Source organism: Magnolia sinica, chromosome 3 (assembly GCF_029962835.1).
Source record: "Magnolia sinica isolate HGM2019 chromosome 3, MsV1, whole genome shotgun sequence".
NCBI lineage: Eukaryota > Viridiplantae > Streptophyta > Magnoliopsida > Magnoliales > Magnoliaceae > Magnolia > Magnolia sinica.
In genome coordinates this window covers 104,928,292-105,000,380 of record NC_080575.1, presented here as the reverse complement: position 1 = coordinate 105,000,380, position 72,089 = coordinate 104,928,292, and the positions used below count along the sequence as shown (strand labels likewise).

Sequence of the window (72,089 nt, the reverse complement as noted above, 5' to 3'; positions counted from 1 at the left end):
TCAACAGTTTGACGTCATCTGTGGGAACGACATCAAAGTCGTTCTCATCTTACCAAGAGTTTTATGATGGCGAATGAAAGGAAGAAAACTCTGACTGCCGTCACCACAGCCATGCCTGCTCTACCGGAGTCGTTCGTAGAGCAAGGCGAACAATCCTCTCAACAACGAGTCGATCCTGCTCTAGCGACACCAGCTCCCAGGTCCTATAATAGGGGAGGTTGGCTCGTCTCTCTGGAGAATCGTGTCGAGACTTTGAATAATAATATGAATCGACTAATGCAAATTCTAGAGAGATAGAACCCTTTCCCAGGTCACGAGGCAGAAGATGGTGCTGCCACATAATAGTCCCGACCTCTGCATGGCCCCCTAATCCCGCATGAGGTCGGATCACAGCCACGAAAGCCTAGTTAAATGCCTACGTGAACCGCAAGAACGACTACTCTCGCCGCTTCCAACCTACGTCACACGTTAGAGGATCGAAGGCATGGGAAAACTCCTGAAGCAGTAGGGAAAAATGAAGTTCCCTGGGAAGCAGAACTCAAGGAGTTACGAGGTCAGATCGGCGACATACGCCGAGACTACCGAGCGCAAGTTCCAACCTCGGTAGAAGCAATGTTGGAGGAAACTGAAACACCATTCATCAACGATATCATGTAAGCTCAACTCCCGTCCAGATTTAGGATGCCACAGATCATCTCCTACTTCGGATCAGCCAACCCAGCAGAGCACCTAAAGTCTTTCAGGGTGGGGATGGAACTTCATGATGCCTCGACTGCGGGGGTGATGTATAGGGCATTCTCCTTGACTTTGTCTGGAGCAGCTCAGAAATGGTTTCTGCAGTTGAAACCAAAATCCATTAGTTTGTTTACGCAGCTCAATAAAGTTTTCATCACCCAATTCATTGGAGGAAAAGATAGGCGGAAGCCAGCGACTCACCTCCTCACTATCACTTAGAAGGAGGATGAGCTATTAAAAGATTACATTCAGCGCTTAAACTAAGAAACAATGCAGGTGGTGGGTTAATCAGATCAGATAGCCCTAGCCGCTATGATGACTGGCCTAAAGGAGGGAAGATTCCTCTTCTCTATCGACAAGAATCCTCCGACGACTTTGACCGACCTCCTCAACTGAGCTAAAAAAATACTCCAATGTTGAGGAACTTTTCAGCTCATGCAAGGCCACCAGGAATGCCGGGAGTTTAGCTAAGAACAAAAAGTGTAGTGGGGAGATACAATCACACACTGTCAACAATAAGAGGAGAAGGGAGGAGGACTCGAGCAAGGGCCAACGCCCAAATCGATGACCTGAGAGTAGGTTTCAATCTTACACTCCTCTGAATGCTACGCTTGAGCAGGTTCTTATGGAAGTTTGAGATAAAAGTCTGTTGAAGTAACCAAACCAGATGAAGACTGATGTCGACAAGCGGGACAAGCGAAAGTACTGTCACTTTCACCGTGACCATGGTTACGCCCCTAGTGACTGTTTCGACCTCAAGGAAGAGATCGAAGCCTTAATCCGTGCCGGATATTTGCGAGAGTTTGTGAGTCGAAGGGAGGAACAACCAGATCAATAGAACAAGTAGCACAAAAATGGGAATGACAACGAAGCGATGGGAGAGATCCTCACAATCTTTGGTAGGTTTGCGGGAGGAGGAGATTTGAACCGAGCCCGTAAGGCCCATGCCAGAAACATCAGCCATAATAGCTTGAAACACTGTATTCAACGCTCTTGCCGACCTCCAAAGGAGCAGAAGATGGTTCCCTATGAACTAACATTCACCGAAGAGGACACTTGAGGAGTCCACCACCCCAATGATGATGCCCTAATGGTGGTAACGACTATAGCCAACCGTAAGATGTTTCGAATTTTGTTAGACACCGGCAGCTCGGCCGACATCCTCTTTATCGTCGCCTTTGACAAAATGGGGATTGGAAGATCCAGAGTCTAACTCGTCTGAACTCCCCTGCTCAGATTCGCAGGAGAAAAAGTTACTTCCGAAGGATCTATACTCCTACCAGTCACTACAGAAGATGGAAAAAATTAAATGACGATGATGATCGATTTTCTTGTGGTCAATTGTCCTTTTGTCTACAAGGTCATCCTCGGACAACTGTTCCTCAACACCATGCGAGTAGTGGTTTTTACCCACCACCTCACAATGAAGTTTCTAACCAAGCACGGTGTCAAACAAATCATCGGAGACCAGCACGAAGCTCGTCAATGTTCCTCTACAACTTTGAGGGCAGGCGCACAGCACCATGCCATGGCTATTACTTCCCTCGAACCCCAGAAAGAATCATTGGAAGGTGGCTCTCCTGTAGAAAACCTTGTGACTATCCCCCTTTGCGAGTCCGACCTGATCGGTACCGTGCAAGTCGGTTCATTGCTATCCTCGAATTTGCGGGATGAGATCATGGACCTTCTACAACACCATGCCGATGTCTTCGCATGGTCCCATTAGAACATGCCCAACATCAGCTCGGAAGTAATAGTCCACAAGTTGAATGTTGATCCCGACCATTGACCAGTGAGGCAGAAACAACGGGCGTTCGAGCTTGAACGATATGCTATCATTGGGGAAGAGGTCGACAAACTCCTGAGAGCTGGATTCATTGAAGAAGTTTATTATCTAGACTGGATCGCCAATGTCGTCCTTGTGAAGAAGTCCAATGGGAAATGACGAGTCTGCGTTGACTACACAGACTTAAACAAGGCCTGTAATAAGGATAATTTTTCCGCCCGAGGATCGATTAGCTGGTCGATAGTACGACAGGGCACGAGCTTTTAAGCTTCATAGACGCATATTCAGGCTATAACCAGATCACCATGCACCCGTATGACAAACAGAAGACAACCTTCGTCATTAATAAGGGGCTCTAATGCTACAAGGTGATGCCCTTTGTGCTAAAAAATACTGGGGCCACATACCAACAACTTGTCAACTAAATGTTTGCTTGACAAATAGGACGCTCGATGGAGGTTTATGTCGACGACATGCTTGTCAAAAGTGTCAAAGCGGTAGATCATACCGCCGATCTCGAGGAGATGTTCGCAATCCTACGAAGATATCAAATGAAATTGAACTCAAGCAAGTGCGCCTTTGGTGTCAACTCAGGAAAGTTCCTCGGCTTCCTATTGAGCCAGAGGAGAATCGAGGCAAATCCTGACAAAATACAACCTCTGCTGAACATGAGCTCGCCCATGACGGCGAAAGAGATTTAGTGCCTCACCGGGAGAGTTGTCACCCTTAGTCGCTTTGTCTCATGGGCTACTGACAAGTGTCTTCCGTTCTTCTAGCAGTTGAAAGGAAAAATGAAGACATAATAGACCAAGGACTACGAGCAAGCATTCCAACAATTCAAATGGTACTTGGGCTCACCTCTTTTGCTCTCCAAGCTCGAGCAAGGGGAGTCGCTATTACTTTATCTGGCAGTCTCTGCCTCAGCAGTTAACTTGACCCTCATCTAGGAACAAAGAGGGAAGCAACTCTCAGTTCACTACGTCCTACGTCAGAAAAGCACTGGTAGCAGTCGAGACCAGATACTCCAACATTGAAAAGCTCACCCTGGCTTTGATTATATCGTCTTGTTGCCTCCGCCCCTACTTCTAGGCCCATACAATAATAGTCCCGACCAACCAATCACTCTGCCAAGTGCTCCAAAAGCCCGAGGTGTCAGGAAGGCTCACGAAGTGTGGGCAATCGAGCTCAGTGAGTTCATATCAAATATCAACCTCGGACCACTATCAAGGGCCAAGCGGTGGCCAACTTCATTGTTGAGTTCACCAATGAGTAGGACTAGCAGGATCTAACCGACTCGAGCAGTGAAGCCGACCAACATACCTGGACATTGTATGTCGACGGCTGTTCCAACTCTAAAGGCAGCAGGGCCGAGATAATCCTTTAGGCACCCGACCAGACTTGTACGTAATATGCCTTGAGATTTGGATTTCAAACGTCGAATAATGTGGTAGAATATGAAGCACTGCTTACCAGACTTAGGTTAGCGGCATCGATGGGGGCCCAGACCTTGAAAGTCCATAGCGACTCATAGCTCATCGCCAACCAGCGAATGTCAGGCCAATGAAGAGAAAATGATCACTTATCTCCAGAAAGCCCGAGAACTCATCAGTAAGTTCCGAAAATGTGAAGTAGTCCAGGTGCACAGGGAAAAAAAGTCAAAGATAGATGCGCTGGCAAAGTTGGCCACAACAACCGAAGATGACGTCCCGAAATCAATTCCCGTCGAGTTCCTCTCATATTCCAGCATCAGCGAGTCCAACCAAGGAACAGTCTGTCTCGTCATCTCGACCCCGAGCTGGATAGACCCAATCATTGAATATCTTCAAGAAGGTAAGCTACCCAAAGACAGGCTCGAGGCGCGCATGGCCTGAGCCAGGTCAGCTCGGTATACCATGGTGGGAGACACACTGTACAAAAAAAGTTTTTCTTTGCCTTATCTGAGGTGTCTCCGACCTAAGGAAGCCGAGTACTTCCTGAAAGAAATACGTGAAGGAATTTGTGGCAACCATTCTGGCGGCCGAGCCCTTGCCCATAAGGTTATCCGACAAGGATACTTTTAGTCGACTATCCGAGAAGATGCTAAGTAGTGTGCCTGAAGATATGACAAATGTCAAAGATTCGCGGCGATACCTCGTTAGCCACCTGAGTAGCTAACCCCCATGACCAGGCCATTCGCCCAGTGGGGGATATACATCATCGCCTCATTACCGATGGGTAGAGGTCAGACTAAGTTCACTGTTATCGCAGTCGATTACTTCACCAAATAGGCAGAGGCCGAATCGCTGGCCAAAATTATCGATAAGAAGATCACCGATTTTATCTGAAAAAATATCATCTACCGATATGGAATTCCACATGCAATTGTTTTGGATAATGACAAACAATTCGATAATGACCGATTCTGAAGCATGTGCGAAGAGCTCGGAATTTGTAACGCTTATTCGTCACCTTGACACCCTTAAGCCAACGGCCAAGTAGAGGCTGTCAACAAGGTCATCAAAAACCACCTCAGAACTAGGCTTGAGAAGGCCAAAGGGGTCTGGGTCGAGGAGCTTCCTTATGTTCTTTGGGCATACCGAACTACCGCTCGGACGTATACGAGAGAAACTCCCTTTTCCCTAAACTTCAGGGAAGAGGTCGTCGTTCCAGTCGAGATACAACTCTCTACTGCATGAATTCGGTCGTACGACGAATCTCAGAAAGTCAAGCAAATGGATTTAAGCCTTGACTTACTCAAAGAAGAAAGTGAGCAAACACAGCTAAGGGCCGAAACCCGATAGCAACAGGTCGCCCGGTTTTACAACTCCCGAGTGAAGGTGCGAAGGTTTCAGGTGGGAGATCTGGTCCTTCGCAGGACCTCTTAAAATACCAAGGATCCTGGCTTGAAAACTCTAGGTCAGAACTGGGAAGTGCTCTACACGGTAATGGATACGACCTGACCATGGGCCTACTAACTTGAAGATATGGATGGACGACCTCTATCACATTCATGGCATACTAAGCATTTGAAGATCCACTATCCGTGAAGGCTAATCAGGTCCCATATCGGAAATAATTGGTCTATAAAGTCAAAATGACCTTTTTATTATTATTACTATTAGTTTTTTAATATAGGAAATCTATAAAAAAAATTCCCTGATATCAGGAGATTTAAAGTTTTTATTTATCGTTTTAGCTACTCGGACTACATGACATACCATGGGGATTTTCCTTAGGAATATCCATCGTTAAAATCCTCCTAAGGCCCACTGTACTATTTATTTGACACCTAATCTGTTGATTAGGTCATACAGACCTAGATGAAGGGAAAAAACAAAGATTAGCTTAATCCAAAACTTTATAGCTATCACGCCCCAAACCCGAAAATCGGATTTACAGGGATTCCGATCGCCGAACCCTGTGCTGACAGCCTCCGTAGTACCCCATTCTCGGCCCCCAGCGTACATACGCCAGGTTCCGATCCTGGGATCCTACAAGGAGGATTTTCTAACATACATTTGTTTCATAAGAAGCATAACCACAAGTATACTCAAATCATAAAGGCAACATTATCATCACATATCCACTAATATAATCATTTGAATACAATGCAAAAAGGAAAATACAAATATTGAAATTAAAGCTCCAGAGGATAGCTGCACGCTCCAAACTCAACGCTACTGCAACTCAACGCCACCTGCACGCATCTATCGTGCATAAGCTTACAAAAGCTTAGACGGTGGTGAAAGTGTGTGCATAAGATAAGTGTCAAGTATACTATAAAGCCATAAATCATACATCATTGAAATAAGTGGAAATACTGACAAGATTATGAATCATACGATATCAGAGTAAGCGAAAATATATTGGTAAGTCCATGAGTGCTATCAGCCATACCAAGGCTATGCGATGCAAAACACAATAAGACAATAACAGATGTGAGGATGCAATGTAATATGCGGTGCGAATGAAATGACTATGCTGGAATGCGAAGTCGGGATGATAGTACATATTATCACAGGCTACAGAGTCCACCACAAGAGACTTCTATCCAAACCAGTCCCATACCTAAATTTGGATAGTCCGATTAGTAGTGCGCCCAACCAAAATCTTGGTCATACGAAGGTACACATAACAAATAATTACACACCACCAGCCTAAGTGGATAGTGAATGAATAAATGAATGGATATGCAATTCCTGCTCAATAAGTCCACATATCAGTACGGTTTCTCTCTGAGAAAATCGCCGGGGTCTATTACACTCCACACCGACTGCCTCCTCTCTAGCTGTACAGCCTAATGAGTGGAAGAGACCTCACTATCCGCCTAGCCAACAGTTTACCACTACCTACTCGGCTTGTCGATAGCTGACCCATTTACGAGCTGGTCATACTCAGCTTAGCTTATAGCCCCCTCACTTAGGCGGATAAGGCCACACCCCCTTTCAACCGACTATGACACAGTGGGAGACACGACCTCATGTATAGGCACCGACGCTCATATTCAACTTGGTCTAGACGTTGGAGCATCTCCTGGTACTAAGGAGGTTCTGAAATTTTCACCCAAGGACATCCTACGTGCCCACAGTGCTAGAACCAAGCATTTTCGGTGTCCCATCTGGCCATCCACGATGTGTCTGTGGAGGCCACGACCCCGATGTCACTAGGACGTATAATGATTAAGTCACATTTATGCGAGATGCATGAGTCACACTACCCAGTCATGCAGTAATCCTGCACGTACGGCGCGATAATGTGGGCACTCCGCCTCATAAGGAGTCCCATAAATAGTCTGCCTAATGGCGTATGCTATGATCAAACATTCTTCATATTAGGCATACATATGATGCGTATGGGCATGAATCATGGAGTTATACTAAGCATTTTATATGGTGATGAACTATCCTCACAACGAATATGAGCCTTAATGGCCTATACACAACAAGTATGGGCCTATCAATGGGCACTAGGGAGAGTTATAATGTGGACATTTAACCAACATTATTCTTACAATGTGAACGTCAAACCAACATTGCTCCCAAGGCATGGCCCGCCATAAATATCATTACATAAACTATGGAGGAATCACACATTGCAATGGACCTTAGGTATATCCCATTGTGCCTTAAATACATCAAATAGGTCATATCACATATGCCTTACATTCATCAAGTGGGTCACATCAATGGGCCGCACCAATGGGCCTTATGTACATTGCAATGAGCCATAACCCATGGGCCTTAGAATACATCACAATGGGCCTAATCACATGGGCCACACCAATTGGGCCTCATATGTACATCAAATGGGCCACAACCAAATAAAAGTGGTAATAATGATTTCCACCATTAAAATTCTCAAGGTCCACCAAATCATTTATCCCCCATCCAATCTGATCATAAGGTCTTAAAGATCTGGATTAAGAGGAAAATTAAATATCATATTGTCCCAAATTTGATAGCCTAAGGGTTTAATGGTGGACGTTCCAACCCATGTTTTCTATAATGTGGCCCACCTAACCCTAGATCTATCCTATTTTTAGTCTCTAGTTTGTAAGACAAGCTGGCCAAATGGTTGGACGGTTGGATGCAACACATGCATCATGGTGGGTCCCACCATCCAGGTGTGGACGGTGTGGATAAAACACATAAATCATGGTGGTTTTCACCGTCCAGGTGTGGACGGTGTGGGTAAAACACATAAACCATGATGGTTTCCACCGTCCACTGCTGTGGATGGTGTGACTAAACCACATACATCATAGTGGGTTCCACCGTCCACTGTTGTGGATGGTGTGGATAGAACACATACATCTTGGGGTCCCACGTGGGGCCCATCACAATGTTTATTTGACATCCAACCGTTGATAAGGTCGCACGGACTTGGCTGAATAGGAAAAACAAATTTCATATTGATTTAAAACTTCTGTGAACCCAAAAATGTGTTTCAATGGCAGACGGTTCAACCCCACTATTTCCTATAACGTGGGCCACCTGAGCTTTGGATGTGGCTGATTTTTGGAGGGCAGCCTACTGCCCTAATGGCCTAAAAAATGGACGGTGTGGATATACAAAACACACATCATGGTGGGGCCCACGGCTGGACCGTGGGTCTGCTATCCGTCTGCCCCAAATGCCGCAGGCGCTGCCTGCCGCCTCTGGTAGCACCAGCGTCTGCTGTATATATATATTTTTTAAATCGTGTAATCTGGCGGTTTTTCATAAGTAGGGCCCACATCGGAAGAATCCATCTCACCCAATGAATTCTATAGTCCAAAGCCAATCCAATAAGCCCAATTTGGGCATCTTTAGGCATGTAGAAAAGTTAAGGTGAATTTAAATGGTGAAAATCACTGTTTTCTATACTATGGCTTGTTAGAAGGTCGGATTGGCCCCATTATTTGGCTTAACGCCTAAAATGGTCCGAGGAAAGGGATGGATGGTGTGGATTGAATTTATACATCAAGGTGGGGCCTACACAAGCGGCCCACCCAAATAGCCTTGAACCAAGGCTAATATTTTTGGTTTTCCATCAACGTCCAGCGTCCTTTGACGCTGGACAGTTTGGCATAATACATACATTTGAGGTGGGCCCCACCTATGGAAGTGGGCTACCAAAAGAAAGGGTTGGATGGCATGGGTAATACATACATCAAAGTGGGGTCCATCCAAGTGGGCCACACAACTACATCATCACAAAGAAAAGGGAGAGAGAGAGAGAGAGAGAGAGAGAGAGAGAGATGAGACCCGTGTGATGGAGGGCTCCGCCACTATGAGCCCTCCCTTGCATTCAATCATACATCAAGTGGGTCCTAATACATGTGGGCCCACCAAATTAAAGATCAACGGTGGAGGTTCCTTCTCCACACAAAATGGATGGTCTAGATGACATCATTTTATGCAAGAAAAATAAACATCATGGTGGGGTCCATGGAAAATGGCCCCATCATGGAATGATCATGAGGATTAAGGTGGTCTATCGACCACATCAAGGGTCCAAAGTGAGATCCATACCATCAATCAGTAGGCCTCATTTGGCCCATCATCAAAACATGAAAAATCTAGCCTAATAAGCACCCACCGTTCGATCTTCTTGGTCCTGTTGGAAAGCCGATCCCCTTGTGCTTCACTTTGACGGAAGATGATGAAAGATGAATGGCTAGGATGAAGGATTTTGGGATGGGAAAGTGAGCCACACACACTCATTTTTCTCTCATGGAAGAGCTTGGACGTGAGCCTCTTCTCTTGCTTGGGAAAATGTGATGAGAAATGAGAGAGAGAGAAAGAGGGTTGTAAGGGGAGAGAGAGTGAGAGATGGGTGATGGATGTGAGTGATGGTTGAGGTGATGGTGTACTTGACATGAGAGTTGACTTGGTGGTTGCTTGACTGGTGGAGAAAGAAAGCATGGGTGTGTGTACTTGACATGAGGTGATTGATTGATGAGACATATTATAGAGATTCTTTTGGATTGTAAACGCGCAGTGTTTTCTTCGAAATAAATGCCGGCTCACATCTCTTAGCTAGGGTATCGGATCGGTATGTAAGACGCGGCGTTGGACTGCGGCGACGGTGCGGTCGCAATGATATAAGTCTCGGATTAAGCCGACTCAAATCTACCGGATACGGCTTAGGGTTGTGCGCAAACATCGATTATACGTCGCAGGTTGCCGGAATTCGACGGGAAGGTTCGCGGCAGTCGACAGAATAGTACAGGCTAGGATACGGGTCTTATAATGGCCCCCTAAAAGTTTTTAATGGTTGACGCCTCTTCAACCCGGTTTCCTATAATGTGTTTCACTTGAGATTGAGATATACCATATTTTTGGACTCATACCCTAAAATGATCTAGAAAAATAAATGGACGGTATGGATAAAACACATACATCATGGTGGTGCCCACATAACACCGACCACCAGCCATTGGCTGGTGGCAGGGGGAGTAACCAATCTATTTTCGGAATGCACACGGGTCTGACTTCTGAGGGGCAACCCTGATGTTATAAAATAAAGTGATTTTATAAAATATATTTTAAATAAAAAATATATATAATATATAAAAGTTTTTGTAAAAAAGCTTTTGTCGATTTTTTAGAATAGTCCCACATGGGAAAGAGAAGAGAACTTTTTGTGGTTTATATGAAAACAGTGGAGTACCTTATTATTTGCCCACATAGTCCATTGACCATGAGACTTGTGTGTTCTAGTGCGTAACACTGGAACACCCGCGCGCGCCCGCTTACGCTCGTGCACGGGCACGGGCTCGGTCTCGGTCTCGGTCACGTGCTTGGTGCGAGGGCGTGGGGCTGAAGGGAAGACTAGAGGACTGAATGAGAGTCCTCCAGTATATATATAGAGGCTGAAAAGAGCTGTTGCAGCAGAACTGTAACAGCTGTGCCATTAGTGCAGAGACCAGCCGTAACTGCTGCATGGCTAGCCCAACAGCTAGAAAACGGCTAGCTGCTGTCTCACAACAGTCACATGCAACAGTGGTTATGGCTCATGCACAACAGTTAGAAAACGGTTATAAAATGGCTAGTTTTCCAACAGCTAGAAATGGCTTAATAGGAGTTATTTCACTGGACCATAACCCCCCAGCCACCACAGCCGATATAAATAGGGTCTGGATGGGATTCCAAACCATCTCTCAACCCACTCCAACAGACCAATACGAACTGAGTAGCCACTCAACTCTTATACTCCAGTGATTACAGCAAGTCAGCAACTTTAAACATTTGCTCGAAGGTTAGACTAGCAACGTGGTCTAGAACGGTTCAATTGAACCAGTGGCTGAAGAATTGACCAGTGCAGTGGTCCAAATCATAATACTTCTTTCTCTTTTCTTTTGAGATTTTTCTTTTCTGTTTTGTCAGACTGTGTGTAATAGAGTTCCATTAGTGGGCTTTCGTGTTTGTTGAACGCAAACCCACACCAAGCTCATCGTATCCTAGAAGTGGTTTGCCTGTAACCTATCAGCATACTCAATCTTTTTTAGTAGGGGCAAATAACGCTTGAAGGATAGCTTCTCAGACGTGCCTTAGCCTGTCCTTATTTCAGATCATCTTGATTTTTTTGAATTCCAGATTTTACAGAAATACTATTATTCTATAAAATTTTCAACAATCTTAAAGTGTTATTTGCGATGGAAGCCGACAGTGTATCATCCATCAAGTTAATGAATCGGGATTTGATTCATGTTGACCAGTTCGATGGAACCAACTTCACGAGAAGGCAAGACAAATTGATATTTCTTCTGACAGCGCTGAAACAGCGCTGAAGATCTACGACATCCTAGATCCTAATATTCAGCCATTGTCTGAAGTAACTGACAAAGACACGCCTGAACAAGTAGCTGCCTGCACCAAACGAGCTGAAGACGAACTCTTGTGTTGAGGACACATTCTGAACGTGCTCTTCGACCGCTTGTACGATCTATACCAATAGACGACATCAGTAAAGGAAATCTGGACCGCTCTAGAATTCAAAGACAAGGCTGAAGAAGAAGGCACCAACAAATTCTTCATCGCTAGGTATTTTGACTTTAACATGGTAGATAATAAACCGCTGTTACCCCAAATCCAAGAACTGCAGCTAATAGTAAACAAAATCAAAGCCATCAAAATTGATCTTCCTGAATCATTCTAAGTCGGGGTTATAATCACTAAATTGTCACCGATGTGGAAAGACTATAGAAAGAAGTTGTTGTATAAAACTGAGGACTACACACTGGAATAAATACAGAAACATCTCAGAATTGAGGAAGAATCCCACAATCGCGACAAAAAGAATGACAACAGGAATGCCTCGTCCAAGGTACATGAAGTAGAGAATACCAATAATAAGAATCCCGAGAAGGATGATTTCCTAAAACCCAATAAAGGGGAATTCAAGAAAAACACCCAAAAGAACGGAAAGTTCAAAGGCTCATGCTATGTTTGTGGGAAAAATGGGCACTATGCTCGAGTATACCGATATCACAAATCTAAAAAAGAGGCAACTGTAGTAGAAGAAGGCAATATTGTGGTCATCATCACTGAGGTGAATACTATCTAAGGAAAAGTTCCTGGTTGGTGGTATGATACTGCTGCTACTTTATATGTGTGCTACGACTGATCAACCTTCAAAATATATGAGGAATTGACCGATGGTCAAGAAGTCCAAATGGGTAATGAAGTCCGATTGAAGGTTGTTGGCAAATGAACCATCGAACTAATATTCACCTCTGGAAAGAAAGTGATTCTGACAAATGTCCTGCACGTCCCAAACATGAGGCAAAACTTAGTTTCTGGGGACTTTCTGGGTAAACTAGGGATAAGGGTGATGTACGAATTAGTAAAACTGATTCTGTCCAAGAATGAAAACTTTGTTGGAAAGGGATATGCTTGTAACGGAATGGTCAAGTTTTTTCTAAATGAAAGTAGCACGTCTGTGTATATGGTTGAATCCGTTGGTCTGTGGCATGATAGACTAGCCCATATAGGGTATAGTACCTTGAAGTTCATGGCTAAGAATGGTTTAATCTCATACACAGATAATGAAACCGATAAATGTGAAGTGTGCATACGATCCAAAATGATGAAAAAATCTTTTCCAAGTGTTGAAAGATCGTCTCAGGTATTGGATCTTGTGCACGTGATATCTGTGAGTTAAACAACATTTTTACTCGTGGAGGTAAACGGTACTTCATAACCTTTATTGATGATTGCTATAGATATGTGTATGTTTATCTGTTAAAGAGCAAAGATGAAGCATTGAACATGATTAAAATATATAAAGCAGAAGTAGAGAATCAACTAAATAAGAAGATAAAAATTCTCCGTAGTAATAGAGGAGGAGAATACTTCTCTAATGAATTCGATAACTTCTGTGAAGAACATGAACTAATACATCAATGTACTGCACCATATACATCTCAACAAAACGGAATAGCTGAAAGAAAAATAGAACATTAGTAGAAATTGTCAACTCAATGTTAATAAGAGCAAAGTTGCCACTAAGTCTATAGGGTGAGGCATTGCTTGCAGCATATCATATACTAAACAGAATTCCATCTAAAAAATATAAAATATCTCCATATAAAGCATGGAGAGGAAGAAAACTTAACCTAGGATATTTAAAAGTGTGGGAGTGTCTTACATATTGCAGAACCCCTGATCCAAAAAGAACTAAGTTAGGACTCAGATCTATTAAGTGCGCCTTCGTAGGGTATGCACAAAATAGTAAAGTTTATAGACATCTCGATATAGAGTCTAATATAATAATAGAATCAAGAGACGTTGAGTTCTTTGAGAACTCACTATCCTTGGAGTCAAAGGATAATGAGGTCCAAACTCCTGATAGAGAACTAGATAGAACAGTTCCACAGATAGTGGAAGCTCCTGTTGAACCTCGTAAGATTTAAAGGACAAGAATAGAGAAAAGTCTAGGAGATGACTATATAGACTCTCAGCGCATCTTTATCCATCTTGTAAAAGGAGATAGATAAAATGTTATAAAAAAATACCTATAGTAATGACTATATAAGATGATCCTAAAACATATAAAGAGGTCGTATCCTTTAGAGACTCAGCTTTCTGGAAAGAAGCTATAAATGATAAAATAGAATCCATAATGTCAAATTAAAAATAGGAACTAGTAAACTTACCTCTAAGTTCTAGACCCATAGGTTGTAAGTGGGTATTTAAAAAGAAATATCACACTGATGAGACTATCCAAACCTTTAAAGCTCGATTAGTAGCTAAGGATTTTAGACAAAAAGTATGGATAGATTACCTTAACACATACTCTCTTGTAGTTAGGATAACATCCATTAGGATATTATTGCACTAGCTTCGATACATTATCTCCACATCTACCAAATGGATGTAAAGACCGCATTCCTGAATTGTGACCTCAATGAAGAGGTATACATGGAACAACCTGAAAGATTTGTTTTTCCAGGAAATGAAAACAAAGTATGTAGATTAATCAAATTTCTATATGGATTAAAACAAGTACCGAAAAAATGGCATGAGAAGTTTGATTCCAAAATACTATCTCATGGTTTCATGCATAATGTAGCTGTTTAATGCATATATTTTAAAGTAGATGGTAGCTGCATCAATTATTTGTCTATATGTTGATGACATGTTAATAATAAATAATAAAATAGAAGGTGTGACTGAAACGAAGAGGTTTTTATCTTCCATATTCAAAATGAAGGATCTTGGAGAAGTTGATACCATCCTAGGTATTAAAGTTAAAATATATTGTGGGGGTTATGCTTTGTGTCAATCTCATTATATTGAGAAGATACTAAACAAGTTTAATCATCTAAATATAAAAGAAGCAAAAACCCCCATTTGATCCAAGTATCAAGTTAAAAGAGAATACCAGAAGAACAGTTGCACAATTGGAATATGCGAGTGTTATAGGGAGTCTTATGTATGCTATGCAATGCACTAGACCTAATATAACATATATTATGAGTAGGTTTGCTAGTAATCCCAGTTTTGAGTCCTTAGTTACTTAAAAGCAATCAAAGGCTTAGGACTATTTTATTCAGAGTTTCTTGCCGTATTGGAAGGATATATCGATGCGAGTTGGATATCGAGTGCAGGGGACAATAAGTCTACTAGAGGGTGAGTATTCACCCTAGGAGGTGCAGCTGTATCTTGGGGATCCAAGAAACAGACTTGCATAATGCACTCGACTATAGAGTGTGAATTTATAACCCTGGCTGCAATAGGCAAAGAGGCTAAGAAATTTTTTATTAGAAATCTCTTTCTGTGTAAAGCCTATATTAGCTGTGTCACTACATTGTGATAGTGAAGCCACATTAGCTTTAGCTTATAGCGGTACATTTAATGGTAAGTCAAACATATCAGTCTTTAACGTGATTATGTCAGACAGTTGATTCGAAATGGAATCATTGCTATTTCTTATATGAAATCAAGCAATAACCTGGCAGACTTTTTCACTAAACCTCTACCGAGAGAGGTAGTAAAGGCTACATCTAAAGGGATGGAGTTGAAACTCTTCAACTAAAGTTCCACCAGTGATGGTAACCCAACCTAAAGTCAGAAAATCTCTAATTTCGGGTTTAATGGGTAAGAACAAGTCAATGATATGTGGAAAATTTTTCAACACTAAATTATAAAACTTCATCCCTATAATAGATAAGTGCTGAGCGTTACGAAAGAGGGTTGAGTCTTAGAACTCTTAATGAAATCCAGTCTAAAGGACAAGTGTCGAAGACACTGGAAGGATTTCACATATATGAACGTAGAGATGGTGTCATCTCTCATGAGAGTTAGGAGTTTTCTCTCAGGATCGTTCACGAAATAGGATAAGCACACGACCATTAATAGTGCTGAGCAAGATTGTGGGAATTCTAAATAACATATAGTGAATATATATGTGGTTTCTTCGACTCTGTTATCTAGGAATAACTGGTTCAACGCCATGGCTACCAGTCATTTCAATAGAGTTTCGAGATACTTACATTAAAGGAAGATTAAAATTGAAAGATATCTTTCTTTATGCATATAAGCTGATTATTCTGACAGAAATGTTTAATAAAAAAAATATATTTAAAAAAAATCAGTGGAGGATTATTATAAAATAAAGTGATTTTATAAAATATATTTTAAATAAATAAATATATATATATAATATAAAAAGTTTTTTGTAAAAAAGTTTTTGTGGGTTTTTTAGAATAGTCCCACATGGGAAAGAGAAGAGAACTTTTTGTGGTTTATATGAAAATAGTGAAGTATCTTATTATTTGCCCACATAGTTGTAACGCCCTGAAAATCGGGGGTCGAGCATAACCCAGCTCCCGAGTTCCAAAACATCACTTATGCAACATAATTAATAATGGATGTATGTTGACTGTATTAGTACATAAAACATGGAATAGATTAAGCCAAAACACAGATATAATTCAGGGATAAGTGAAAAAAGCAAGCAGAAGACTTATAGAAATATATGTGAACAAGTGTAAATCCATGAAGTACATATACAAACCAGGTCGTATGAAAGTGTTACTAATCAAAATTACAAGCATCGAGTTACATCATTTAAATTCCAAAATAATCCCAGAGTCCCACGCATCAGACCAAGGCTCGCTAGAACCCGTCTGAAAACTGCATATAAGAGAAGGCAGCCTCATCATCATCCATCTCCCGCTCTGCCTCAGAAGTCGCATCAACATTTGCAACATCGGAACCTAAGACAGAGTCTGGTGGGTGTTTAATACCGCCCCAGAACGTGGGAGTGAGTGATCAACTCAGTGGAACAATAAGGCACTGGTTAACATGTTATCAGTTCAATTAAGCAGTAATGATAAAGCAGAACAATTAAACAAGTCCTAAGCACTCTTGTTAATGCAAGGATGTATGCAAAATGATGCGTGCCCTCACGCGTACACCCTCAGCATCTTCATCTTACGTTACGCATGACACCACCTCAAAGTGCGCCACATCTACAAAGCACATGCAAATGCGGTACATGGATATGATTACCAAGTTGTTATTAGTCCATTTCATACAGCAGGATTGGGAAGCTAAGATACCTTCCTCATATCACCATCCAAATAGTGATCCATTCTAGGGTCGTCAGTCCTAGTTATCTCATACGATCATGTGGTTTGAGGTCGTAGCAAAGGGCTCGTCACCAATCAATGCACGCCTTTCATACCTTTATTACCACAGTTCGGCTCATCACCTCAACGCGGTATCCAGGTATGCTCGAGGTCACTACAAAGGGCTCGTCACCAATCAATGTAGGCCGACAGCACGAATATAGTGTCCCATACCACCATAATCGGCTCACGAGTTTAGTTGCTCACTGGTCACTACGGGGAGGCTCGTCACCCCAGCGTAGGCCGACAGCTCGACCACGGTGTCCCATACCACCATGTCTGGCTCATGAGTCTTAGCGGATCAAGGTACTATGGTTAATAGGATTTAACTGGTAAGTTCGGTACCATAGATTCAAACAGTAGCGTCCAATACATGGTGAACATACATCGAACAATCGGGTTACTTGACGAACTCGACTAGCACGAGCGCATGTTAGGTTGAACGACATAAAGTGCATAAACACTCCGCGTGGCCAAACCACTGCCGCCAACTCTAATACGGCTCGGGTTCGTCTAATACGTCCTACGTGGCGAAAGCAACCTCAACCACGAACATAGGGTCAATTACCGATTTCCTGGACTAGTGCATAGTCCCACACACATTACACTACAACAAATAACTGTATTGAATGTAGAACAGTAATGGAACAACAACTCAAATCATGTGGTACTCAAACATTTGAAGAATATCAACTTAACATAAATGGAAGCATAAGTAAGACTTGAAATTAAATAAGAAGGAAAGTAACTTGCAAGAAGGAAATCATACACACTAGTGGGAGAGTTGAGAATTGCTTCTCAACGCCCATACTAGGTTTAAATATCACACTTTAGATCATTCAGACATTTCTACAAACACTTAGAATACATAAAACAACATACATGATGTATGTTGAAAAACACACATTTGGACAATTCCTTTTGCCAAGGAGTTGTCGCACATACATCTAGCATACATATATGACAAATAATTATGGCAAACACAAGTGCATATTTTATACGTATACGGTACTTTATACATACACATAGAATACATAAATCTCAATATAACGCATGCATATCAGGAACGTAACATGAATACAACATTTGGCATGTGAAATCTCATCCATAACAAGAATAAATCATTAACTGGCATTGAAAGCCTTGAAAACCATAACCTATACACTTAAAATCCGCACCTTAAGCCAGAAAAGAAACACCGAACTGATTTAGACGAGTTGTCTTCGTCAACGGCGATAGAATACCCTAAAGCAAGGATAGAAATGAGATACAACAACACCAAGACTATTCTAAGCTCTAACACAGATTAGGGTTAGGTTAACTTACCCAAAGATGAACTCAGAATCGTCAAAATAACGATTCAAAGTGAAGGTTCAAGGATGTAGAAGAACAGGAACGAATCCAAGATGATTCACCAACTTCTCTCTCACTTTCTCTCTCTTTTCCACTCTCTTTCCAAGCTAGGGTTAGAGAAAATCCGTATGAAAAAGAGAGCTAGGGTTTAAGGACTATAAATAGGTCTCAAATTGATGGAAATAACCCCAGGGCCAAGGTATACTTAGAGTATAACTAAAACCTGACTCTCGCGATCCAACGAAGCACTTCTGGTAGGCCAAAAACCACGAAAGGTCGGACTTAAGCTCACTGACCATAGATCTAGGTCAAGCTGAGTTTTTGTACCAACCGGCTCTTCAGATCAGCCGTGGCGGACCACACTCAATTCAACGGTCACAGAATCTCGATCAGGTCCACAAGCACAAGGATATGCCTGGGCCACCTTCCCTGATCAAAGGGTGAAATTGGGTCAGAATCCAACGGTCAGATAGCTTAAAATCATCGCGCAAGCGACACGACTCAAATTTCATAAAAGCTTATTAAATTTCCAATCATTCTCACACTCTTCACTCCGAACTCAATCAAATCGACCCAGAACATCACATGGACTTGATTTCTGAGGTGATGGTCAAGCCCAACACGATGACTGCAACAGCCTGAGATCATCACTATCGGACTTTCGACGCGCGGTCCAGGTCCGATCCAGATCTTCTAAAAATTTTCCAGAACAACTGGATTTAGCGATGGATCCCAGATTTCAGAGTAACATAGCGCTAACTAATCTACAAGTTTTGAGCCATGCAGATACAATTTAAAGTGATTGATGCAGATTTCACAAGCAATCGAGTATAGCGCTAATTACCCCAAAAGCAACTACTTAAGGAAAGATTAGCACAAAATTTCCAAGGTCATTACAATAGTCCATGGATTATGAGACTTGTGTGTCCGCGTGGGCGCTCGAGCTCGGGCACGGGCTCGGTGCGAGGGCGTAGGCATGTGAGGCATGTGAGGTAGTATGGCTATAGAGGCGCTAGTGGCATGGTGCGACTAACTGACTAAGTCGGATGGCTAGCTGAAGGAAGACTAGAGGACTGAATGAGAGTCCTCCAGTATATATAGAGAGGCTGAAAAGAGCTATTGCAGTAGAACTGTAACAACTATGCCATTAGTGCAGAGACCAGCTGTAACTGCTGCATGGCTAAGCCCAACAGCTAGAAAATGGCTAGTTGTTGTCTCACAACAGTCACATGTAGCAGTGGTTATGGCTCATGCACAACAGTCAGAAAACGGCCATAAAACGGCTAGTTTTCCAACAGCTAGAAATGGCTTAATGGGAGTTATTTCACTGAACCATAACCCCCCAGCCACCACAGCCTATATAAATAGGGTCTGGATGGGATTCCAAACCATCTCTCAACCCACTCCAACAGACCAATACGAACTGAGTAACCACTCATCTCCTATACTCCAGTGATTCCAACAAGTCAGCAACTTTAAACATTTGCTTGAAGGTTAGACTAGCGGTGTGGTGTAGAATGGTTTAACTGAACCAGCGGCTGAAGAACTGACCAGTGCAGTGGTCTAAATCACAATACTTCTTTCTCTTTTCTTCTAGAATTTTTCTTTTCTGTTTTCTGTCAGACTGTGTGTAACAGAGTTCCCTTAGTGGGCTTTCGTGTTTGTTAAACGCAGACCCACACCAAGCTCGTCGTAACCTAGAAGTAGTTTGCCTATAACCTATCAGCATACTCAATCTTTTTGAGTAGGGGCAAATAATGCTTTAAGGACAACGTCTCAAACGTACTTCAGCCTGTCCTTATTTCAGATCATCTTGATTTTTTCGGATTCCATATTTTACAGAAATACTATTATTTTGTATAATTTCCAACACCCGATGGGTGAGTTTTATTTTCCATGGCAATTTAGGTGAACGTCTAAAAATGAGGGTGGACCAAAGCTTAAGTGGACCAAAGGAGATTAAACACTAACCCTACAGTAGTTTTGGATCAAGTTGATATTTGTTTTTTTCCCTCATCCAGGTCTCTGTGACCCTGCGAACAGATTGCAGGGCAATTAACCATCATAGTGGGCCTAAGATTGTTTCAATAGTGGGTGTCGTTGTCACCATTGCTTCATGTGATGTGGTCCACTTGAGCCTTGGATCTGCTTGGTTTTTGTGCTTGTGCCCTAAAATGATATGAAAAAAAGAAATGGATGAGCAGTGTGGATGAAACACATACATGACGGTGGCCCCTCAGATCCTAGCTAGGGATCCGCGGGCCAGTACCAATCACGTGCTATGTGTGCTTGTGTCCTAAGCTGGAAACTGGGCCGGCCCACTCATGTTGAAATTTAGACCTCTGATTATCATTTCTTTGACCGTTCACGGTGGACCACCATTTGTACATTCCGTAATACCGCCTGGGAGGCGGATTGCCTACTGAGTAACTCAGTAGCATCAGCGTAATGACTAAACTCTGCAGGGTCCACCATTATTTATTTATTTTATCCACTCTTTTCATACATGTTAATAGATAATTTTAGAGCTTGAGCCCAAAAAGGAAGCATATCCAAAGCTCAAGTGGACCACACCATAGGAAACAGTGTGATTGAAACTCTACCATTGAAAAATTCTTTTTGGCTACAGAAGTTTTGGATCAGGCTGATGTTTGCGGTTTCTCTTCATCCATGTCTTTGTGATCTTATGAACAAGTTGGATGACAAATAAAAATTATTGTTGGCCCTAGGAAGGTTTCAACGGTGGAAATCATTATTCCACACTGTTTACTGTGGCATGGTCCACTTGAGCTATGGAAATCATTATTCCACACTGTTTACAGTGGCATGGTCCACTTGAGCTTTGGAAATCGTTACTCTACACTGTTTACTGTGCCATATCTAGTTTGTTGAAGTGGTTCCCATGCTTCTTTGTAACAGACTATTAAGCTGATGGATCCAAAATGGAGGGAATGCCAGAAAAAATCTGCCAGATTCGAAGATCCAAACAAAATCCAGCCATGGGCCTTTTTCTGATTGATGTTCTTATCTTAGCCATCCATATATAAGCTACATTTCAAAGAGTTTGGGTCGTCCAATAGTGGAATATCAATTATATGTACTAGCAAATCATGACTCCACTTTTATGGAGTGGGGTGCTAAAATCCTGGCCGGTCGGGACTCATCTTGATGTCTAGCCAGGTCTGGTAGACTTGGAGACTCTACTGAGTCTTTCATGACTCGACACGATATTTAATAAATCAAATAAGTGGAATTTAAGGTAACAACAAGCATTTAACACATAGATAAGTGTCTAAAATGGCCAAACAAAAGAAAAATGCAATGATTAGCCTTATGGGGGTTTGAAACTCAACCCTCACACATTTGTTCAATTGAAAATGATAGCCTGGCCGACCACTAATTACTTGAGTCATGCGAAACTTGGCTCGAAATCGGGCTGATTTTTGAATTGACCCACTGAGTTATAGAACTATGGTCTTAGGTGTAGGATAAATAATTGCTTCTTGGAAAATAAATTCTTGTTTCCATAATAAATCAAATGAACTTTTGTGCCTAAAATATTTTAAAATCTGATTATTTGTTTCTATTAGAATGATACTGTGTTAGTTTTGCACGATATTTTGATTGTGAATGGTATTGATTATATTATATGTTGGCATGAATTGGTGGATGATGTATATTGAGTGCAACAATAATTAAGGCATATTATAATTAACAGAAGGTAAATTACTAGGAGATGCTTTCTTGATATACTGCAAGTTCAGGGCCAGGGTGTGCTAGCTCCTTACTGTTGAATTTCTATCTCTATCAGTATTAGGTTATATTTGGCATCCTAGAGTTGCCTGTTCTTAGTTTTGTTTTAGGGCCTGTTTGGATTTGTTGAATTTTTGTTTCCACGGTGAAAGAAAATTGTTTTCCTAAGATCCGGCTTTCTCCACCATTTGTGAAACGAAGTTATTTAAATTGATTTGCTTTTTCACAGTATTCCTAAAAAAGGGTTAGCTTTTATTTATATTTTCATGTTTTTTGAGAGACAACTCTCGTTGTCTGACCATAGCCCTTTACACAATACCATATAAATCACATTTTCTGATATAAACAGGTTTAATTGAATTCTTTTCTACAGTTTTCTAAATCCACATATTTTCTATCTACATAATGCACAGAATTTTGATTATACATTGCGTCTAATTTCTATTATTTTCTTAACAATTGTGAGTGTTTGAGAGGATTTTAGTTCACTTCATACATTTTGCATGAGTTGTGTAGCTCGGGCTTTAGCATGATGCACAGATTTTGAGATTCAGTTTCTTGAAATCACAAAGGACGAGCAGAACGATAAAGTAAGGGCGCGCATTTGAGATGCCTGGTAATTGGATTGAAACCATTTTGAGGCGGAACTAATCATTTGCGCATCTGGAGTCACTTAGGAAAATAGGAGCCGCAGGGGCAGGTGATCCATCCCAAAATACAGGTGTTTTGGTGGAGCATGTCCCATCCCTGTAAAGAGCAGAAACTTTCATGAAGTAACATTTAAAAATGGAAGTGATGCCGTGCACTTTTGTTTGCATCCCCCAGGGATTTTTATTTTTACATGAGAAATGATCTGATGCGAAGGTCATGATACATCCATTTTTTCCCAACACCGTACAAAACGTGGGCCGCATCATGATAATCACATGGTATGAAAATCAGGCTGATCCACATAGAACAGTGTACATCCTATCCGTACAAAAGGTGGGCCATACCCAAGTGATATCTGGTAAGAAAATCAGGCTAGTCCAGAGAGTGGGGCTAGACGTCAAATATCAATGAACACCAGAAGGTATGCCTTAGCAGACCGGTGTGGCCCACCCAATGAGTGGATTAGCCTCATTTTCCCACCAAGTCATCCAGGTGTGGCTTACCTTCTGAAAGGATAGGATATACTGCATATCTGATAAGCTGGCGGTAGAACAATGGTTCCATCCGAACTTATGATCGAGCCGCTGTATCTAATCATTTCTCTTTTTACATTTCTGGTTAGTACACGCCCTCTAGAATGAAGAACTGGAAACAATACCTGCGGAGGCGTATTTCATTACTAGGTCTGGGCAAAGAAATGAAATATGGTTATCTGCATTTCATTAGATTAATAGTTGCAATGAATTCTGATATATGATCCAACACGGTGACAATCATTGTTCTCCACAATTTCTTGTTTTGAAAATATCTCAGGAGAGTTTCAGAATTTGAGGGTTTTCTCAGGATATTCTTGCTTTAAAATTCTACATATATATTATGTAATGTTTATTTTAAAATTTTAAATAGATTTCCTGTTAATATTGCGATAAAGTTTGCATTAAAATAGCAGGAAAAAAACAGCTGAGATTTTGAAAACCTCATGATATCAACATGATAACACCATTGATTAACATATCATGAAATATGTGTTTCAACTATCGGTTATGTTTTTCACAACGCATCCAAACACACTCTAAGGTTGCATCCAGATGCATGAGTTGAATAAGTCAAGAGCACCCAGTTTAACCAAGAGAAGAAAGCCAAAAAAAAAATAAAAAATAATAATAATAAAATGGTGATTATTCCAAGTATTTACAATGAGGGAGTAGACCTCAAATTGCAGTTGCACTCTCTTCAGCAGGCATTTAAACCTTGGTTTTGAGATTCTGGGTGAGTCACACATGACTTGCCTGAGTCGACTCAGACTCAGTCCCTGATCTGGTTTGACACAAGTACTCCCGACTCAACTTGAGACTGGATTAGTCGGACTGAGTCACTGAGTCTTTTAATCATGATTTAAACAAAATATGGTTTGACTGCCTGAAGATGACAAAATAATGATGTTTCCTAGCATTCACAATGAGAAGTAGCTCCCAAATTGCAGCAGCATTCTCTATCATGACATTCCCAATAAAAGCTTTTGGAATTTAACTGATATGGGAATGATTCCCTATCATGACATTCCCAATAAAAGACAGAACATCCTTGATGAAGTTCAATAAAAATGAACCATCTTGAATATTTGAAGCCGATACCTCAAAAAGGCATTCAAAAACTTGAAAGCATTCAAGAAATAAGGCATAAAAAATCTGAGTAGCATTTTCCTCTCTCTAAAAAATACTTGAAATGGGACGTATCTCATTGTATTTTCCATTGCCTGCCTAAACCATGTCACATTTACGACAGCAATATACTCCCAAATCATGCACTCATTATTCTGTTTGAATCCTTGCACACAAACAAATTTTATGATGAAACAAGGATCAGTTGACAACATCAAGAACCAGTTTCCGTGACTTGAGAACAGACCACCTCAAGCGCCGGTAATAAGCAGCTTGGAGAAGAGCCAGCGACAGAACAAATATCCATTTGAAACCCATCTGCATACAAGAAGCACATATTTTTAAACAAGACCTCAAAAAAAGAAAAAAAAGATATATGAAGATTTGAAATGCAAAAGCCACACAGACGAGGTCGAATCTTGATTTACCAGCTTCCTCTCTTCCATCTCTGGTTCTGCTGCCCATGATAAAAATGTTACAACATCTTTTCCCATCTGCATTAACAGTTACAAATAGGTATTATCTAAGCTTCCAAATAATGAGGAATTTGGAAAAGAAAAAAAAAACATGTAATATACGGGCATTAACAGTTACAAATAGGTATTTTCTAAGCTTCCAAATTATGAGGAATTTGGAAAAGGAAAAAAAGAAGAAGCATGTAATATATGGGGATTTTTTACAGAACCTTGCAAGTTTAGAAGGATACCTGGGCTTCGGTTGCAGGAGTACCATCTTCATACTCAACAGCACCATCAATAAGCATTTTGGGCATAGCTATCGCACCGCCAGGAAAGTATGGATTGTAGTGCAACCCTTCTCGAATCTAGAAACCAGTCCAACAATGGTTCAATGGATTTATTAAAGAAAGATGGATTATAATCACTTGAGCATACATCACACCAATTACATTCACAAGAAAAATGCCCAAGCTTCTCAGAAAGTGAGAGAAAATCTCAACCAATTTTATATTACTGCTCTATCCTCTATATTCCCAAGAAGACACAAATACCACCCAAAAGTGATTATGCAACAGATTCAAGTAGAGAAAGTGAGGGATAGAAAAGCAAACATGAAAGAGGCAAGTGAAGAGGATATGAACAGAGTTGCACACTCGCTTCTAATACTCTCCATCTACTATTCACAATTTCTAAATTTCTAAACAGAGTGATTTGAATTAGCTTTTGTTGACTTGAGTATGGTACTGAATCTTCTGATAAGCTTAACTGGCTTGTGCTTGCCTCCTGATGATCACAGCTTCAATCCAGGTATGGTAAGATTGGCTCCAGCAAGAACAAGGCAGGGTCTGGGCTGCAAACCTCGCACGGTTTCCCCTTCGAAGAGATCAACAATTCCCATTTCTTGTCAGGATGCAGACTGCAGAGCTCACAATAGGATGTCAAAAATCTCAAGTTCAAGAATAACCACAAATATTGCTGGCCAGATGCTGTTTCAGGTGGTAAGATGCTGGTCCTAGTTGTAAGATGCTAAAGAGGTGAGCATAAGGATGCTAAAGGCAGGGCGCAGGAATACCGATCACACACCTGAATCATTGATTGCAGATGGCATATGAAGGTCATGGCTCAAATCGGCCACAAGAAAAGCCACATCAAACCCGAAAATAAAAAACTGACAGTTTCCTATTTTATCAGTACTGACAAGTTAAAACTGCCCCTTGCCCCATTTGGACAGACACACATGGATTTAAATTCTAGACAGTTCTTGACAGTATGGCCCATCTGCTCCATGCTAGCATTTTTTCTTTTTGCAAGGACAAGCCCTAATTTTCTGAAATGAAAACCATCACGAAACTGGGGCTCCTCCCCATAGAAAGATGAATAGAAAGCTGACATTGAGACCATCAGCGCTACTGACTGAAGCTGTTTGAGATTAGGGATCCTTCTTGGTTTTGGGAATGTAAACAGGCAATCAGAAATCTCTTTAGCAAGACAATTTTCAAGGTCCCTTTTCCCATAAACACCTTCCCATGCCACAACCATCATTTGCTGTCTTGGGTTTCTCAAATCCCCACTTTTTAGAGCTGGGGAGAGTGTAAACCTGACCAAGCCTCTTAAATTATAGAAAATCCCAGGAGGCAGTCAAGCAAATCCTTGCTAAGTTTGAGACCAAATGGCAAAGAACCAAGGGAGTAATGCAGAAATTATCATTAAATGATGCAGGACAATTAACCACTTGCTCTAAAAGCTCGAACCGTTAGAGCATGGCGAATCAATCCCTTTATCTCATAGCCCAGGCCCCACATCTCATAGGTTAGGACCTTGGCCGAACCCCCCTCGTGGGCCCCAAATCACATGGGTACCGCCTCATACGGGCCGCCCACCCCGAGTGTGTCCCTGCATCCCACAGGCTACCCCACTCGAGCCCGGTGTGAAATGCGCATTAATCACCCCTGTTGAGGAGTCTCGAACACGAGACCTCCCCCGTGGGCCCCACCCACCCCGAGTGTGCCCTTACATCCCACAGGCAACCCCACTCAAGCCCGGTGTGAAAATGCCCCTGCATTATTAAAGGTATCAATGGAGAGAAGAAGACAATGAAGTTGGACAAGGATAAAAATAGTAGTAATAATAATAAAGTATGGCGTGAAGGATGTTTGAAAAGCAGCCTGCATCATGGTTCCATGATGCACTCTCTTGAATGCATAATAGAGCAAGGGAAGTCACCTCCAGATCATCTAACAGGTAAAGGTACTGCCAGGTACACATCAATGAAGCACCAGGGACAAAACACAGATCCAAACATCGAAAAAATACATACAGCTGACTGCACAAACAGAAACAAAACTCAAAATTAGAGGATTTTTCTTTTCTTTTCTTGTTTTCATTTTTTTTTCCCAGATAGATAACTGGGCTCGAACACGAGACCTCAATTTTGAAATGCACCGTCTTCCGTTGAGCTAAGGCCTCAATCTCAACTCAAAATAGAGGGTTTACAGATCAGAATTATTAAATCAGGCAAACAGGATTTAAAGACCACTCTTGCAAAACAAATTGATGGCCAAGTAAAATAATAATTTGTATAATATATAAAAGCCAACAAATGTTGAAGGAAAAAGAAACCAACAGTATGAAATTATGGAAATGAATAATGTCAACAAATGAAGGTTAAAAATTATAATCAAATGGACATAAGATGTGGATTATCACTGTGATGGATACCATTAGAGATACATTCAGAGAGTGAGAGGGACAAGGGTGGCGAGAAACCTAAGCACGTGAGCAGGCACCGTGCATCGTGCCTACACTCAAGCGCGTTACATAAAGACAGGCCTCTAAAAAAAGGAGCCTAGGGACAAGGGCAACGTAATCAACGTGTGACCAAAGTATCAGACAGTTAATTGGTTTGTGGTCAGTCTGATCTAGAGAGTTCACGATTTGCTACATTCCCCTTGAAATTGATAGAAAAATAATGTAAACTAGCTACAGTTCACTAATTCAGTTTGCAGTTCGTGGGGTGAGAACAATATTGATCACTATGGTCTCAACTAAATGACTAACAAGCTCTACAAAAGCATGACAACATGCAGCTTGCTTCTGCAGTCCATTGTACAAGCTGCAAGCACGTTCCATTTGGTCAACAGCATGGCCAGAGGCGTCTAGATTTTGTTGAAACTGAGGAAATTTCAAGGTATCACGTCAAGCACAAGCAATTCCCTTGAATATACATATAAAATCAGAAGCCAGAAAATTACCGAAACACCAGCAGGAGGATCATGGTAGCCAGTGAGGAGAGCGAACACATAGTTCTGACCATTGTGTCGGGCCTGAAAGCATGTGAGGAGACTGGTATTGGATGAAGAATCATATGGGGTGATCAATGTAGAAAATCAACATCGATAGAGATAAGGGGTACCTTTGTAATGAGGCTCAGATCAGGAGGATATGCCCCTCCATTAGCAAACCTTGCTGCCTGTTCATTCGCATAGGGCTGAGGGAAACGATCACTTAACTTACCAGGACGGGTAAACATCTCACCTTCATCATTAGGCCCATCAACCACTTCAATCTCAGCTGCCATAGCCTTTGTCTCCTCCTCCGTATATGCCACACCAACAAGATCTCGATATGAAATCAGAGACATCGAGTGACAAGACGCGCAAACTTGTTGGTAAACTTGGTGACCACGCCGAATCCTGCTCATATGAAAGTTTGAAATCAGAAATAACAAAACTCATATACTGCAGTAATTGGTTAAAAAAATGCTTATTATGTGGTATTATAGCACTTGCAAATTCCATAATGCTGTGTCATTTCTTATCGTGCAAGAAATTCTGAGCATGTTATTAAGTTAGAATTAAGTACTAATAATGGAAATTAGGTCACTTTTTAACAAACATTGTTGTCTTGTACGAATGGTTCAACGGATACAGACAATTTTTCACTCACGATGCGTGGTCATAGGAACTAAGAATGCCACTGTGGGGCCAAGGATAGTTTGGACAAGCTAAGCCATGCTCCGCTTCATCAGCAGATGCTATGCTGGCGAAACTGAGAAGACCAGAAACACCCGCTCCAAGGAGTGCCAATGCTCTTAGGGACTTCATGCCGGCAGAACCAAATCCATCTTGATCCCTCTTCGACATAAATGATGACACTACAGGAGCTGCCTGCAGAATAAAATGCAGTCACCGTGAAGCAAACAATCATGAAACTCATACCTTTCTGGCACATTAGAGTCTACATAAAAGTTTCCATGTATCTCATAACATGCAACCTGAAAATCTATTAGTTATAGAACTTTTTCAATCATTAAGCCACCAACGCTGAACTCGGTATAAATGCTAATTGATAACAAAGAAACAGCCATGAGTCTATCAAAGGGCTATTGAAAATAACCTAGACAATGTCACGAAACTAAAAGGAAGCTATGACTACAGGTTTGTCAAAATAATTTCCCCAAAAGACTGTAAATTCATGTCAGCAGATGGTTTCATGAGTGCATTAAGGAAGAAATGAAAAAGTCAATACAGTTCTTTAAATACGATGTCTTTCACACGGTACCACGTAGGTTGGTGAAGGAAATATTACCATAGGTAAGTATATTTCTCTTCTTTTGCAGCGGCTAAAGCAATATGGGTCTTACTCCCAGTCCATTAATAATTAGTAATGAAGGGAAGACAAAAAGACAAAGAAATAGAAGATAACTATCTGCAAATTATGGAAACAGCCAAAATTTCCACATTTTCTGCTTCCAAATAATGCTTCCCAATGGACATGTGTAACAGCAGCACTGTTCAAGAATATGAAAACTTCACCAAAGATATCCACAATCTTTCACAAAGGATGACAATCTTCATCAGCCCACAGGAAGACATTAAAAAATTACATAAATAAATAGAGATATTTTTTGGTAGATAATGGAATTCAATTACCAAAAAGAGACACCATCCATTAAGGTAATAGATAAATCTCAACAACATACAGACGTTCAGATGACTTTAATTCAATGATCCTAACCATTTGATAGGTGACCCGTAGCACAGGAAGCCCAAGTTGGTTGTGAAAAATGGATGATTAATTTGGAACATCCATTATGTGATCCCTCCTTGGATTGCATATCTATATCAATAATTACTTTAATGAAACAATTCTAATAATTTGATCCATGGGCAACAAAAGGAACTACCTAAATTGGTTATAAAAAGATCTAATAATTGATCTTGACTGTTCAGACAGTAAGACCCAGCTTGGATTGAGAACATCTCCCAAGAATGTTTTTGATCGGACAATCTTAGCCATTTAAATGATAGGCAATTGAATGGACAGTTCTGGTCGATCATAACAGAAGGTCATAATACATTTAGACTGTTTACCGTGCCCCCCACCATGGATTGCGCATATCATCAAAGAGTCATTCCTACAGAAAATCCTAACCATTCGATCAATGGGCAACAAAACTGCCTGTACACGCCGATTACTAGGGCTAACCATCGATTTCCCAACCACCCTATGCACCCACATTTGATTGATTGTGGACCATTATGGCTTGTCTGGCTCAAGATATATTTCCCAATGGTTCAATCAATTCATGAATAGAGGAATTCATGGTGCTTTCCTAATCTCTCCATTAACTTGAGCTAGTTTACTAATTTGCTTGGACCTAGGTCATGAATTGGGTAAAAGGGAAGTGTCCAACCACCGGAACATCATACTTCATGAACTATGGAAGTAAAAATTACTAAATTCATGAATTTGGTGCTAAAATGAGTTTAAAGAAAAAGGAATTTGGTGTTGATCCACACACCCCTTTTGTTTCTCTCCATTTTAGATTTGCTTGATTTAAGGAAAGTTTCAGCTGGAGGTGAGTTTTCCACAAACTTTTGTTTATTTTAGGATCTTATACACTTTAGAAACCTCTAGCGAGGTAGTCAATTGAACTATGAGCATTTTAGATTAGAAAGTTTGAGTGTTAGAGTTGTTTAGATGATTCTTTATAATAAGGAAGGAAAGTACAGAAACAACAATACCATTAAGACAATGCATAAGCACTACTAACGCTGAGATCATTCCTAGTGATCCCCTCCTTAGCTTGCAAATCCATTCAACCATTTGCCTCCCGGTACAACACTAAAATAAACAGTAATGGAAGCAAGAATAACCCATATCACATTTGACCATGAAGTTGCATTTCTGAGGCAAGGTGATGAGGACATCACTTCACGGACACCCTTGCGTACGTATCAGAGGAGGAGGTGGGCCACAGTGATTTCCCCATGGCTAGGCGAGTATCCGTGATCGTGCCGAAGACCCCATGTGCATGTGTGAGCATCTGGAAGACCCTATACTGAGAAGATGCACATGGGTTAATTTATGGAGTGATCCAGACCGTTGGATTAGAGGGACGTAACGATTGGGCCGTTGGATCACATGATTGGGCCATTGATCGTGGATCGTCCACACTAGTTTTTTTTAAAGATTTTATCAACATTATAGGATTTATTTTTGTTCATGTTATGTTTGGACATCATTATGAGTGTTTTAGTTGATTTTAGTTAGACTAGGGCTATTTTCATCAAAATTCACAAAACATGTCGTTAATTGTAATTTTTCAACTTTCTTAAAGCTATAAAAAGAGGGTGGGTGTGACCCTCTCCCTCATGAGGTTTTGTGATTAGAGAGAGAGAGAGAGAGAGAGAGAGAGAGAGGACTCTTGCTTGTTCTTTTTCTATCTTTATGCGATTTGAAGATACTTCCATGCGATTTGAAAGGGAGATTGGTGCGAGACTAATCTTCATCAACGGAGGTGCGAGGTCTCCATTTATCCTTACATAACCATCTTTTTTTCCCTCCATCAAAGTATTGTCTTCAAGTTATTTGATTCTCACAACCTAAGCCTTCGTCTTCTCCTAAACCCCTTTCTTCCATTCCCAAAACCATAACCCTAAATCTAAAATCTCTAACTTTCCTACTATCTCAAATTACCCAAAACCCTAATTTTTACCTTAGGTCGTATTAGGCGAGACCAGTGTTTCAAATAGTGCCCGTAGCGTACGCTACGTAGTGTAGCATGGTCGTAGCGCTACGTCGTGTCCCAAATAGCGTAAATCCCCTGTAGCATATGCTACGGGGGTCGAAGCGTACGCTACAGCTATGTAGCGCGTAGCGTCTGTAGCGTAAGCTACAATATATTTTTTTACTGTTTTATTTTTTTATTCTTTTTTCACGTTTTCTTTGTTTCTAATGTTGAGGAATGTAACACTGTATTGTACTTGATACTTTTAACCTATAGGATTTTTATTTCTTTTCATAATTGTGACTTGCGGTTTCAATTAGACATTATTAATTAAAGTGGTTTGCTTAGAAAGTTGTTGATGTGATAATTATTTAATTTGGCTTATACATGTGGATTGGCTTTTGATAAATGATAACTAATAACTTTTTTGAACATGCTTATAATTTATAAAATGAATCATCTTTTAGGCATTTTTATATTTTTTTCCTTTTTTTTCACTATTTATTATATTTGTACTATTTTTAAATTAAAAAATAGAAGTACGTGTAGCTTACGCTTCATGCTACATATTTACGCTACAGCTATAGAGGGCTATGCGCTACGCATCACGCTACCGCTATTTAAAACACTAGGCGAGACAACCAGCCCCTTGAGATCTTCCACTGAAATAGGAAGCAACTATGCCACTTCAAATTAGATTAAAAGAGAAGACTTTTTATGCCACTTAAAAAAGAGTTGTACCAATGTTGCCTTCTTCCAACCAAGGTATCATGTGTCGGTTGGTGTATTGAAATTTGAATAGCTAGCTTGCTAGCTGATATGATACTGCCCTCGAACGGCTGACTTTTGTTTTGGAAAAAAAAAATCTCAAAATTTATTGGTCAAATTCTGAAAAATGTGAAGATGCCAAATATGTTCCCTTTTTTTTTTTTTTCCTAATTGAACACAAACCAAGCATGATTGGATGGATTTGGGCCCATTCTATATAAATCCAATAAAAAAAAAAGATGGAAAATTGAAAAAGTGATGGTTTACCCCTTCTTTTGATATTTCCCAAAATAGTCCACTCCACGTTAATACATAATCCCACTCAAATTTTGTGTTTTGATCCTCAAAATAGGCCTAGACCTGGTTTAAAATTATTTTCATGCTTCCTTCAATGTTGAAATGAATAAAGAAGATTAAAAATAAAATAAAATTGAGAGAATTTAAAATAAAACTTTCATAATGACCTCTTTATGGTCAAATCCTCTTGTAACGGTTGTATTAGCCCCATAACGGTGTCAATATTGGGCATATCGGCCAATACAACCCATTTTTCTTAACAAACCAATTCAACCCCATGGCTCGTAACAAGTGACCACAACTATACGGCCCAATACAGAGTTTTTTTTTTTTTTAATAACGGACCAACTCACCCTCGTGTCATGCAACAAAGGTGACCACTTCCATTACATAATGGCCAATAAGGCTATGAAGTACCCATTTTTTAATAACATGCTTCCAACACATGAAGCAAATATTCAAAAGGGCCACACTTTTGAGGTTGTTCAAAGTAAGGATTTTTTAATACTAAAATAAGCCAACCAACAAATCTTCCTAAAGAGGTGGCGTAAGAGAAAACCAAACATTGGGAAAGGCAGGATTAGGGAATTGAGTAAGACATATCATCTTAAAATTTAAGAAGGCTCTCGTAGAGAAAGAGCCATTTATAAAGGGTTCCAAATTCTCCCAATGGTCTCGTTTACTTGGGAGATGAATGCTGTGAAGCATATCAAGGAGCTCTTCAACTCCACCTTGAAATCCTGAAAATTTCAAATGAAGGAGAGGTTCCATGCAAACTTTCCACCATAAAATTTATAACAGACCTTTTGATGCAGGACAATCAACCACTAGCTCTAAAAGCTCGAACTGATAGAGCATGGCGAATTAATTCCTTTATCTTATAACCCAGGCCCTACATCGCATGGGTTAAGACCTCGGCCGAATCCCCCTCGTGGGCCCCAAATCACACGGGTACCGCCCAACCCGGTGTGTCCCGCATCCCACAGGCTACCCCACTTGAGCCCGGTGTGAAAATGCCCCTGCATTAATCATCCCCGGTAAGGAGTCTCGAACACGAGACCTCCTGATCTGATACCACTTTGATGCAGGACAATCAACCACTTGCTTTAAAAGCTCAAACTGATAAAGCATGAAGAATTAATTCTTTTATCTCATAGCCCAGGCTCCACATCGCATGGGTTAGGACCTCGGCTGAACCCCCCTCGTGGGTCCCAATTCACGTGGGTACCGCCTTACATGAGCCACCCGCCTCACACGGGCTGCCCACCCCAAGTGTGTCCCCGCATCCCACAGGTTACTCCGCTCAAGCCCGGTATGAAAATGCCCCTGCATTACCTTTATAGGATTATTTTTTTATTAGCATTCTTTATAGGGATGTTCCTAGAACAGGTGAGGATCTTCGAAACAGTCGAGCATGTGTATCCTTCTCAAACAAAAGCTACTTCCAAACCATAGATCTCCAACCCATTCTTCATCATCTCCTCACCCTTTTAGAGATGTCGCCAAGCTTCAAAGCCATTCCAAATGAAAGAAACACCACTCCTTAACATATTGGCTGGTACCTAACCCCTTTCCTTGTCCCAATATTTGCTTGCAATGACCTTTCTCAACCTCTTGCTCTTGCCCAAAGCTCCCCCACCATTGGAAGAGTAAAGCCCTATTCTTCTCTCATCTTGCTAATCTCGTTCCTACCTTCCCATTATGGCTTCTGGACATCCTCCTAATTGATTAGATACAATTTATGACCTCCTCTTCCTTGCCAAACAAAATCAATTTGGAGCTTTTTAGAGTGCCTTGCCAACTTTGATAAGATTTCGAAAAGGGATAAACACTAAGCAGGGAGGTTTTTCGTTTGCAAGATTGGACTTGATAATGGTGATGCAATCACCAAGGAAAGAAAATGACTTTTCTGAGATGTTACGGACCAAAGGGGAGAAATGAATTCAAGGTGATTCTTTATCATCATCATCATCATTCTATGCCTTATGCCCTTATCCCAACTAATTGGGGTCAGCAACGTGATATGTAATGCCATATAGTTTGGATTGATGTTGGAAGTTATGGCATAAGTTTGACACCGACTGCCAACCTGACGCAACCCTCCTTTATTTGGGCTGGGGATTGGCAATGAGAGCATAAACTCCCACAGGCACAATATAATAGACTATTACATGGGTTGATTACCGTCAAACGCTTCTGATAATTTATTACATACGTTGATTACAATCAACAAGTTTCAAGATGATTTTTATAATTATTGAAATTTTAAAGGTCAATGCCTATAATTTGAAGTGAAAACTCTGCCTAGATGCCATGCTACATGTCATGGTCTCAAGCCTGAGCAAAGGAAAGGGTTGTTGTCAAGTCCGCAGGCGATCATCAAACTTTTGCTAAGCAATCTTGAGAATCGTCCAACCCCAGATATATAGATAGACAACGCTATGACAATGATGATAATGAAATTAAATTCTTTTGAGTTCTTCCTCATAGCTTTATGCCACATAGGTGAAATTCATCCCTCATAAGTTATCTCTCTCCTTTTGTTTCATGGAATTGTTTGCGGGATTATGGAGTCCATTGATAAAGATTCATCTCTTCTTTCTTCACACTGCTAAATAAAATGATGTCCTTTGTATTGGTTTTCAAATTAACCAGGAAGCTTAGAATAAATAAGAACAAGACCTAGATCTAAAAATCTAGATGTGGCCATTGTGATATTGTTTTCAATACCTGCACTACCTATCTAATTCTTGTGCATAGGCATGAGAATTTTTTGTTTTTGTTTTTGAGGATAATGGAAATTTTATTAAAGGCCAACCGGCAAAAGCTTACGAGAAAAGAATACAAGACAAAGGAAAGAAGGAACACTAAAAGGAAAAGCTCTCAAGCCAATTGCTTCAGAAGAGAAGGCCACTTAAAAACAAGGGCTGAAATATTAGTTATAACCGCTTCGACTAAAGAAGAAGCATTTCTCAAGCAACGTCTATTCCTTTTGGACCAAACAACCCACCACATTGCCAAAAGGGTTATGTGCCAACGAAACCCATCCTTGATAACCGAGCCTCGTTTGTGCCAAGCCCATGGGAGATCTTTGACATTATTTGGCATTAGCCATGATGGGTTGAAGGAAGAAAGAACAACTGACCATAGCTTGGAAATGAAGGAGCAAGAAATGAAAAGACGATCAACTTTTTCATCAACTTGATGGCAAGGAAAGCATCTCTTTGGAATGATGAGAGATCGCCTTTGCAAGTTGTCTATCGTTAAGACTCTCTCTCTCTCTCTCTCTCTCTTCCCACGAACCACGTGAAGGCCGCTACCTTGGGGTGAATAGCATAGGATCAAAAATGAAAAGCATGTCCAACCCCTCCTGCCAAGAGAGGGGGAAGCAATTTATAAAAGAAACTTGTAGAAAAATGCCTTGACCTATGAGCGATCCAAACCATTTCATCTTCAACACCAGGGGAAGTAATGAGGAGGAGCTTATCTTGAAGAGCAAGGCATTCTGCCATTCCCTGATCCAATAGACCTCTTCTGCAAGGAGTCCAACATACAGTGGAGTCCCTAACCGGAAAGCAGTTCGCCACTGTAGTGTCTAGAGAGGGAGCAAGACAAGCTAGATAAAGATAGGCTTGAGATAGAGGAAGCTCACAAAACCACACATCCTCCCAAAATCTGACTCTAGTCTTGTCACCAACGAAGAAGGAAATACTTGTCTTGAAGTCATTCTTGAGCAACATGATTGACTTTCAAGTGTTAGAAGCCCTATATAGGGAGGACTCCTTAACTTCCCAACCCCCGAAGTGGGGTAGATGTTTGACACACATCACGGTGGGGCCCACACAGCTCGACCTCATAACACCATTTCCCTATATATATATATATATATATAGTCATGCTCACCTGTGCACCTTTGCACACATGGCATGGGTGTCTAATCCGAACGGTCCATGTGATGCGGAATCCCATGAAACCTAAAGTGCCAAATTTTCACCATGCTCTAAAATTCTGGTGGGCCATAGAAAAGAGAAATGCAAATCAAGGGAGGAAACTGTTTTCATTTTTCATGGCCCACCAAAGTTTTGGATCAAAGTAAAAATTGGGCCCGGGGGGTTTTAAGAGGTGCTGCTTCAAGTGGACCGTTTGGATCTGGAGAGCAATTGAGCGTTTGGCTATATATATGTGTGTGTGTGTGTGTGGGGAGGAAGGTTCTATGCGGTTGAGTTCATGGGAACTTCCCATGAGGTCGAGCTGTGTGGGGCCCACCATGATGCGTGTTGAACATCTACCCCATCAGTCAAATGCACCATTCCATGGTGGGTCTAAGGCTTAAAAATCAAGTCAATCCGTGACTTGTGTGGGCCACACCACATACAAAAGTTGAGAGGGGTTACCCTCCATTAAAACATTCATAATCATTTTTTGGGCCCACAGAGATGTGGTTCACAAATGCAGCCCATCCATTATGTACTGTAGATATTTAAATCAATGAGCCTTATAATAATTTACCAATTAAGAAAAAAAAAAAAAAAAAGCAACAACAAAGAACATGGTGCTCCTGGGCAAATGGCTTTTGGAGATTCTCGATGGAAGGAAACAATTTGTGGAGGTAGGTGCTTAGCGCTAAATATGGATCTAATATTAATGGTTGGGACATTTGTATCAGGCCTTCCCATAGCGTGTTTGGAGTTTGGGTGCACTATTCAATTGAATTGCGATTATGAGTCTAGAAAACAGCCAAACTACAATTTTGTTAGTTTGCATTTATATTGAGAGGATGAGTTCCAAAGTGCAATTGTGTTAAAGAGAGCAGCACTGCTAGCTGGAGGTAGAAAAGGAAAGATGGGTTGCAAATCACTGGCTAGAGGCAGGGTTTTTTTTCTTTTCTTTTCTTTGGGGGATGGTAGAGAGCCCTTGCAGGGTGCAATGCTTCTCTCTCTCTCTCTCTCTCTCTCTCTCTCTCTCTCGCGCATGACAACGGGGTGTCCCCGCCCCTTTTTAAGGCGAGACTAATCCCGGCGCATGCACACAATCACCCACTAACCACGTGCATTGGGTAAAGCACGGGGATGGGAATTGAACTCACATCTGTGGGTGCAATGCTTCTCTAATAGAGAAATTTTAAAAAATATAGCCGATACCCTATAATTCAATCACCCGTGATATGAAACATGGCATTTTGCCAGGTTTCAAAGTGCAACTGAAAGCTATATAGACATTACAGGCTGTAAAGTCTTTACAAGCAATTAGAGCAGCCCCTGTAATCAGATGGTTTAGATTGAGTTACAAGTCTGCCACATGTATAATGGTTTTATTTGTGCATGTAGTCATTATGCTCCACTAGATATCATGTTTAAAACTTTTAATTGTTATTAATTTGACAATAGCTCATGGTTAATTCTTTATATTCAGTACTTCATCCTCATAAAAGGGCGTTTGAATTAGCGAGCCCATTTCTGTGGCCCACATAATGCTTGGTTTAGCATAAGGATCAGCTTTGGGTGGGCTCAACCCAATGATCCATCTTAAATGAAGCCCTTATATTTCTATTTGAAAATTTTAAAGAGATTTACCACTCCAAGCTATGTCTGACGTGAAAACCTTGTTAGGGGCTGTAAACACTTTCCAGGTTATCCAAACACAAAAAACTGTTTACTTGTAAACAATTTACAACTTAAAGACAAACATGACAGATTGTAAAGTGTTTACAACTTAAAACTTTACAGGCATCCAAACGACCCGTAACAGGTTGGACTCAGAAGGAACATGGCTCCAATTAGCAGACTACTTATATGAATGCCACTGTACCAGGAAACCTCGTCATTTTTTTTTCTCTCATTTTCTTAATTAAACTAATCCTCCAAATCTAATTCATTTGTACATCCAGACGCAGCAAAAAACCAAATTACAATCAACTCAAGATCAGCTCAACCAGTATTATAGATATGTCATACATTGAAAAAGAACGTATGATAACAATTGGTATAAAGCTGTTAAAATAAACGATTTTAAAGATCTCTCACAATGATTCTCCAACTAATAATCAAAAAAATAAAAATAAAAATCCAACTTTCAGGGTTTTGAAAAGTGATACAAAATTCGATTTAGGGTTTGAGAATGATAAGGCAATCGGTGAATACTGAGATTGATGGTGGCTATGATGCCATGGACAATGAAGCAAGATTCTTACTGTAGTAGATTGCGACTGAAATCTTCTACTCAGAAGCTGACTAATGGCTCTTCCGGACGCCATTAGAATCGATTTCTCCGTGAAAAGAGAAAAGACACGGAAGTACTCTGCGGAGGAAAGAAGAGGGCGAAATGAAAATCTAGATTTTGAAGCGTATGGGATTGCGATTTGCAGATAGTGAGAAGAGATCTGAAAGAGAAGGAGATTGGATTTTCTCGTCTTTTCTATTACCTGGTTAGGATTGGTGGAGAAGATGAAAGAGAACCCTAGAAAACGAATTTTCGATCCCACAGGAGAGATTACTAATGTTCGGGTAAACCAGGTGGAAGGGTAGTTTGGTAATTTTCCGAAAAACCGGGAACGATTCTCTACTCTCCCTGTCAATGGGAAAACTTTAATACTCTGGCAGTGTCGAATGATACGCAGGCACTTAGAAAGGAAGCGGATTAGCAGCTTAGCGGGTGTTACCTTACCGTGGGGCCCACTTGATGAATTTGTTTCATATCCACGCCGCACATCTTCTTTCATCTCATTTAAGATGTTATCCCAAAACTTAAGCAGATCCAAATCTCGGGTGGACCATACCACTGAAGAAAGTGATGAATGACCGTTAAAAGCTTTTTTAACCCAGAAAGTTTTGGATTAAGCTAATCTTTGTATTTTTCCTTCATCCAGGTTGACCTTATAAACCATAGGGATGACAAATAAACATTAAGGATCTGCTGACCGCTTATCTTGGGAAGTTTTAAATGATGATTGTTCAATCATCACTGTTTTTTGTGGTGTGGGCAACCTGAGAATTGGATGTGGTTAATGTTGCGGATCACGTTCTAGAATGGGATGCAAAAACGAATGGACGGAGTGGATACACAACATATCATCAAGGTGGGCCAGTAGGGGTAACACCCACTAAGCTGTCACCCGGGTAACCCCTAATCCGCGCCCACTTACAGAAATCGCATGCGGGGCATACAAGTTATTCAATTTAAACCGTTCAAAATATGGGTCCCAATCAAAATGTACGATGAACGAAAAGCTGACTATCGGATTGGTGGACTATATTGGACGGATAGAAATGAAAAGCATTCAAAGGTCCTATCTCAACAAGCAAAGCGTCCACGGATTAGAGAGGTTAAGATTGCTCAACCGATCTGATTTTGTTCCTGTGACTGAGAGAGTTATTTCCACAATTTAGCCGGTATAACTTGGTTAATATATGCCAAGTGTACATTTATTTAACGCCCGTGTCTTAAGTGTCATGCTCCGTCGGAGTATCAAATAACTCCTGTAGTGATCCGTGATCGGTCTAAGGTTTAGGTCCGGGCTTGCACTTTGGAGTAGAATAACTGTGATGGCTTTGATCGTCCGCAGCGAAATCGAACTGCGTACTGAGCGTGCTTTATCGTACTCAGTAACTCTGTTGGCCCCACTCTGAATGTATGTCGTTTATCCATGCCGTCCATCCGTTTTTCCAGCTCATTTTAGGGGTTGAGCCCAAAATTAAAGAATATCCAACAGTGGGAATAATAATTTTTGCCGTTGAAACCATCCTAGGGCCCACAGTGATGTTGATTTGTTTTCCAAAATTTTCATAAGATCAAACGGACATGGATGAAGGGAAAACACATATATCAGCTCGATCCAAAACATCTTAGCCCTCAAGAATTTTTCAACGGTAAACTTTCAATTGAAACTATTTCCTATAGCGTGGTCCACTTAAGCTTGTTATATGCTTCATTTTTGGGTCAAAAAAGTCCTAACATTATCTGTTAAATGACGGTGGACCTGACTGAGTTTACTCAGTATGCACTACGGTTACGTCCGTAGCATTCTCGGAGGGCAATTTTGCCTTTCGCCAACTTTGAAGGCCAAAGACGCTGCCAATCTTCAAGCGCCAAACACGGATACACCACCATGTGTGCATGTGTCCCGTGGATGCAGAAAACTGGTTCACCCTCACAGTGCTCCCAACACTTGCGCCGAGCACCATAAGCTTGCATGGGAGGAAAGTAAAGGAGACCTTGGCAAGAGCAGAGACCCTTCGAAGCTAAAGTTAGGCTAAAAATCTTGGTCTAAGTAATGTAGGTGGGTTTCAGATGAGAGATTTTGCGTACCTATTCTTATAGATGTGTCTCTTATTTATACCATTTGATTGAAGTTAATGTGCCCATCATTCTCGGCACAATCTCTGCCATTATGCGGGAGTTGTATGACTGAAGACGTTGGTGGTTACCCTGAGATTGTGCGCCGAATATTGCTCCTTACGTGCGTTACTGGAGTTGGTTCCCGAGCATGATTGTAGGTCGAGTCCCATCCAGGTCGATTTTGTAGTTTGAATCCTACCTAGTGGTCGAGCTCAGTCACCTGATGATGAGGATCTGGTCAGGGTCGACGGTTGGAATGTGTAATGGCTTTTTCTGAGTTCCAGGTTGATGTGAAAGCTCTACAAAAGAACTTAACAGTCGGGCACTATCTCAACTGATCGTTTGGACTTAAGCAGAGTAGATGAGTTGAGCACAACTATCCCTGGCTGGGCTCGGATCACGTCAGGTTGGCTATAGACAGGTATATTCCGGTTGTTCCCAATCAATTTGATCTGAATCGTCCGAGCCCATATATCACCATGCATTGGATGCATTGGACCTTTGTAGCTTCGATATCTTGCTCATTTGGCTGAGCAACCTAGAATGAAGCTCGGTCGAGAGTGTCTTTCATATTTTACTCCAGGGTCATAGACACTGAAATTGCCAAAACTCCACCAAGCTGTATACAACGAGCAGAGCCATTTTGCCCACAACATGTCCCATGATAAAAATCGAACCTCTGCACTCACGGTTCAGGTAACATGCACGTCCGTATATAGCTGATTATCTTTTCTCTTACCGTACATTTCTTTTGCATTCACCCGGCCTTCGTTATTAGAACAAGGTTTGTCTAGTATCCCCAACGCTAGTGTGCTAGCTACTGTTAAAGCTCCATGGCCCCACTATGATGCATATGTTATATCCACGCCCCACATCCATTTCGCTAGCTTATTTTAGGCATGAGTCCAAAATTAAGCAACTTGAAAGCTCAAGTGGATTACACCCTAGAAAATAGTGTGGATAATAACATCCACTGTTAAAAGGCTGACATTGATGTTTATTTTGGGCTTTGGATATTCTTTAATTTTGGGCTGACGTGATCCTTGGCCATCAGTACAACCTACACCTAGGTTGACAGCTTATTCTCTCACGAGCAAGGATCAACATATAGCACCCGATTTTATGTACACTGGCCAAGGATCCACTCAAAGAACCTCACTTGTTTATGCTCCCACGAGCAAAGGTTGACACAACGCACCCAACTTTTAAACTACCTTGGTCAAGGACCTACACAAAGGACCTAACGTTTATGCTCTCCACAGAGCAAGGGTCAACACATAGCACCCACCACGTACACTCCCACCGGAGGCCTCCTATGAGGGCTTTCAATAGGTGAGAAACACCTTAGATCCAATCCTACAAAGGAATGATCATAAGGGTCCTTTGGACTCTAATAACTTACAGATAAGCAGATGAGTCCCTTTTAGCGCATTGTTGAAGATCTCCTCCCTTGATGAAGAACTTCAGCTTCCTTGATCCGCAACTCAGAAGATGTACCAATACATGGCGACGGGTTTGTTCAAGGTTATAATGGAATCCTACTCTATTGGATATTTTCCTATAAGGGAGATAGAGCGATTCCAATCATCTATGCATTTAAGACATCCTAGCTTAATGATTTTTCATTAAGGTGGTAGCTGGAGGATCCTTGAATGCGAAAGTTCATTCCCCAATCCACTCTATTGAATGTTAATGATGAGGGTGGATTGGAGGATGAACTTCCATGAGAGAAAGGGCTTTGCATATATGATTTAAGGTTAAACACTTAAAAACACTCTTTTCTTTCTCTACCAGCAACTAAGGACAAGCTCTCTATAAATAGGCAAAAGGTTTCAACAAATATAAAACGGTCGCATTTATGATAGAGTTCGATATCATCAAGCAGAGTCGATATCATCGAGCGTATACTCTCGATTGCATTGATTGGCTGCTCGATGACATAAACTCAAATGTCAAACATTTTTGAAATATTTTGCCAGTTGGTCGAGGGCATAGAAACAAGTGTTAATATCATCGAATTTTGAACTCCGATTGCATCGATACGAGGTTCGATTCCTCGACGTTTGAAAAATAAGAGAGACTTGCCTTTGAAATATTTCAGGTTAAAAGAATGATTGAGGCACACTTGATATCATCAGAATTTGAATGTCGATGATATCGATAGTCGTGCCGTTGCATCGATAAATCCAAAGGATTTTCTAGTTAAGCTTGCTGGACAGATTATGTCCATTCTCGATGCCATCGACCCGGCCTCGATATCATCGATATTTGAATATCGATTCTATCAAGTGACCCTCGATCCAAGATAGAACAACCTGAAAATATTGTTGGAAAATAGAGTGTCCAAAACCAATATTATCGAAATTTGAATTCCGAGGATATCGAGAAGAACTTCGATATATTGAAGAGTTTACGATTTTCTTTAGAAAAACAGGGACACATTCGATGTGCTATCGATTTTATCGAGTCAACTTCGATAGACTCGAGATTCAAAGTTCGATGATGTCGATAGGTATATCAATACATCGATAAATCCGTCCAGAAATATATGTGGTTGCTCGACATCTTTTGTCCTCATTTCGATGGTATCGGTTTGTCATCGAGGACATCGAAGCACCTATCGATTATATCGAATAGTCTCTCCATAAATCGATAGAGGAAGAAAACTTAGAGATTTTTACAACTTTGAAAAAAGTTTTCTAACTTAGAAACCCTATGATATTCTAATCAATTTTAAGGGTTTTAATTACCTGGTGTTTTGGGACATGGGATGTGAGGCTAAGATTTACCTGTGATGAGTTCAGGCCCACATCTGGTTGAGGCAGACGGTTGATTGATCTTCCTATGAAGCTTCTTTGTCTAGCCAACTCAACACTCATGCTAATTGACAAACCATGACACTTTTACTTCTCCTCTCCAGTTCATGGCGAAGATTTGTCTAGGCTAGAGCCGAGGTGACCGAAATGTTAGTCGGAGCCCGAGTTGTCAAATTCCGAGCAGGATTTAAGACCTAGCGGACGGATTTTGAGACGCTCCTGGCCTCGTGCTCAGATGCGCAGATTCAGCTGCTGCTGCTGGCACGACTGCTTCCTGAATGGAATGCGACTGTCCTTGTCGTTGCTTCATCTGGTTAATCTCGTCCCGCAAAGCCTAAAGCTCATTTTGCATGGCTCGGTATTTGCCTCATCGGTTTCGAGAACGCTGAGACGATCCTATTGGAGCCGACTCAATGTGAAGTACCAAGGAGGAGTGTGCCTGCTCATTTGGCTCGGGCTCCATGACTATTATTTTTTTCTTCCTCTGGCCATCTTTTATGTAGACCGACTAAGTCTTCTTGTTTGTTTTCCACAGACGGCGCCAAAAAATGTTGATGCAAAAATCTGGACCACCCTCCACTGAGCTTTGAGTACTCGGAACAAACCCTGGTCCTACGCAGAAAGGTAAGCAAAGGAGACCATGGCTCAAGCAGGGGACTCTCTAATGCCAAAGTCAAGCTAGAGAATCTGGATCTAAGTAGTGTAGAGTAGAGAAGGTGCCAGATATTGCGTACTCCTGTTCCTATAGAAATGTACTGTATTTATACTTGAGGGTCGCTTAGGACGTGTCCGATAATATTGGCATAGTCGTAGCTGCTATGCGAAGGCTACGTGTGCGGTAGTTGACAATTATCCAGAGATTGGGCGAATCGTGCTGTGCGCACTACTTCCCCCAAGGCTCGGTCTCTATCCGAGCCGACCTCATGGTCCGAACCACGGGCAAGTAAGTTGTCAGTATACAAAGTAAAGAGGCTTGGCTCAGAACAGCGATCCTCGGCTCGAAGGTATACTGGCCAAATAGATGCTCTTCTAGGTTCCGAATCATTTCAATCGGGTCGGTCATGAAGTCGTAGATCAGAGATCCGACCCGTTTTGTGGAATGCACTAGGACTCATTCCAAGTCCTTGGTTGCCGTTGTTGCTCTGCAATAATCCTTGGGTGGGACATTAGCCTTGGGTTAGATGCGCATTAGCCCAGGACGATAACCAATGTCAAGGCTCAACTGCATTCGACTTGGTCTAAATTTCCCCATAAGACACTTAAACTTTGGCTCCGCATTATTTTGGGCTCGAGCTCTAAGATGAACTGGGCATACGGTGTGAATAAAACACGTACACCACGACGGGCCCACAGAGGTTAGGCCACGTCGTGACACAGGGACCACAGGCAACCGACTTCCCAATACCGTGTACTGCTATCATGTACCGGCACGTGGACAGAAACGCACCCAGGCGATTCTATCCGCTTCTTTGTCTACACATTGTCCCACTGCATATTTACGGCTACCTCCTTCTTCTTCTTCTTCTTTTTTTTTTTTTTTTTTAAATTTTTTTTTACTGTCGCTTTAAAGGCCATAGATAGGATGGACAGGATTGTCAAATGATTAGCCTTTTTTAGACAAACCATCCATGTAGTATTTGCATATGGGTGGACCTGATCTTCCCATTAATCTGCCACGTATACTATTGAGAAATGGCTCTACTACCATATTACGATACTTCCCGCGCCAATGTATCATCACCTGGAATTGAAGTACATTATTCACTTGCACAGCCGTATGACCCTCAGTCACAAGCAAACGTCTAGGCCGCAGACGCGTGTAGGGATATGGTTCACTCGTTGGTGGGCTGTCGTGGATGTTCTCGTGCCTTAAAAATCAAGTCTGTTAACTCATGGTCAAAGGAAAACGCTTGCCGACCGAGCCTAGGAACTTACCAGACTCTTTTTCTAAAGTGGGAAAACGACTTAACCCTACGTGAAATCTAACCGTTACTTTTGATGTATACCTTATGATCTTCGGAATGAATAGTTTATTTCGATATTTAGATGGCCTTTAATGGATACAAATATGATAGACGGTTATATGCTGTCCATTCATTTAACGGATGATTTTATGGCATGAGCATTAAAAAAAAAAAATACAGATAATTAAAGTCTTGAGTGGACCACCCTCACAATAAGCGGTGACAATGATGTCTACCGTTGAAATGTTTCCATGACCATATGACGCAGGGATGAACGTGATAAGGTCGATCACCACCTTCCTCAAGGATAACTACTATGAATTTATGGAGCTTCTCTGGACTCCTCACAAAGACTTCTCAAATCCACGAGGAAAAAGAAGGAAAATATAAAATAAATTCTTAAAATTCATAATTTGATTGATGAATAAAACAAATGAGTTCACACTCCTTTAAAGAGAGATACTAAGCCATGTGAGAAGTTTCAGAATAAAACTACAATTAAAACTCCTAGAAACCGCGACTTACTATTCATAGGCATTTGTGGTGTCTTCTAGTGTGCATGGTTTTCGGCCAAAAATAATAAATGGCCTATTTGGCTTGATCGTGATGTTGGGCGCAACTCTTAAAGCCCAACGGATGAAGAGTTATATTCAAACTAAAACTTATTATAAATAGTAAAAACAAAAATAAAATAGGAATTCGACCGTCGATCTGATGGTATTTCGCAAATTCAGTTTGGGCACTAAAGTAGCTCGTCCTACCCCAAAATCATATATAGTACGTTGAATAACTCATTTCAAATTGTGAGATACGCTCGATTTAAGGTCCCGATGGTCTGGATCACTTATGCTTGTGATCAGGTCTTTTCTGGACCATCTTGACCATGAAACTGTCCGCAACCCACTCTACATCACCATATTTCCATTGTTTCCTGTGGTATGGTCCATTTAGCTTTAAAACTACCTCATTTTTTGAGCTCATGCCGTAAGATTATTTTTGTACCCAATCCTCCTTGGTTTGCATTGGTCCCAAAAATCAGGCTGATTCAACATTCAGGTGGGCCACCATGGTATTTTATTCGTAAAACATCTAAATTCAAGTGGTATAACCCACTGGTTTATGGAATACTGTAATTTTCAGGCAAAATCTTCATTGTGATGAGGCAAATCACATGTGAATGGATTGGAGGCATAAACACCTACACAGCTCATGCACGGTGACTGTGTCATCCAAACTGTTTTGTATTTTAGAATGGCCCACCTGAGCGTTGGATCATAATTATTGCTGGGTCGGAATGGTGTGGATTTTATGAAAGTTCCATCCACGTTGGTCGTGGTTGGCAATAGGTTGAAAGATACCTAATGCTGAGGTATGATCCGGGGGTTCTTGGTCCAAATCTCATGCCTTCCATTTCTTAACATGTGGCCCACCTGACGAGTGCACCAGCCTGATACTTGGACCTGTACCTGTGAGTGGGCTTGTAGGGCACGGATATGGTACTCTTGGGTCGGGTTTAGTTTTTGGACACAGGCTCCAAGCTTATGAGCTTTTGGATACCCAGAGGCACCCATCAGATCATTAGACCTTGGTTTCAAATCAGGGTTGTGATGTAGAGTGGGTTGCGGACAGTTTCATCGCCAAGATGGATCAAAAAAGGCTCGATCCGAAACAGAGGTGATCTGGACCGTTGGAACTTAAAAAGGACGTATCTCACAAACCGTAATGAGCTATTGGACGTATCATGTATGATTTTGGGGTAGGACGAGCTAGTTTAGGCACCCAACCCCACTATGTCGGGTTGCCCACGCCGAATTTGTGAAATACCATCAGATCGACTGTCGAATTACTGTTTTAATTTCAGTTTTACTATTTATAGTAAGTTTTAGTTTTAGTATAAATCTTCATCCATTGTGTCTTAGGAGTTGCACCCAAACACGAAAAGTGCTTAGCGGAACATCATGGTTTGGCCAAATAGGACACTTGGCCGAAAACCATGCGCACTTGTGGGAATCATGACATTCTATAAATAGTAAGTTTACCATGCGCACTAGTGGGAATCATGACATTCTATAAATAGTAAGTTTACTATTTATAGTAAGTCGCGATTTCTAGGAGTTTTAGTTGTAGTTTAATTCCAAAACTTCTTCCATGGCTTAGTATCCCTATTAAAGGGGTGTATACTCGTTTATTCAATCATAAATCAATTTATGAAATTTCTAGAATATTATTTCTATTTTCTTGCTTTTTTATCATGGATTCGAGAAGTGTCTGTGAGGAGTTCAGAGAAGCTTTGTGGATTCGAAATAGTTATCCTTGAGGAAGATGGTGATCGGCCTCATCACGTTCATCCCTGTGTCAGTTTGGGAACCTTAAAAAGGGCCATTGATATGGTCAACTCACTTGAACTCAAGAATCTTAATTCAGCTAAGCTCATTCTGCAATAATCTTATTGGTCCTAGCCCTCCACATTTTGGCAACTTGAGAAATTAATCCTTTCTACATTGACAAAAAAGATCAATTCTTGCTCGTTTTTCACGAAATAGGGAGATTAATTAATAAAATCTCTGTAGTTTGGACATCTCCTTTAGCCTTCTAATAGGTTCCATCCCTTCCAGTGTAGGGAATTTGACGAAGTGTTTTAATGGTCGAAAATCAGATAACTGGGTCAATCCCTTCAGAAATAAGGAAAGTTATCAGGTTCCTTCCTTACAAATTTAGAGAACTTGGGCTGCTCTTTCCAAGCTTTCCATAGTTGAAAAAACAGACTTCTAGTCTGTCCCTCTAGAAATTGGAAAATTACAACTCTCTAACCAAACATAAGTTCGCATAGAAGACATCTCACCGGTTTGATCACTCCTACTTCAGGTATCTTAATGGTTGTTTGGTCTAATGCCTCAAGAAATGTCAAATTTTTAGTATCTTCCAACTTGACCAATGACAACTCTTCAGGCTACTTGCTGCAACAAATATGCCAAGGTGGATATAAAAAATATAACAACAACAACAATAAAGGCAAATGCGAAGGTGGAGAGTTTTCAACCCTTAACTGCAAACAACAACCATTCAAAATCTTGTAGATGTTTGATGCAGGGAAGGACGTGAGGTCGAGCACCGTCTTCCTCAAGGTGATAATTGTTGCGAATCCACGGAACTTCTCTAGACTCCTCATAGAGACTCCTCGAATCCATGAGGAAAAGAACAAGAAAATAGAAAATAAATTCTATAAAATTCGAAATTGATTGATGAATGAAATAAACGAGTTCACAGCCCTTTAAATAAGAATACTAAGCAATGAAAGAAATTTTAGAATCAAACTACAACTAAAACTTCTAGAATTCGCAACTTACTATAAATAGTAAACATACTATTTTATAGACGGTTGTGATTTCCACCACACAAGGTTTTCGGCCAAAATTAGTAAGTGCCCTATTTGGCTTCACCACGCTGTTCTCCTAATTATTTTAAGCACTTTTCACGGCACAAGTACTAAAGCCCAACGAATGAAGAGTTATAATCAAACTAAAACTTACTATTTATAGTAAAAACGAAATTAAAATAGGGAAACAACCATCGATCTGACGGTATTTCACAAATCCGGGTTGTGCAACCCAACATAGCAGGGTTGGGTAGCTAAAGCAGCTCGTCCTACCCCAAAATCATATATTTTACGTCCGATAACTCATTCTGGTTAGCGAGATACGTCCGTTTTAAGTTCTGATGTTCTGGATTATCTCCGTCTCCGATCGGGCCTTTTCTGTTCCATCTTGGCCATTAAATTATCCATAACTCACTCTACATCAATGTTGATCTCAGTTACAACATATTGTAATTGGGAAGAACCACCAGAATTCAACATTGCTTGAGTCTCACGAGACAAGATTACTCATGGACTGGTTTAGGAAGTCAAGTCAGTACTAATTTTGGCCTTTTTTTAATTCAAATATTCTGGACCTTACTCATAAACTCACATATTTGTAACCCATCCCCATATCTAGGAAAACTCTGGCCAGATTTGTCTCAATAATAGTTTGGGTTCTAATCTGTCTTTCTTGAGAAGGGATGTTCAATTTCTGTTTCACTGATTTTGCATGTGCTGATTTGGAGGGTCCTCTACTTGATATTGCAAAGCCTGTCTGCAATCTCTAGCAAGAAAAGGTCACAAAGTTACAATCTTCATTAGCCTTCCTCTTTTGCATTTGTTGGCATTTTTTTTCTTTCCTATTTCACTAGAGAGGAGGAAATGTAAAATAACAGGTGAAAGAAATAACCAGGGAGATCTATTTACTATGGATTTAGGACAGGAAGATTGTGTACAAAGACATCATAGGCAACAAATGATTCTGATGAAAGAATTGCATGAGGATGGGAGGATATGGGAAAGTTCACAAAGCAAATCTCCCAACAGGTCAAGTTATGAACATAAAGAGTTTTACTTACCAGAAAGCTTTCGGGTAGTTGATATATGAGAGGCTTTCAAAATGAGATACAAGCATTAATAAAAATTCATTGCGATGTCGTGATGCTGTTACGATCCCAATGGCTTAATGAGCCTTAGCTTGATGCATTCTATTAGTCATGGGGCTTTCGGCATATTGGTTAGGTTCTTAACAATTAGTATAAGAGCTAACGCTACGTCCTATGCTCGAGTCACGTAAAGGGCGACCCTTAGAAAGGACAACTTGGACTAAAGTGAAAGCCGCCACAGTGTGGAAATGACTACCTAAGCAACCAAAGTGCAGCTTTCAAGTGGAAAGGGCTACCTGGATAACTAGAGTGCAACTACCATGCCCTAGGGCTATCTGGAATAGAGGCGAGAGTGAGTGCCGCCACAGAGTGGGCTGCCGTGGACATTGGCAACGGAGCATGGTGGAATCTTAAAATCCCAATGGTTTAAATAGCCTAGCTCGATGCGTTCCATCATTGGTTAGGTTCTTAACAGATGCTTTCATGGGATCGTTTGGTGTCTTTTGGCAACATGGAGTTTTGATAATTCGTTATAAGGAATTCGATTTCATGAGAATTTGATTCTGTCAATCATATCTGGCAACATGGAATTTGATTTTGGAAAATGGGCCTACAATCCAAAAACTATGTTTCCATGCTGGGAAATGAACCTAGCATGGTAAGCATTTAAAAATATGGCCATTGGACTAGAACTAGTAAAGCCTATAATACCTAAACCAACCTTTGCTCATGCATTAAAAAATGGCCCTTTAGTTGGAACTCAATTCTAACATTTTTTAAAGCCCCCAAACACAGGAGTCTGCAGAAAAAAAAAAAAAAAAAAAATTCCAATTCCATGGTGCCAAATGACCCCTTAACAGAAATTCACTATTGCACTGATATATATAGTCAGTCCAAGATGCCCCTTATTGTATATTTTCGGGCCTTGGCTGATACCGATATTCAGAACCATAGTTATGCTCCACGTTTGATACGCATTTCTGGTCTACGAGTCGTTGAAAAGAGGAAGCATAGCTAATATCAGTTGAAGGAGCTAAGAAAATATTTGAGTGGATTAAGAGGGTGACAGTTACTAAAGATGCTTTGCTACTTATATGCATCTTTTGTAAAGCGTCTTAAGAAAATATTTTTCAGACCTTTGACGGATTTCCAGCTTTTTTCACAAAATGAGGACGACTAAAAAATATGATGCAAGTAGCTTTGAGGTGGTCGTACAAGTGTTAGCAGGACAGCATGCAAGGTACCTTATCTCATATTTATCATCATCAAGTGGACCAAATACACTCGTAGCAAATATGTTAGATCAATGTCGGTGACTGTGGACGCTGGATCACGGTTGGATCGTACTCACAGAGCCTTTGCCGGCTATCTTGTATATTTATGGCAAGGGGTGACTTGGAGTCGTGACTAGCCAGTTGGATTTCCAACAGACCTCATACGCAAGTTGCGTCCAACACTCACCCCATGCACGCCAAAATTTCGTGGATCGGCAAATTCTCACGGTGCACGCTAAAACCATGAACGGAGAAAATACCGCTGCGACTTGCATTATACCGAGAAAAGAGAGAATATTATACAGCCACCATCGTTTGATCGGATTTTTTTTAATGTACAGGTCATCCACGATGAGACCCATAGTATCATCGGTTGGGATCACTGAACTATATATATAGACTTTTTTTTTTTTTTTTTTTTTTAATACACGCACCCCACACACACCCATGCACACCCATCCCTGCACTCACGCTGTAGTGGCATTTCACCTTCTATGGGTACTCGAACCCCAAACCTTGTGTTGAAACTCCGGTGAGTTTGCCACCAAGGTATGGATAAGGACCCAGGAGGCACGGATGAGGACCCAGAAGGCACGGATGAGGACCCAGAACTACATGTAGACTTGTACAACCTTCGTCCAAAGGATTGTACAGTGACCCAAGGATGCAACAAGAAGGCGCAGCAACTTTCGTAATTTGCAAGAAACAAACACTATCTGCCAAAGTAACTCCCTGGGTCCACTGACATGCTATTTCGAAGATACAATAATTGTTGTTCGTACTTAGTTTGTTCTTTTTATCACGTGTGGTGTGTACAGGCATGCCAAATCAATATAATAGATCTATTCAAACTGATCAACATTAACCGCAATTGTTGAAATAAGCATATACATCCAATATGAATATATATGACCAGAAATATTTAAGAAGATGGACAGCCTATTCAACTCTTTGCAGAGTTTTGTAATGATTAGCCAATATTAAGATGGGGGGTTCTTCCTCCAAAAGTGGGGTTGTGCTTTTCCTTTCATAAGAAATTACTTTTTAGTATACCAATTTAATCAGGAAAAACTCACAACCGATCACCAGAGCGACTTTATAGATGCATTTCTTGAAAGAATGCTTCATATTGGATAAGGATCAAGTCCAATGTATGAGGTTCGGCCTGAATTACAACTAAGAACTATCATTAAGAATATTGGATTATTGCTATTCTAGGAATAAACTAAGATAAAAGATACATTTATCTTGATTTGATTGTGTGTTACGTTGTTTTTGTTCCTGTTAATCCCCTGGCTATTTGTAGATCTTCTTTACTAGATAGATGCTTTCTTTACTTCAAACGTTTTAGTAGATGATTCATTGTCACGTTAAATTATCTACATCCTTCTGTCCTTTTATATTCTTGCAATCATTTCCCTTCTCTAGACTGCCTCCTATCTCCTAGACATCTCTTCTGCACTGTATTTGCTCTACTGCTTTTCGCATCGTTGACTTCTTGGCAGTGTCTCACCTTTTTCCCGCTAGACCATAGCGACTGTATTTTCATAATACGCATTTGAGTATCTTTAAAGATCCTTACCATGCTATACCTTTATTTTCCTATAGCAAATTTACTTTCCAATTGAATTTTATAAGAGATGTCGAGATAGGTTACAACAGCTGCATCGTAAGTTCAGGTAAAGCCATTTACCTTTCTTTTCAATAGAAAACCCAAGCCGTGAATAGGTAGCTAAAACTGAGATGATTTACTCACATGAAAATTGGGCTGATCGAATAATTGACGGTGACACAACATTAAGAATCAATGGACAACCTTTGGGATCACTCAATGTAATAGTATGGCCCACCAAATGAGTCGATTGTCTTGAATTTCATTTTAGGTGATCATCACGGAGTAGTCCATATTTTACACGGATTGGAAATTCTCAACTTGTGAAAAATTGGCAGGAAAAGTTAACTGTATCAGAACTTCTGATACAACCTCTGTTTCTGATTATTTCTCGTTGAGTCCGGATCCTCTGTTCTTTGGTAAACAGGGATTCCCTTATTGCCCAGTCCTGATTGGTCCACGTTACTACTCACTTAAAAAAAAAACTAAAAAAAAACTACGAACTCCAAACCATTATAAAAGAAAAAAAAAAAAAACAAAGGTAAAAAAGAAACAAACACAGAAAAAGAAGACGGAAAGGAGGGAAAAGAAAAAGAAGAAAAGGGAGAGAGTCTCATCTCCTCTCTCTCTCTTCTGTTGGGTCGTTTTCCTTTCTGGCTAAAAGGCGAGAGTTATAGAAATTGCAGAAGATTTACGAGGTTGGTATTTGAATTTTCATATGTTTTAGTTGGGTTTTCCTTTAAATTTGGACTCCACATTCTTTAAAAAGATTCACTGCTTTAGAGAAAAGTGACGACTGCTTCCGTTGGCAAGCTGTTGGATTCTTCTTTGTCATTTCACCACCCTACCATAGAGATCTCATTGCACAAAAATCAAGCTCTGATTCAAACCGTAGATCGTTCATTGATTCCATCAATGTGGCCCATCTTATTAGAGGGCCAGCCAGATTTTTGTGTAAGCCGATTTTCATGTTGCGGCCTACCGTTTTTAATTTTATAGATTTCCTATGGCCACGAAAAAGCAGCGTCCTTACGGCTGTAGCTCGTCAGTTACTCTGTAGGATGGTCCTACGGCCAAATATTAGGCTTTTTGGTGTAAATAAGGCCCACTGATTGAAATCCCTACAGTTGGAATGATGGGCCTCGCCATGGATGGTAGATCCCTCAAGTCTCCCTGATGGAGTATATTTGAATCCTTCTTTAATTCGCAGCATAAATGGTTGGGAATAAAGTAGATAGATTGTCCACATTCGATACGAGTATAATAATAACTTTTTTTTGAGTCCAGATCCTCTATTATTTGGTAAATAGGGATTCCATGATTGCCTAATCCTCTTGCTTTTGGATGACCTTTTTTGCCCGTAAATCATTTTACAGACTGTAAATGATTTACAGCATTTACAGGCAAAAAGTTTGGATTTCATGCAGACTAAATCCATCAAATTGAAATTGTTTTTTCAAGGGGCACGCATTTACTATGTCAATTTATACTCATGACAGCCCCAGAGATGGGTCATTCAACAGAGTTGAGAAGGTACATTAAAACATGGTATGGATTGTTAGCCATCTTGAGCATCCCCACTGTAGGGGAGACTTAGAGGCTCAAGAGCCACTAATATACTGGTTTATGATTGCTGGATCATGCAATACACTTGTCTCACTCATCCGTTACATAATGTTTCCCTCTTATTTCTCAAATTAAGGTTAGGATGAGGCATATTCCACATCCTCCTATTTATTCTTCTCTTTCCTTCTTATCATGAGTTTTCTTAGTCCTATGAAAAATGTTAGAATTGTTGGTTATTTATTATTTAATGGTAAGCCAAATATTAATAATTCAGAACCATAATAGGTTGTCATGGTTGTTGATGCTTCTCTCATCTCTACTTTTTCCATCAATTGAAATAGGAAAAGAAAACCTTAGAAGCATAACTGAGTATTTTGATATCCCTTCTTTGTCATCTTAATCTTTGTAGCAGAGAGGAAGAAAAACCATAAAGCTTTTGTGGGTTTTGCCTCTTGTTGGGCTGGTGATGATGAGATGGGCTTATGGTTTTGAAGAGTTGAATGTGACTGAGATTTCATATGTGGAAGCTTATGGTGTTTCCATCAGGACTTTGATGGTGTGCCCCACTCTTCTTCAAGGAGTTGTTGCAAAAGGAGTTGGTATAGTGCATTTCGATATTTAGATTTTATTAGCAATAGTATTTTGGTGAACTTTTTTATTTTCCTTTTCCATCCTATTGATTGTTGATATTGGTTTTTTTTTTTTTTTTTTTGGTGTGTGATATTTGTTAATGGCATTGATTTGACATAGTCATGAAGTGATTGTTTTAATCCATTTTTTAGGACCATTTGATTTAAAAATTTCTCCCTCATCCATCTTTGCTTGTCTAGGTGGAATTGAAGTTAGTACATTAGAATTTAGTCTGCATGCATGTAGATTTAGTCTCTTTTTCAACACAAAATGGTTTTCATGTTGAAGATCCAACCATAATGGCCACTTTAAAGTTCAGCAGATCCAACCATAATGTGGGCCACATGTACAATTCACTGTTAAAAAAAAAAAGGATGGTTATGCATGCAGTGACCCACCTAATGGATGGGGCCAATGAAAGGGCCTCCTCTTAAGAGATCAATTTTTGTGCAGCTTCCATCCACTTCCGCTGGCCCACTTATGCAACAACAAAAAGATTAAAATTGTAGTAATTGCCTATTTTTTGTTGATCTTATAAACCATGGAGTTGTTCTTGATTCATGATTCTGCCAGTGTTTTGGTTATTAACTCTTTAATGATACTGTTCTGCCGGCTCTTGCTGACAAGAATGTTCTGCCATCTATCTATCACACAGATGCCATGTAACTCTTACCATTTTTTTTCTTTAAATTATTATTGTGGTGGTCCTATTAAATATATGAAGTTTTCAATTGTTTTCACCACTCACGTCAAGGAGATTTTACGATTGCTTCTTATTAAAGTTGCTTATTTGTTGATACTGTTCTATACTTTTTATTTTTCCTACGATAGGTGGGGACGCATCAATGACTTCACCATTGTCGTCATTGAGTGATGAGCCCCAACCAGAAGGGAATTTGCTGTCTATACTCAAAGCCCCAGGTTCTATGGGCAAGTGTCCAGAAGTGTCCTTAAAGAATGTAGGCAATTGGAGTTAGTTTTTGACTATAGTAATGAATTTCCTTAGTTATAGGAAGCTCTCATACCCAAGATTGTTGCCATGATCTCATCTTTTCTTTGATTTTACCTGATTGTTGTCTAATTTATGATCAGAGATATTGGAGATAATGAAATCAGCTTCTGTCTAATTTATGTCTAATTTACTTTTTGTTTGGAATATTTGAATTTCTTTCATAATGAAAATTTAATTATAACATGTTCTAGCATCTAATTTGGGCTATTTAATTAAATATGCACATTTTTATTTTTATTTTTAATAAGGTGCAACAGGTTCAAAATGCAACAAATATACCTCTGTTTTTCATAATTTTCATTATGTGGCCGTTGGAGTATTCAACTGTGAATGTAGGGCCACAGCATTTGAATATGTGGCCTGATTTTTACAAGCTTGCAAAGAGGAAACTAGATGAGTTTGTTTTCCTTGGGAATCAACTATAGGTTTCATATGCTCCTCAGTTCAAGTCTCTTTCTGATATGAAGGAGAAATTGGAAGGCAGGAGAAAAGAAGTTCTAAGCCCACTAAACTGTGAGTTTCTTCTAAGATTGATATGTGCAGTCACTTGCAAAACTTACTTCATTGTACATTGAAACAAGCTAGCTCTTCTTTTTTCCTCTTCTTCTATATCTACAAATTGCAGTGGGAAGATCCAAAATATCAGAGCTTTCCAAGCAAATGTAAGGGAGCTACTATGGCTTCAATCTTTTAGTATGAGTTCTTTGAAGAATTGCTTTTAATGGACACCATTTTAAACAGAGGAAATACACCATTTTACTAGGACCAGCAAATTGTACACGTGTTGGCCTGCTATTTGGTGATCCATAACTGTCCACGTGGTGGGCCCCATAATTGATTAGGAAACCATCATGTGGTCCTAACCATCCAACTTGATCCATGCTTCTTCTCAAACATGGAACATCATCTCTTACCTCCACTTTTAACCCATCAATTGGATAGAAAGATCATCCATGATGAGTCCCACCAGGTGAATAGCCAAGAGTGCCAAAAGGTGGGTGAGTCTTATATGTACCATTGCTAGATCAGGTTAAAAAAAAACACCATTTTTTGGATCCAGCATTGGATAACCCCTCTTTGGAATGCCGCAATTTAAATATATTGCTATAATTATTCTTATTCATAATTCTCTAGGGATCATACGGAATCAGCAAAAGCATATGGTGTGATATTTGCTAATGGCATTGATTTTACATAGTCATGAACTGATTGTTTTAATCCATTTTCTCTATTTTTGTTTTTTTTTTTTAAATTTATTTATTTAAATTTTTCTGTTCCTCTTCATGTCAGGATTATTCCCTTTTCTAGCCCTTTAATTGCTGATGCATGATTTGGGTTTTCTTTATAATGTGTAAGATTTTCTTTTGAGTTCCTTATTCAATTAATCTGCTTAATAATTTTTGTTTGTTTTTTCTATTTTTTTAATTTTTTAATTTTGTTTATTATTTTTATTTTTTTTGTGGATTTTGACAGTGGTTGTTTGTTTCAGTACTTGATTTAATTTCTGACCAGTAAATATTTCAATAGGGGTTGGCTGAAGGTTATAGATATGTTTACTTGTGAACTATATCATTGATGAAAAGTTTAAAAGTAATGAAATGATTAAGATGAAAACTGTTCTTGTTATGAAATGTATGGTTTTCAACCCAGTCTCTCTGTTGGGCTTTTGTTATGAAATACTAGTGCTAGTAGCTGGGAGCTAATCATGTCGATATTATCTATATATTTTGAATTTCTTGCACTCATTCTCTTCGGGTCTTGCAGCAAGAGTACATTCATGCAATCAGTGCATGGAATTTTAATCTGGAGGATTTGAAAGCTCAAGCTGCTAAAGTAAGGAGGTTCAATTTTAGTTAGATATTAATGCTTAAAACCATGAAAAATGTCTAGAAATGGTTCATTTTGGTAGTACATGGAAGTACCTCAAATTGACGATGATTGTCTATGTGGTGATTTCAAAGGATACCACGGAAAATGAATCCTAAATGGTGAATTCTGTTTTCCTTTTCCCTACCCTGGAATATTATTCCTTTAAGTTTCAAGGTACTTGAAGTGAACAAAAGATTATGTTGGCAGAAAAGCATTCTATAAACCATTTTCCAAGGCACTTCCAGATGAAGGGATGAAATAATGGTGGTAGTGACTTTTCACTGATACTGCTTTCTAGTGTAGATTCAGGATGATGATGGAATTTCCACAGTAGAAGATTCAGATATGAATAGCAGGTCAAAGGATGGAAATGATATTGTGGATTTTGCACCAAAGGTGCTGTGTCGTGAAAGAGCTAACCATGCTGAATCTGTGACTGAATAGGAGGTATAACTAACCAGCAGTATAGTTCCTGAATGTTTCACCGGCTTTTATCTTATTTCCTTTAGCTTTTTTCCTCCATTTGAACATGTCTGCATCAATTTCTTTTAGACATTCCAGCTTTATTTTTCGTCATTTTGGTCATTTCTTTACCGAGCCTTTAGAGAGCAGCATAAAAAACCTTGGTAATTTTATCCAACTGAATTTGTTGTTGCATATCTCGAAACATTCATGTATGCACCATAGTTTTCTTGTTGCATATTATTAAATGAAGATGCTTTCTTGATCATTGATTTATTTTTCCAATGTGGTTATCACTTATGATTGCATTTAGATGTGCCCCAACTTGCTAGCTAGGTGGACCTTTCAGCAGAACATATCAAATTCCTTTCTAATAGCAAGGACCACAACGCGCAGTTGTTCTTTAATGCATTTATTTCTTTGTGATGTTTGTTAGGGGCTTGTTTAAAAGCAATTTGAGGATGCATCAACTAAATTTTGCAGGTTTCAAGAACTCTTGGTTTCTTTATAAAATAATAAGGTAAGTCATTTAGTGGTGAGGATCCATGTGATATCTTGCTTTACTTGTTCTTGTATGCTTGAATATGATTATAATCTCTTATGGAAGAGCATAACTGCTTTATCTTTCATTATATTTGATTCTTGCATTGTTAGTTCATCGATAAGACCTCTTGAAAAGGTAACACTATTCCACTTCCCTTTTAAGAGGTAATCTGTTTACAAGTAAACAGATTGTGCATTTAGCTAGCTTGTAAAGTGTTTACAACGGATAAAGAATTTCATACAGTTGGGAATAACTTGGATGATCTGCTTCATGAAAGTTGTTGTGCATGTTTCTTTTATTGTTGAATTCAAAATTTTTAGATGAGTTGATCTATTAGGGCATGCACTAGCATTGGTAAGCCCTTTATTTATTTATTTTTTAAAAAATAGAAGCTAGCTACGGCTATTAGCCGTAGCTTTAGATCTAACATTGTAGCCATATATCTTTAGCTACGGTTTTTATCCGTAGCTTTTTTCCCTTTTTCTGGTAGTAATTACTTTTGCTTTCTTCTAAATAATCGCAATTTTGAACTATTTTCTTTTTAGAAAACTTCCAAAATTGTGACTAAGCATAAAAGTGCCGCTTTCATGCACAAATCGATGCAGAGGGTATGAGACTTGGCAAACTCTGGATTAGGATACCCTAACCACTCACACAAAGCATTAGGAATTCAAGAAGCAGCTACAAAAATAATAATAATAATAATAATAATAATAATAATAAAATTGTAAAAGGAAAAAAAAAACAATATTCTTTTCAGGTTAGGATTGAAAAGGAAATTATTCAAGTTCCTTGAACTCAAGCTGATTAAAAGCAGCTACAAAAATCCAATCTCTCCATTAAAGAAAGGAACTCAACTTCCAGCATTTGCAAAAAAAGGAACCAACTCCAAATCTACTCTGAAAGAAGTAAAGGACGGAATAAAAAAAAAAAGCACCTTTTCAATGTTAATGCATTAACATTAAAGTGATCAAATGCAAGTCCATAGTTCACAACAACACAAAAAAAGAGGAGATGGAGCCTTCTCATTTGCCACAGTCCACAGTTCACAACCACTTTCCGAATAAGCAGATTAATGCATTAACATTAAAGTGATCAAATATACAGAGAGAGAATACTTATTTGAAAGGAGATGGAACCTTCTCATTTACCATACCATCATTGGAGCTTCATAACACAGCTTCTCTAGTGAATATAATTCAATTTCTTTTTCAAGGTGAGCTATGTCCAGTTCTAGTTGTGGATAGCCTCCTTGCCCCTGCATGGCTTTAAGGGTTGACAATGTTTCCTTGCACCTAGATAAGTCCTGCAATTGATTTCACACAGTAAATAAACACTACCAAAAGAAACTCCACAATGACGAGATCCACTTTATGCAAACCATAGATTGAGCTAAAATCAACTTTTTGGCTTTTTAAGGTGAGCTATTGTTGTTTCCCTTTGAAGTAATGTCATAGTGAAAAACCATATCTCTTGTGTGAGTGTGATGTATCCACTTGAGAATGTGATACAGTTGATGGACAGCGTGATGGAGTTGTACTTAAGGATGTGGTATGGTAGTGTGATAGTGTGATGATGTATATATCCACTTGAGAATATGATACGATTGATGGACAGCTTGATGAGTTTGCACCTGAGGATATGATATGGTTGTATGATAATGTGATATGGTTACACTTAAGGATATGATATGGTTGATGGACTATGTGATTAGGTTGCACTTGAGCGCATGACATGGTTGAGACGATAGTGTGATGTGATTCCACTTGAGAATATGATGCAGTTGATGGACTATATGATGAGATTGCACTTGAGGATGCATATGTTATGGTTGTGTGATAGCGTGATGTGGTTCCGCTTGAGAATTTGAAACACTTTATGGACAATGTGATGAGGTTGTACTTGAGGATATGATATGGTTGTTTAATAGTTGGTGTGATGAATCCACTTGAGAATGCGATACAATTGATAGACTATATAATGAGGTTACACTTGAGGATATGATATGGTTGTGTGAGTGTGAAGTGATTTCAATTAGAAATATGATATGGTTGTTTATTTTGGCGTAGATTATATTTTATTTTTCTATTTTCAGTTTTCAATCTTCATTCATTTAAAACCCTTAAAAGAAATAACAATAAATAAAAAAAAATCTTAGGTGATAAAACAAAAGTAATAGTTATCTAGATAGATTCAAGTCACAAATTTTAGTTAAATAGAGGTCATGTCAGTTAGTGAATAAAAGGTCATGTTTGGATCTTGAATTGAATTATGTATGATACTGTACATCCCAAAACAGAACCAGCCTCGATCTGTCGAATACTAATTAAGGCAGGAAGTATCAAACCTAACAATCAAGATGATTAAAATTACAATTCAACACCTAAGATTAGAGATGTGATATTCGTTATACAAGTATGTTGTGTTTGTAAATCATCAAAGTAAGCACCAACTCAATTGAAGCGCCTCAAGAGCCTCCAATAATCTCCAAACTTGTCACTTGCATGACTTCAACTTTCTTGATTATTATCATATCTCAAAAGTGATATTTCAATATAAACAACATTCTATCATACTACAAGAAAACTGACCTTTATAAAGGCCCAAAAAACCACCGATAAAAGTGGCGTCGGTAAAGCCTCGCGGTTGTGCTAGACGCCTATCATTTATTCAGGTAAATGGTCATAGGCTACAGGTTAAATCCGTAGCCATAGAGAAAAAATCTTTCTCAATAAAATAAAATGGAATGAAATAAAATAAAATAAAATAAAATAAACATATGCAAGACAAACATGCCTCTTTTATCTACTAAACGGTCTTCTTTCTTGCAATCTGAAATGCTACACAAACATAAGTTACAATTTGAAAAGAAGCATGCACATGAATCCTCAATGTTGCAGAATTCATACCGGCTGAAGTGATCAACCTTGAACTTCCACTCCCCTTTGATTGGGTCATAAGAAATAAACTGGGCGCCCTGATCTTGAGTTTTCTTCATCAGCATCTCCTTATACTTTTCAACCTTGGGCCCTTCCGTGTACTGCTCTCCCGTCTTCTTATTGATGCATTTTATATTTAGGAGTGTTGCTGTGTCTTAGAAGATTGCTGCTGGTTTTGGTCAGAATATCTTGTCACTTGAGCTGCATTCTTCAATATCGCCACAGGACTGATGCCTTTGAGAAACCATAACCAAGGAAGATTGTTATAGCCAAACATACAGAAACTGTTAGGTTGAGAAACTAGTTTACTGAATTACATGTTTTTTTGTTTTAGGAACATACAATGAAAATTGTTGAGCAGGATGGAATTCAAACAGTCAACCTCTCTTCTGTAAGGCAGGGACCTACTACCAGCATACGTTCTGATGGTGGGAGTCAGGCACGTCATGCGAGGCTAACATTCTCTCAAACCTTTTGTTCCTTGTTAAATAACATACAAAAACAAGTTGTATGGTGAAAATTAACCAAAGTGAAATTCACATGAATCTATCAAAACAATGGAAAAAATCTATTTTTTCTAGATGAAACGAGATGGATCAAAGCAAAGCAAGCAGATGATAATAACATATCAGGAAAATCAAATACAGAGCAGATTTTTATTTTCATTTTTTTATTTTTCAAGAACTTAACTGTCGGAGATGAATGAATTCTTTCAATCTGTCGATCACCACAGATTCTTATTGGTGCTTTTTCTAGTCTCTTGAAAGCATCACTACACAGAATTTTAGATAAATAAAAAGAAAGAAAGAAAGACAAGAGACTTCTTAAAATCAGCTCGATTCAAATGCAACCCACCAATAACCAACATTTTAAATGGGTCCAATTAAACTAAAAGAAAAAATGTCGTGTACATTTCCAGCTTTCCTGTAAGTAATGTTGTAACGCCTTGAAAATCGGGGGTCCAGCAAAGCTCTACTCCCGAGTTCTAACGCATCACTTATGCAACATGGATAATGATGTTTAGATGTCGTCCATTAGCAATACAGTAAACACGAGTGAGATTATACTAAAACAGCATATCATACTCAAGAGTTAATGTAATTTGGCAAGAGGAAGACTGAAATATATGCATTTACTTATGAAAACGTTTCACGAATTTCGGAGTATGAGTATGAAACCGGGCTAAATATATACATGTGTTGTTTCTAACCATATAAAATGCGGGAAGTAAATGTGTTCAACTAAACAAGTATCCCAGTAGCCCCTGCGCATCGGTACGAGATCTACATAGATCCACCCGATAGTTGAACGTAGGAAAATCCTTCCTCCTCGCCTACGAAGTTCAACTCTACTGTATAGACCTCACTATCACCTGCATCTAAACTAGAGTCTGGGTGGTGTTTTAAAACACCGTCCCAGGTGGAAATGAGTAGCTAATTAAGTGAAACTATAAAATAAAGGTTAACATGTTATCAATTCAGTCAAGCAGTAATGATAAAACAGTACAACAATCATGTCCTAAGTACTCTTGTTAATACAAGGATGATATATGTTAATGATGCATGCCCTCGCCTATACTCCCTCTGCGACATCATTTCATGATCGCGGCATGTATCCCTTCCTCTGTGCTCAACTCCAACGTCAAAGGCACATGCAATGCGGTGCATGATCGTGTTTAGCCAAGTTCTTAATTAGGTTTTTTCATACAGCAGGTTTGGGAAGCTAAGGTACCTCCCTTTATATCATTTACCCAAACAATGATCCATCTAGGGTCGTCAATCCTAGTTAATCACATATGATAGATAAGTTCGCGAGTTTATACTGTAGGTTGCTACGGGAGGCTCGTCACCTCAACGTAGGCTTAATTCACACTCGAGGTCACACCACCAACGCCCTACTAGCTGACAGTCTATTTTCGAAGGCTCGTCACCAACCCGACTGGGGACCACAGCCAGGCTGCACCGGGGTAGGCTAATTTATACTCAAGGTCACTACGGCAAGGCTCGTCACCAACCCGACTGGGGACCACAGCCAGGCTGCACCGGGGTAGGCTTATTTATACTCAAGGTCACTACGGCAAGGCTCGTCACCTTAGCGTAGTCCTAGTGTATACTCGAGGTCACTACGGGAAAGACTTGTCACCTTAGCATAGGCCGACAGCTCGAATACAGTGTCCCATACCACCATATTCGACTCACGAGTTTGGTTTGCTCACCGGTCATTACGAGGAGGCTCGTTGCCCCAGCGTAGGCCGATAGCTCGACCATGGTGTCCCATACCACCATTCCCGGCTTATGAGTCTTGGTAGATCGTGGTACTAAGGTTAAACGGGCTTTTCACTGGTAAGTTGGTACCTTAGATTCAAGCAGTAGCATCCATACATGGTGAACACACATTAGGTCAATCGGGTTACTTGACAAGCTCGACTGGTACGAGCGCACGTAGAGTTAATCGATATGGAGCGCATACGCACTCCTCGTGACCTAACCACTGTTGATAATCACCGTACGACTCAGATTCGTCGAACGTGTCTTGTGTAGCAAACAACCTCAGCCACTAATTCAGGAATCATTACCGATTGCCTAGACTACACGGTAGTCCCAGTCATATTCAAACACAATGGGCATTTATATGTGATAGTCAAACAGCATGTGACAACCAATTCAAATATAAATCTCGTTTGAGCATTTTTAACAAACACATAGTACACATGTTGTCATACATAAGCATTTCATCCATATAGCACGTAGTAGTAAGATAGGTTACATGAAGGAAACTGTAACTATGGACAAGGTAATTGAGAATCCTATCTCAACACCCTTATTAAATACATTTCAACAAACATTTTCTCATTCAGGCATTATATCAAACACTTAGATTACACATATCAACATACATGTAATATATCAGTTACAACATATATTATAGCAAATCCTTTCACAAAGGAGTTACCACACATACAACAATCATGTATTCTCAATCAATAATCATGGCAAGCACAAATCATAATTCTATATTCATTCAAACATTTCAACAAACACTTGGAATGCACTATATTTAACATAGTTCATATATATGTGTAATACACGAAAAACATCGCATCTAAGCATATGTGATAGCAATCAAGTCAGTTATAAATCATTAACTGACATTGAAAGCCTCGAAAACCATAACCTAAATGTTTATAGTCCGCACCTTTCGTCGGTTAACTCGTTTCGAACTGGGTTCGAATCGTACGCGCCCGTCTAGAGAATAACAGGTACCTAAATCATGAAACAGGTTAGCTATTACGTCGATTACTCTATTTAGATTCCTAAATCAAGATTAGGGTTAGGATTTCTTACCCAAATCGAAGTTGGAATCGACGGTATAGCGATGGTGTGGTGACGATTCGGCGTGTGGAGTCGTGGGAAAGGATCCTGGCAACGATCTCTCAATCTCCCTCTCTTCTCCTCACTCTTCTCTCTCCTTTTCTCTCTTCTCTCTCCTAGGGTTTGGAGAAATTCGTATGGGAGAGAGAGATGTGGGTTTAAGGGCCTTATATAGGCTCAAAAGCGATACAAATGGCCCCAGGGCCATGGTATACCTGGTTTGTATCCAAAGGGCAACTATTTTTGACAAACAGGGTCCATAGGGAGGTCTACAACTCACATACGACACAGGGCAAGTTCCCTGATGATGGATCTACACTAGGACTGTGTTTATGGTGCGATCTGACAAACATATCGGCTGTAAAGGACTCGTATCAGATCGACGGTCATCGTTACTCGATCAGGGCCACAAGTATACCAATAGGTGTAGGAAAATTTCCTTGATCCATGGGTGTATTTGGGTCAGAATCCGATGGTCTGAAACCTTAATTTGATCTGCAAGCGAATGACCCAATTCATTTAAGTTTGAGTTCATCTTCTAAAGATATTCGCGTTTCTCACACACTTCGATCCAGGCTCAAGTTGTGCGTTTCTGGATACTATTCGGGCTCGATTCCCGCGAAGGTTGCCAAGCCCAGTAAGGCGGTCATAACCTTATAGTTTCCCGGTAATTGGAATTTCGACGCACGGTCCAGGTCCGATACGGAGTTTCAATGTGCTCTCGAGAGTAACTGGGTTTTGAGACTGATCCTAGGTTTTCAAGTAATGTTGGGTTAGTGATTTTAATGGTTTTGAGTCTTTTAGTTTGTATAGAAAGTGGTTCAAGCCAAATCCATTGATTGTTTAGTTTAGTACTTAACCAAATTTCGCCATAATTACGACAGAATAAGGTCATAGGGCAGTTCTATGCCCCTTTTTGGCACTTTTAGTTAGTATATTATTTTAATTATTTTTCTAGTAGTTCGTCATTAAGTTCACTTCGTCTCCACCAAGTTTCATTAGATTTCGTATTGTAGAAAAATTCTAAAAATTCTAGAAGCAGCAACTGTCCAAACTAATGATTTTCAGATAGTTGTCACAATGACCTATATTTAACTATATTAAAATTTTTATTATATTTTTTTACTTATTTTTATATGAAACTAGACTTATCAAGCTTAAATCTGACTTTTGAATCACCTAAATCGGAATTATAATGAGGGATATATAACTTTTTAAAGTCGGTCGAAAAGTGTAAAAAATATACAACGAGGGTCCACCGATTTTCGGTGCACCGGCGGCGCGTTGCGGTCAGCGCGGTGGGGCCGCAATCAGCCGGGCGCGGTGCGCCGCGGTCGGCTAGAGTACCGGCCACCCAATGTTTTTGAAACGGGCGTATTTTATAAACTGGAATGAGTTATTCGACGTGCGATATATGATTTGGGGTAAGAGAAGCTGATCTATCCAAATAACGTATTTATTCTATGAGATTACATAAGGTTAATGGTCAAAAACTCATTTTATTTATATATTTACTATTTATAGTAAATTTTAGTTTAAATATTGTTCTTCATCATTTAAACTTTAGGATTTGTCTCTAATATGAAAGTACTTAGAAAATTTTGAAGAATAAGGTGGTGAAAGGTGAGATTTTGAAGGGAATGAGTTGAAAAGGGATTTTAAACTTTGGGATTGAGTTTTTTAGAAGTCAATAAGGTGTTATAATCGACCCATTGCCTAAGGACATCTAACTCCAAATTGGCAAAAATCCGGGATGTTACAAATGTCAGTGAGTTACCATGCAAACTTTGCACTTGGAGGCTTACCAATCTTACATTAGCTTAGGGTCTAACCATGGTCTAAACCATGACTCAACTACTGCTGAATATGACCAAGAAAGAAGGCTCAGTTATTGTTGACTCCATGATGCCAATGTGGTAGTTATGTACATAGTTAGATGGGGAAACTCTTTTTGTTAAAATCTGGTAGATCAGGCCATTCATCAAGTTGTTTTTATTGGTACTAATACTCAAAATATTTAAAATAGTTGTATGAGTGTTTTCAACCATTGATCTTTTATTTTACAGTTAAATTATTTTTATCATACTTAATGGTAATTTCAACAATTAAGATCATATGATCCATTACTTAACTTACATGAGAATTAGATTAAGGAAGAATTAGTGTTCATTAGAGGGGTGTGGTAGATATAGGTAGACGGTTATGCAGAATTATAGACTTCAAAAGTTTAAATTCTACTGCTTTTCAAAAGATTCTAATATACGCTGTGAACATGGCTTAGACCAAGAGGTACTTGTATGTGAATAATAGGCAATTAGGCAAAATAAAAAATAAAAATCAAGTGGTGTAGATTCAACATACATGTTTATTACCCTGATTTTTTATGTTTACGTTGAGCATTAATTATTAAATGATGCATATGATTACATGTCCATCCAAATGGTGGTAAGTGGTCACCAGGCCCACATAAAAGGAAACAGGATCCTCAATTTGTCCAAACCTCAATTCTTGGTGTGGAAATGCTAATTTACTGTAATAAAAGGGAATATTTGTAAACATCTCCCATGGTTTGAAATATTTCAAGTACCTCTTCTCTACTCGAGATGTTAGATGAATGTAGGCCAAATGACAAAAATAGCAGTAGATAATTGTATGATGCCTGGCCAGAAGTGTTGCAATTTAATGCAATACCTCAATTCAAGTACGCATCCCATTCACTAGATAATTGTATGGAAAAAACCCAATGTGCAGAAGTCTGGCCGCTCATCTCGTTAGGTGAGCCACACATGTACAATGGCAACAGGTTATTTTAAAAAGAATTTTCCCACTGTTCACATCAATGAAGTACCCTAATGGTCTACAGAGATTTATATTTTTTCTCCTAGGTCATCTCAATGGTGGGGCCTACCTCATTCACAACTCAGATGTACCACATACGCACATTCTTTGGCATATGCCACTATGCATGTGGGCTTTAGCAGAACTAAAATGGTCCTGACAACAGTATCCCCATCACATTGTGTTTGAAAAACCACCAAAGCATACACAAAGGTTGTGCTTGGATGCATGAGCAAATTGAATTCTGAACAGTTTGTTAAATGAGGAAATAACATAAATGAATGATGTTTCCTAGTAATCATAACAGGAAGTAGCCCTCAATTCGCAGTTGCATTTCGTTTCACATCCCACATCAAATTACTAATTGAAATCTCGAGCAATGATCCCCAAATATAAATGCTAGAGAAGTTCATGATTTGAACTTTTTTTTTTTAACCCACTTTATTAGACTAACAATTGCAATTCAAAATGATAGTGCATCCAAACAAATCCAATAACTTCTAAATATGAACAATGTAATATCATCTAAGTAGGTGGATATAGCATTTGCTTGTGTTTTCACAATCCAAAGGAGAATGAGCATACATACAGAGTTCTGCTAGAACGATCACAATATTCGAGTGAAATTAACTATCCACGTAGTGATACAAATTCGAAACTTACACGAGATGTAGACAAGAGCTGTCCCCCATCCATGCCTCGACCTTAACTCTCGCTGATGGGTGATCTGAACCCAATTGAGAAATCGAAGGTGATACAAGTCATTTGGTTCCCGTTCCCACGCAACAACTTCATCTTAAGTGTGTACTTGCCCTGTACATAGTATCATGGAAAAGGAAGACAACATGACTTATTCTAAAAAATAAGGTCAGTACATCATTAGTGCTTCTCTAATGATGCAAAGAAAAAAGATAAGCAATGACAGCGTGTTTTGCTATGTTGGAGGACAGAGAAATTACAGGAACCCCAGATTGAGGATAGGCACAGTATACTCAGTTTGAACAAGAGAGGCCTGCGGCTCAGTGATCCAGAACATTTGGTTTAACAGGCCCCACAAGCCCCCAGATTGGAATATTGTATCCAATTTCTTTTTCCTCTCACTGAACGTGGACAGTTGCTATATATTTTATTATTTCATCACAGACCTGCAGTGGCCCTATTTGCAGGGGACTAATCAAATGTTATCTTATCTGGGAGATCATTAATAGAATATATCCAAACTAAGACCTCTTAAAACCCAATCACAAGTAGGAAGATTATATTTAAAAAATAGAAATAAAAAAATGCAGTTAAAGAGACAATGTTCCTGTCAGGCATAATGTCGAATAGCTTGCGGGCATGTGCCAAATCCTCACACCTTATATACATATTTATTAACCCACGTCCAAACATGCAATCTGGATGTTTTGGATTTGAAATATAAGAGATTGAATGGCTCACTATCCCTCCAATGTAAAAGCACATAGATATTACTGATAGATGTAGAGTTGAGAGTCTTTTCCGCAATTTACAAGAGCGATTCACCCAATCTCTGCATATCACTCGAACAGCTTCAAGAAAGAAGAGGAAAAAAAGAAGAAGATCAAAACCTTAATGCTTGAAAAGAATATATGAGAGAGATAGATAGGAAGAGTGAGAGTGAGAGGAGAGAGAGAGATAGGAGATAGACTCTCTTCCTCTTCTTCCTTTTCTTTACCCTCCCTTCCCGTTTTCTTTTTCTGATTTTTTTTTTTTTCCTTCATTTTTTTTTATAACGGTTTGGAGTCCGTAGTTTTCTTTTAAATTTTTTTTTTTAGAGAGTGGTGATGTGGACCAATCAAGACAGGGCAAACAGGGAGAGTCGGGATCCTCTCTTATCAGGTCAACAGAGAATTCCTGTTACCCTAATGGTTTGGCGTCCGAAGCTGTATTTTAATTTTTTTATTTATTTAGTGAGTGGTGACGTGGACCAATGAGAATTTGGGTATCAGGAATTCTTTGTTGACCTGATGACAGAGGATCCGGACTCGTGTCAGAGACATTTTGACATAGGGATGGGATGATGAGGTCGATCACCATCTTCCGCTGTGAATAACTACTTAATTATCCAAATTATCAAAATTCTAAATTTAATAAAAATTCTAATTTTAATAAAATTCTTCTAAAATCTAAAAAATAAAAATTTCAAATAAACTTTTATTAGAAGAGTCTTAGCATAATTATATGTTATTTTAAAAAAAGAAGAAAATATAAAACTCTAAAAATAAAAAAATAAAAAAATTAAAAGTAGTAAAAATAGTAATTTTTTTCATAAAATTATTTTTGAGCTAAAAGTACATGTTCTCTGACAAAACAGATAGACACAACCCACTTTGTGTTTCAGTTCACCCCAGATGGGTCGTTTCAATAAATATTGATAGGTTATGCACACTGTAATCATATCCGGGTCAAAAGTTATCATCAATTTGGGATCCAACTTATTTTGATCCAACCAGGCTAGGAATGTATTTGTACCAGAGACTATGTAACATTTCCGGTGGCCCCACACAACCAATCCGTTTGCTTGGTCTGATCTCATTTGCATTAGGTCTTTCCTATTATGCAATGGAGTCGTGTTCAACTGCTTGTTCGGACAAATGGACGCGGATTAGGTGGGGAGCGGATTGGATACTGAACGCTTCAGTAGCCAATAGGCTGATGTGGCAAAACTCCATTGGTTGGATGCCGATGGTATGTTTCCTTGGTATAAATGCTACTCCGTTAAATCCGTTAATGGATCTTTCTCCGTTTCCGCCGTGCACCCACTCGGCGACTAAATCGGATTGTGATACTGGGAAAATTTAGTTGGGCCTATTGTGAATTTATGTGATTTATCCACACCTTCCATTTGTTTTTCCATCTAATTTTAACCGTTGAACCCAAAATTGAAGCTTATAAAAATCTCAAGTGGATCATACCACAGCAAACAGTGGAAATAATGATTTCTACCGTTGAAACCTTTCAAGGCCCCACAATGATGTTTATTTTTCATCCAAACTGTTCAAAGGATCAAAAAACACGGATGAAGGTTAAAAATAAATATAATCTTGATCCAAAACTTCTGTCGCCCCCAAGAATTTTTCAACAGTATAAATTCAATTCACACTGTTTCCTTTGGTGTGGTCGATTTTAGCGTTTTATATGCTTAGGTTTTGAGTTAAGGCCCTAAAATTATCTTATAAAATGGATGGACAGACGAGATAAAATATATAAATCACAGTAGTAGACCCCACAGAGTTTACTCCATACACAATTCGCTCCCTTAGCCACGTACAACTCCACATACGTTTTTTTGGGACGTGG

At 39.8% G+C, this 72,089-nt stretch overlaps 1 protein-coding gene and 1 long non-coding RNA gene across 3 annotated transcripts; both read right to left on the bottom strand.

Annotated features, from left to right (window-relative positions):
• Positions 1-24,557: 24,557 nt before the first annotated feature.
• Positions 24,558-39,650, bottom strand: LOC131240533 (cytochrome c1-2, heme protein, mitochondrial-like). 2 transcript variants are annotated; one of them, XM_058238813.1, is made up of 8 exons: positions 39,495-39,650; positions 39,264-39,370; positions 28,942-29,162; positions 28,409-28,688; positions 28,248-28,319; positions 25,245-25,361; positions 24,967-25,032; positions 24,558-24,856 (listed from the first exon to the last, which is right to left on the bottom strand). In XM_058238813.1, the coding sequence occupies exons 2-8, from the start codon at positions 39,324-39,326 to the stop codon at positions 24,740-24,742; spliced, it is 936 nt and encodes a 311-aa protein (XP_058094796.1). In that variant the 5' UTR covers positions 39,327-39,370; positions 39,495-39,650; the 3' UTR covers positions 24,558-24,739. The 2 variants fall into 2 exon arrangements, with proteins under 2 accessions (XP_058094796.1, XP_058094795.1); XM_058238812.1 differs by having other exon boundaries at positions 39,264-39,611.
• A 29,387-nt stretch (positions 39,651-69,037) lies between these two features.
• On the bottom strand, positions 69,038-70,256 carry LOC131238674 (uncharacterized). The gene is made up of 3 exons (XR_009168013.1): positions 70,242-70,256; positions 69,267-69,581; positions 69,038-69,189 (listed from the first exon to the last, which is right to left on the bottom strand). It is a non-coding gene; the product is annotated as an uncharacterized LOC131238674 (long non-coding RNA).
• Between the last annotated feature and the right edge of the window lie 1,833 nt (positions 70,257-72,089).

Bases quoted from the DNA above. Each gene is read 5' to 3' on its own strand.
- LOC131240533 (XM_058238813.1), bottom strand. From the start codon at position 39,326: ATGGCGTCCGGAAGAGCCATTAGTCAGCTTCTGAGTAGAAGATTTCAG. The intron at 25,033-25,244 runs GTATCCTTCTAA...CTGTTAATGCAG, and splicing joins CTCCTGCAACCGAAGCCCAG to ATGGGAAAAGATGTTGTAAC. The intron at 24,857-24,966 runs GTAAATCAAGAT...TCTTGTATGCAG, and splicing joins AGATGGAAGAGAGGAAGCTG to ATGGGTTTCAAATGGATATT.